Source organism: Chanodichthys erythropterus, chromosome 15 (assembly GCF_024489055.1).
Source record: "Chanodichthys erythropterus isolate Z2021 chromosome 15, ASM2448905v1, whole genome shotgun sequence".
NCBI classification, from domain to species: domain Eukaryota; kingdom Metazoa; phylum Chordata; class Actinopteri; order Cypriniformes; family Xenocyprididae; genus Chanodichthys; species Chanodichthys erythropterus.
In genome coordinates, this window is record NC_090235.1 from 10,538,312 (window position 1) to 10,610,400 (window position 72,089).

The following is a 72,089-nucleotide window of genomic DNA, read 5'->3' on the forward strand; positions in this document are numbered from 1 at the left end:
GAAACATCCCAAAGCAGGCCATCATTTTCTATGTTCCATGTACAATATGGTTGGAAAAAGAAGTTAATATGAATTTAAGTGATAGTTTGCAAAAACCACAGATAGTACCAAACTCTGTGATGTCAAAGGCAGCAGACCTCAAAAAATAATCTATTTCACACCTCCAAAAACAAATCTGATGACGAGACATACTATTGTTACATGTTCTGTTTTGGTTCTCTTTTCCCTGTTCTGGTTTGCCTGTGTTCACTAGTTAGTTTCCTTGGTTGTTCATTTTTTCTGCGCACCTCTCACCTTGATCACTCTCCCTTGTATTTAAGCCCTCGGTTTCCATTGTTTCATGGTCTGGTATTGTTTATGTTAAGCGTGGTTATTTCCTGCGCATTTTTCCTTTGAGTCTCCTACATGTTCCTAGTGGAATTTACTATTAAAGACTCCTTTTGAATATCTTTGTGCTTACTGCAGCTTACAGCGCCTGACAACTATACTATGATCATTTATATAATGACTGAAAAAAAAAGTGTTGGAATGCACGACTACCTCTGAATGGCAGTCAAATGAGTATTTTAGAAGGTGTCATGATCTGCAGCAGTATAATCTGAAAGCCAAAAATGTGAAATTTTATACTAAATATTAGGGCGAGTGAAGCAATAGACATTTTATGATGTTTCAAGACAGAGCCTGTACAGCAGTGTTAATGAAAACTATGATGAAAAATGTTCGTTGACGACCTTTTTTTCCATGACTAAGACGATAAGATGAGAGACGACACCAATGTCATTAAACGATAACTGTGACTAAATCAACACATGCAATATCATTGACGAAAAAAGACAAGACTGAAATGTGGCTAAAAGACTAAAAACTTTACCAAAATCATTCTTTTGAAATCACTTTTTGTTTTTGTCGAAGACGATGTAAGAAGATGTAGTAAGCCAAGCAGACCTAAAAAAGCAGCGTAATTTGAATAAACAAAACAAGAGTATAATCCACACTAGTAATCCAAAAATGAGAGAATAAATGTTATAGTGTACACAATACCCAAACACCACCAGACCATGAGTAAATATAACTGCAAGCAGCAAAATGGGGCCAAGCCCCAAAGAGACAGCAACAGCAGTGCAGAGCCAGAAGAACACAAAGAGAAGAAATAGAATGCACATGACGAACAGTTCAGGTACATGCTGTTGATAATCCCTACTTAATATTGTGCTGATATGTCGAATTGTTTAAATGTTCTTGCAATTTAATATCAAATTTCAAAATGGCAGACCGAAGGTTTGTCCAATATAGACACCGTGATCATGATTTTTTCCAAGATCAAGGTTATTCTATTCAAATCAACAAACAAGTTAGGTTAAAAGTAATCAAAAGAAGTCACATTATATTACCTTAAATGTATAATGTAATGGATTACATTGCTAATTTTTGTCATGTAATTTGGAATAACCAACTACAATTTATAAGTATATGAACTGTGATCTGTGGTGTGACTTTTTCAGTTATTCTAGAAATATTACATGTGGTTCTAGAAATATAAGGTCATATTAATTGGGAAACAACTGGGAAACAACCTAGAATATATATATTTTTTTTTTTTAATTCATTGATTGATCGATGCCTTGTAATCTAATCTTCCTGTTGTAGGTGTGTCAGTCTCTGTATCTCTTGTTTACTAAGCCGAATGTCCTTCCTCTAACCCTGTTGTCTTCTTCTAGCACTCTTCCTCTTCTTCACTTAATCTTCATCTGGCACACCCCCGCTTGAGGTTGCAGCATGCTCTCTTCACCCTCAAGTGCCTTCTTGTTAAGCTTTGTGGTTGGTTACAAACATCAAACTCAAAAACCTAACTTTCACAACTGTTGCTTAGTCATCTTATCTTATAACAAACAAAGGAAGTATTGCAGTTTCTTAATGTCATAATCATTCAAGCATTCAAGCATATATGGCCTTAACATAAAAGCAAGCAAATAACAACACTGAAACTTAGAATAGGTAAATAGACATGTCAATATCAATTTTTAAACAATATGTTTGGTCTTGGTGGAATAGATCTGCTACGCTCCTGCTGCTGCTGCTGCTGCAGAGCAAGTACAGGACTTACTACTGCCAATGAAATGTCGACCTAGGATGGGGTATAGGACTGTGAAGCTTTGGGTGAACCAATCCACTCCATCTATGTTTTGATAGTTGTTCTGAATCCCATCTGGTCATAGTCTTTTGACAAAAAAATCTCAGCTTTTTGGTCAAAATGTTGCTTTAAATAAAACTTACCAACATTCAAATGTTGAATAAAAAAAGAATGTATGAAACCTAAAAAAGAGAGAAATTGTTAAAGCAGAGGTTCTGTCTTTTGATATATTGCATGTTCAGATATTTATACAACAAAATATTCTGGAGACCATGAAAGTTTTGTGAAAATGATCAAAAAAGCTGGAGCTGGCTGACAACTTTAAAAAAAAAAAAAATGCTAGCAGGGAAAGAGATAAAGTATGGTTAAAGGTATTTCAAATATGAAAATATAATACCTAAATAAGAACATAGCAGTACACTTAGGCATGGTTTCACAGACAGGGCTTAGATTAAGCCAGGGTTAAGGCAGACAAAACAAACCTTGTCTGTGAAACTGGGGGTTAAATTTCAAAAATATTATATAAATAGTAAACCTAAGTATACTTAAAGAGAACTTACAAGTTTACATGCAGTATAAAACTACTAAACTAGTAGTTTACTGAGAGTATACTTCCAACTCAGAAATGTGCTACAAGTATTTAAATAGTAATATATAATATATAATAATATATATAATATAGTTTATCTATAAGTTCACTTGTAGTATAGTTGCAATACAAACAAAAAATGTATACATTTTTTTTTTACAATTGTAAACTAGTTGTGTACTCAGTGTTTACTACTGTTACACTTAATAGTATACTAGTGTACTTTTATACTCTAAATGTGGGCCGATTTACTCCCAAGTATTGTACATTGATATTAGTATACTTACTACAGAAAATAAACTTCAAATATACTTGAACTTTACTTGAGTATATTTAATAAAATGAACTTGAAGTATACTTATTTTTGTAAAGGAAACTCATTTTTGTCAAATTGGGTCAAATTTGTGGTGTTCTTTACAAGAGGACACTGTTGATAACAAATCAGAAGCTTGTTTTTGCATTTATGTCAAAGTCATTTACATCAAAAACCACACAGTATTGTTAAGTGCATGTAATGCATTTAATATATTATGACAGATGTCTGGCACACCAATAATACAGCACTGCCAAACTGCATCAATATGTTCATCTACTTTACATAAAAATACTAGGTTTATCCTACAATATATTTTTTTAAGATATGGCTTCAACATCAGTTAAACACTTTGGCAGTTTGTAGACTTTTAGCATTGTCATTTCCTACAGCATCATCAGTCAATAATAGCTTAAGTTGATGCCAGCTTCCTTCTTTGAGATTTTACACACACAGGGCTCAGAGTTTGCTGTCGGGTTAGTAAAATGGAAGAGATCTATTCTAATGTGGATCATTCGGATAATTCGAACCAAAAATGCTCTCATTGCAGGGGTAAGAATACATGTGTGATTTTCTGTAGGCCTACATCTGCTGTTCTTTTCATTCTTTTAATTAATTTATAATTAATTTATAATTAGAACAATATAGTTCATTGAATGCCGTTAAACATTGTAAAATAATGTGTAACTAAATGTATTGATAAACACTGAAAAAAACATTAATACATTTAATGACATAACATAACATAACAATAACAACACTTTCTGAGTTTGAGGATTTGTAACTTCTTGCATGTTTCAATTTACGGTTCTTACCACATACTGCTTTCTGATGCTCAGTATAAAGCGAGCCATCGCTCTCTTTATTTATGAATTTATAAAATAATCAACATTTGAATCATGCTGGAATTCAATCATCATATTTGATTTTTAATCACAGGTAATCAAGTTTCTTCCTCAAAGTGCACTAAAGTTCTTCTGACCGTTCTCAGTGTCTCTCTTGTTTTGGCTCTTGGAGGTCTCTGTGTTCTTGGGATCATGTGTGAGTAATTCATGCTATGTGTGCTGTGCTTTGATGGCAACAGTCTGATTTATTCAGCCCGGGCTCATTAGAAATCTACCTGTGTCAACATTTTTGCAAAAAGCAAAATACGTTGCGTCGTGCACGTTTCGTGACAGTTTCAAAGTGAAATGACAAGTGAGTGGCGCTAAAAGCACACAGTAAAATCCCCAGTGTTAAATTAACACCCAAAGTGTACATATGAGTCCATCTTACCTGGTGTTAAAAATTAACACTGAAGCAGTGTTAAAGTTAATGAGATAATTGATTGATGATTGAGTGATGATTGACAATTAGTGGAGACACCTGATGATAATAAGCAGAATCATTGAAGGAAAGAGAGAAAAAAGGTGTTAATTAATGTTTTATGAATGTTTCATTTCAAGTCACCATGAAAGAGGTCAGCGTTTGCTTTAGTTGGGCTCTTGACTCTTTACCTTTTGTTATTAATTGTTCTCTGGCTGCTCCAACTTTGTGTTTGTAAAGCACAATTGTTATGGTCAGAGAAAATATGATCTGGTCACAATATAATTTGATGATAATAAAATCATCATGTGATGGCCTGATGTTGTTTAGAGTCTAAATCTCTGACTGTGTGCTTGATGTGTAGCTTTAGTATTAATGATTGTAGTCCTGTGATTTTACAGCTTAAGATCCAACAATAGTATGACTTTTTTTTTTTTTTTTTTTTTAGGAAAATACATTATGCACTAAAGCCTCTGTTTTTAAACACACACAGACATCAAGAGTCAGCATATGATTCTCAAGAACGGTGACGATAAATAAATACAGAATACTGACAAACAGATCAACTCTGAACATCACAAAACAAGCTACTGTCACAACAAAACAACAGAAAAATAAAAGCAAACATGAACAATCTACGAAAATTACAGGACAAATCAGCTGCATAATTTATTCATGCAGCAATGCATGATGGGAGCCATGGATGAGTTTTGATTGGCTCCCATCATGCACTGCAACATGAAGCACTTTGTTTGATTGTCACCATTGTTGAGGGTCATATGCTGATTCTTGATGTCTGTGTGTGTTTCAAAAAACCCTTCAGATTATAAAAGCTCTGCTGGATCTCAAGCGGTAACATAGATTTACTATAAAGAAATAATATAACATCTATATCACCAGTTAATACTGGATGTCACCAATGAATCTGGCTATTTCACAATGAGAAAACACAACCATCATGACTGTGCTTCCCAAAGCACTGTAAACCTAAATTGATCAACTTTAGCTCACAGCACTTTTGGGAAACACAGCTCAGATCATAGTTTCTCTGGCCATAACAAATGTGCTTTACAAACACAAAGTTGGAGCAGCCAGAGATAAATTAATGTTAATAGAGTCAAGAGCCCAGCTAAAGGAAATGCTTTTCACCATCATGGTGACTTCAAACTAAACTTTCATTAAAACATTAACGTCTAAACATCTGTTAATTCTCAGTAAGAACTTTTGTTGATGTATGACAGAAATCAAATCAAACTGGTTAATAATAAGTGTAATAATGTTTAATGGCTGGAAGTCAGTTGTAGTTGTTGTGTCTCTCTCTTTTTCTCTTGTTGTTTCTTCAGTGATTCTGCTTATTATCATCAGGTGTCACCACTAATTGTCAATCATCAATCAATCGTCAATCAATTATCTCATTAACTTTAACACTGCTTCAGTGTTACTTTTTAACACCCGGCAAGATGGACTCATATGTACACTTTGGGTGTTAATTTAACACTGGGGATTTTACTGTGCATGTTACGTTTTTTCTGGAACAGGTGAATGTGAATATGGCAATGTTTTATTGGAGTTTGTACATATCACTGCAGTTTCTAACAGAAATAAACACTAGAGGCAGTAAAACAGCAAGCACTTTTAATCGTTTTCACACACAATTATGATTACAGGGCCAGTTTATGGATTAATAAAGACTTGGTTTTACGTGGCTCCTTGCACAATTATGTTATGACCTCAAAACACTTTTTACCATAGTGAAATAGTGAAACCATAGTGAACCCTTTTTTTGGCATTAAAAAACTGTCAGGATTTACCAAAGACATGCAGTGAAAAATTTGTGATAAAAACCCATGGACAGTTATTTTTGCGGCTGACCTTATTGCATATATTTGTAACAAGTGAAAACTGAAACATCTTTACTGAAAAACTCTTAATATAAGAATTATTTGTTACTTTTACTCTCCTGATGCAGACCCATACAAAGCATGCTGTGAACTGCAGATCCAATTATTCACGCAGTCCCAAAACAAAATGATTATGTTAACTTTGTTAATGTTAATTATGTGTATTAAGTGCATTGAACATAATTGGGACACAGTGTACAATAATTTGTTGATTTAGCTCATTTTAACAAAGTAAATTGAACAAGCAGCAAAAAAAAAAAAAAAAAACTTATGCTACTTATGCTTTGTCTTTAATCAGATGCCAGGCTTTCAGTGAAACTGTCTGCCCAGGAGACTAAGAGCACACGTGAGTAAAATAAATTTGATTCTTTAATGACTTCATAAGTGAATTTGTCAACTTGTTTCTGTACCAGTCACGGCAAGAGAATTTCAGGAACTTACTGTCACATGTGTCCTCTGTCTTGTGTGTTTTTGGTTCAGTCCTAGTGACCGTCTGTCGAATTAGCAATGTCATTCGCCTGTGCCCTGTTAATCACTAGGGGTGATCTAATGTCTAACGATCCGATGCATCGATGCAATGCGTAAAAAATCGATACCTGTGGGCTATTTATAGAGGCACCTTTGTTTTAACACTCTCCACATTTTCACACAATTTCAGTCTATGCATTATCGCCAACGCGTGCATTCTCGTTTAAACTAACTTTCAGAACTTGTGAAAGACACTCGGGACAGTAGATGGAACTGTCACTGGCCGATCGGGCCAGTGCTGAATCTTCACGAAAGTTGTTTTGTCCTACCTATAATATGTTGTTGCTTCATTAAAAACCTGCGCTATACATTTAAAAGAAATGTCTTTTAATTATGTGTGTGTGTGTGTGTGTGTGTGTGTGTGTGTGTGTGTGTGTGTGTGTGTGTGTGTGTGTGTGTATGTATTCCTTGTTTATCAGTATTTTGACATTACACATTTTAGCACAGAACTAAAATACTTTCTTGACTGTTGTCATGTCATAAGCTGTCATTAGATTACTGTGTGAATTTTTTATTTGTGGATGACCCAATCAGGGTTCAGGATGTGAAATTTTGAAATCAATGTTTGTTATATATTTTGGTTGCAGTTGTGAGTTAATAATAATTTAAAAATAGGCTCAAAATAAAATAGGTTGTGTAAAATAGGCTCAAAATATCGAAATATTAATCGAATCGTATCGTAATCGTATCGCAGAACTTTTTGAGGTATCGGAAAATATCGAATCGCTGGCTATGAGAATCGATATTGTATCGAATCGAATCGTGATGAACTGTCCGATTTACACCCCTATTAATCACTCCTTATTTGTTCTAGTATTCTCTCTGTGTCTTTCCATTCTTGGTCCAATCTCATTTTTGTATAATATTTATGTTTGTGTCTGGATTTGCCTTTCTCCTGTGGATTTATTAAACTTCTTCGGCCACAACAGAGTCAAATTAACAGCGCAAGTTCATTGTCATTTCTTCATTCAATGCGGAAGAAATCGATTACAACTTCAGCATCATCAGACCAAACCATCAAGAATTTCTCCAGAGACTGCATAGACATGCTCTTCAACAGCTAAGGCAATTGCAAGGATCGTACATTTGAACAGTAAACAGCGATTTAGTATTAAAGGTGCCCTAGAATTAAAAATTGAATTTATCTTGGCATAGTTACAGTTTTTTTCAGTTGCTAACATACTTTTGTCCAATCTGTAGTCACATTTTCAAAACTCTAAACACATTTAGCAGAACATCCGTCTGTTGTGGCCATACTATTAACACAATTCATGTCGTTTTCACACAAAATGCAGTCAATTAACACGTTTCTAAAATGCTTACATTTTCTTTTCATATAAGCATACCCCATACCAAAATCATGGATCTTTCTCATCTTATTTGCAAATGCTTAAACACAGCAAGTCAGAAATGAAGACCTAATGTTCCAATCATTAAATATAGGATAGAACCTATACTTCTGCAACAACAGCAGCTCAAAAGTATTGAAAATATACATATAACACATACTGAAACAATTGATAAGCATTTTTAATTAGCAGATCACTGAAATATTTGGCAGATTTCAGTCTCAGTAAAATAGGACTCTTTGAATCGGATTGTTCAGTGTGTATGAAGAGCAACACAGAGGAGCAGAGAGAAAATAATATCTGGGTGAGGGAGAGGAATTGATGAAGGAGGAGAGGAGAAGTTGGATCAGGACAAGTGAGAAGAAGAGGTAGAGGAGAGGAGGAAGAATGTGTGCTGGATTGTGCATCTCTATGGTTTTCCCCCTTACACATGATGAACCTATGAAAGCTTATTTCTGCCATAAATAGAAAATAAAAAAAAGGTAATTGTGACTTTTTATCTCACAATTCTAAGATTAATACAAGTCAGAATTGTGAGATATAAACTCACAATTGCAAAATAAAAAATATTTTTGATAAAAAGTCACAATTACCTTTTATGCTTTTTTATTCTGTGGTGGAAAAAAAGCTTCCATAATAACCAAAGACCATGTATGTTGGATTTGTTGTTGATCAATGGCAGCAATTTCATGTTTTCATTTCAGTAAAAGCTTTATACTACAATGATTCCACAACCATTGTTCCATATTTACAAAACATGTGGTCTGCACAGGGCACTAGCTACCAAGTGGACACCATCCCACCCTCATGAGTGCACCATCAACACCACACACCCACCTCCAGAAAGAGATTTCAACCAAGAGGGACACTATAGTTCTGCAATTCTGTTACTTTCTTCTTCTTCTCTTTTTCTACTGCACATTCTATAAAATAATGACTCACTTCTGTTGCCAAGAATGCACACATTCAACACTCAACCAAACATGTAGAATGGCTTACATGCATTATACTTTTACTGCAGTAAAAGGAAACTGAATTTTAAAAACGATGAATTTCATATTTTCTGCAGGTAGAACTGAAACATGACAAGCAATGCAGTTTTCATAATGCCATCAGCTGTTAGTATTTTGATAGTATTTTGTCATTGAACTTTGATTGACAATATGTTCATGTGGATAGAAAACTAGTGCTAGTGTTTGACAGAACGACTCGATTTTGAATCAGGTTTGCTGTGTTTTGATAGTGTTAGTATGTGTAGAAAAAGGTTTTTAGCATTTTGAAATGTAGAGTTTGTGTTTATATAACAAAATATGATTCTGAGCAGAAAATTAACTATTTGGCTAATTGTGTAATGTAGGTGCGTTGCTGTGTTAAGAGTTTAGAAAAAGTACTTTAAGTATTGGTAAACGCTTGTTAGCAATTGAAAAAAACTGTAAATAACAAGAGTTCAGTACATGGAAATGACATACAGTGAATTTCAAACTCCATTGTTTCCTCCTTCTTATATAAATCTCATTTGTTTAAAAGACCTCCGAAGAACAGGCGAATCTCAACATAACACCGACTGTTACGTAACAGTCGGGATCATTAATATGTACGCCCCCAATATTTGCTTATGCCAGCCCATGTTCCCAACATTATGAAAGGCATTAGACAAGGGCAGCCAGTATTAACGTCTGGATCTGTGCACAGCTGAATAAACAGACTAGGTAAGCAAGCAAGAACAATAGCAAAAAATGGCAGATGGAGCGATAATAACTGACATGATCCATGATATCATGATATTTTTAGTGATATTTGTAAATTGTCTTTCTAAATGTTTCGTTAGCATGTTGCTAATGTACTGTTAAATGTGGTTAAAGTTACCATCGTTTCTTACTGTATTCACGGAGACAAGAGCCGTCGCTATTTTCATTTTTAAACACTTGCAGTCTGTATAATTCATAAACACAACTTCATTCTTTATAAATCTCTCCAACAGTGTAGCATTAGCCGTTAGCCACGGAGCATGCCGCATGCATGACGAACACTTTGTAAAGATCCATTTGAGGGTTATATTAGCTGTGTAAACTTTGTTTATCCACTGTTTAAGGCAAGCACGAGCTCCGTAGGCGGAGAGCACAAGAATTAAAGGGGCCGTGCAGCATAAATCGGCTCATATTTAATGATGCCCCAAAATAGGCAGTTAAAAAAATTAATTAAAAAAAAAATCTATGGGGTATTTTGATCTGAAACTTCACAGACACATTCAGGGGACACCTTAGACTTAAATTACATCTTGTAAAAAAATGTTCGATGGCACCTTTAAGTTGTTAACCCCTTTGTTAAGAAAGGTGCTTTATAGTGAGAAACTGATGGTTCTTTCAGCGGTTAAATTACTTATCTCCATTCCTCTGTTATGTTATGTTTTCATTCACTTCCACTTTCTCATTTCCCATGTATGTGTTTGTATTTCCCTTATATGTATGATTTGTGTGTATGTGTTTGTTTAAATTAGTTGTGTGTTCATAATTAATGTAAATAAAACTCTTGCGAGTTGATCCTGGTCTGCTAATTTGTAGCTTTTTGTTGCTACATATGTTAGTTTCAGATTCATACATAGACCAAAAGGTGCTGTTTATAATTCAGAGCCCATTTTAATTAAATTGATTTTAATTTCATTTCAGTTTTGTTTGTTGAGGAAATACAAGTTAGTCTCAACAACTTGTTTTTTCCCCTTTCTTCACAGCTGCTTCTGTACCGGCCATGGAACGAGAGCTTAAGGAACTTATGTCTAACTACACCAGAGTTAGAGAACAACTGTCCTTTTATGAAAGTGAGCTGATTCTCTTTTAGATGGTTTAGGTGTTGTATCAAAATTTCTGCACAATGAAACAGTCTGAGACTAAAGGTTTCACCCAAAAAAAGGAAAATGATGTCATTAATTACCCTCATGTCATTCCAAACCCGTAAGACTTTCGTTCATCTTCAGAATGCAAATGAAGATCTTTTTGCTGAAATCGGAGAGATTTCTGTCCCTTCATAGACAGTTACACAACTACCACTTTGATGATTCAAAAAGTTCATAGTAAAACGATCCGTGTACCTTTAATAGTTTGTTTTCTCGTTTTTGTCTTCTAAATGGAAAAACTAAGAAAGCATTCATCACATATTCGACCGTCCTCATGAGAATAAATAAACAAATCTAGAGTCGTTTTTTATTTTTTTATTTTTGTTTTAATCACTCTTTGTTCTAATCCGCCAAATGGAAAAACGATAAATCCAAAATGGATAAACAGCTTGAATATTCAATGTCTACATGGGCGGGAATAAAACGCCCCTTTCCGCTGATTGGTCAACCAAAGATCAAGCCGCGCCATCAGTTCTTAGCTCCAGAACTCAGCTCCAGACAGAATAGTAACCTATCTAGTCTGAAACTTTTGTACGGATTATTTCAGAGTTTATTGCAACTAGATTTAATCTCGTTCTCATCAAACAGCCAGACTAATAAATGGCTCGACACAACCCTTGCCAGGGCAGAGCCTAGACAGAGCTTTCTTCTGTGTAGCGCACACAAATTCGCATGCCGTGAAATACTAATTTATCGTATTAAATAATAATTTACGTGGCATATGCTCTCACAACTACTCCTAGCCTATGTATTCAGCACACCGCTGTTTTATTTAGCTGACCAAATCTCTGCTGGAGCTGTGCGAGTCAGATGCACCTGTGGTTCATCTAATTATAGCCTTGCATGCAGCACATTCCAATGATGTCACATATAGGCTATAGGTCAATTTCATTGTTTCATTTCATTGTAAGTTTTATACACATTCACAGCTGGTCACGACTAAAGATGTTCCCATAGTGCTCAGCACAGCTTGAGTGTAGCCTTTGAAAGGGAACTGTTACAAAAGGTTTGGAACAACATGAGGGTGAGTAATTAATGACATAATTTTGCTTTTTGGGTGAACTAACCCTTTAACTTCAAAGAGAGTCATGATCTGAAGTATGGATCATTTCTATATGCTTTTTATTTCAGCATTCTCAACTCAGTCTTTGAACTGTGAAATGATCTTGACAGCTTGGGATGGAAAGTTGTACTACTTCAGCTCTTTTAAACTCGACTGGTCGAGCAGTCGTGCTTTCTGTGTTTCAAAAGGAGCTGATCTGGTGATCATAACCAGCCTATCAGAACAGGTAAGACTAAGAAATCTTGAAGTAACTGATGTTGGATGTGCGTCAAATCAAAGAACTGTATTTGAACCAAATAGACCTGTATAATATACAAAAATGTTTTTATTTTATTTTTTTTAAATTGCTTACACACTAAAAGTGGTAGAGGCCCACTCAGTGAAACCATTCACTCATGTACATAATCTTGAGACTAAGTCTGCAAAACTGCAAATTTAGAAATCACTGCCATTTAAATACCACAATCATTTCCCCTATTACCTACACCCAGTGATCATGTGACAGCACTTAAACATTATTCATTTCTGTTTAAAGTGAAAATATACCTAATTTGATATCGCTTAGAAATCAAAGCTCAATGTTTTGAGAAACTAATAAAATTTTCACCCCTGCATTTCAGTTTATTTTGTAAATATAAACTGAATATACAAATAAGTTGTCAGTTTTATTTCTAGCGTTTTATACAATACAGACAGTTTCAAAGCGGCTTCACAATAGTAAGCACATTCAAATTCTGCTGTAAAGCAGCTCTAACAAGCCAACAGTGTCATTATTCAGCTCAAATCAGATAGGTGTTGATTCAGATCGGTTCAATAACTGTAAAAATCATCAACTGTGCAACAATTGTGTATACATAGTGTATATACAGTGTATATTGTGCACATATGACAAACTCTTGTGCATGACACTGCACACTGAACAAGCAAAAGATAGTAGTGTTTTACATTTTCTTTACATCTGTGTAGTTTGATGTGTATATGGCAAATCATTTGATGGGTTATGTGTAGAGTTATTATACAAAAGCACAATTTTTAGAATAGTTAAAATAGTTTTAAGTATTTGCTTTTGCAAGAGATGTGTGACGTTTTGCATGTTGTGTGTGTGTTTTGTGGCTTTGTGTGTAGAGTTTAGAGAAAAGGATTACAAAATCACATCTCTCCACTGAATTTGTAGATTTATATAATTGTGAACTATGTGCCTTTTCTCAATTAGATGTTTCTGATCTCTAAAATGAAAGACTGGTATTGGATTGGTCTCAATGATCTGGACACTGAAGGACGCTGGGTTTGGGTGAATAGCCAAACTCTCACTGAAACTGGAGTACAGTAAGAATTCTGAATGCAATTGTTTTTTAATCAATGTAGCATACATATATATATATATATATATATATATCTATATATATATATATATGTGTGTGTGTGTGTGTGTGTGTGTGTGTGTGTGTGTGTGTGTGTGTGTGTGTGTGTGTGTGAAAATCACATTTATCATCATTATTGTTAAAGTACAGGAAGGAACATTAAAATCTTTGCAATAATGGCATATTTTACAACAGCAGTTCTCAAATTGGGGTCCATGACCAATAGCCAGGGGGATCCTTTAAATAATTTTCTAAACTGTATTTTCTGTATTTTATTTTATCATCTAAAACATGCTGTGACTTATATTCCAAAGTGAGTAGACACTTGAAGGTTTCTATAGATGCATTTCTCATGTCTGTGCTACAAGTATTTTTCTTTTTGTTTTGGTTCATTTTGTGAGGTGCTCCAGAAAGAAGTTCATGGACACTGAGATGGCAGAAAGTGCATCCTGTTTTATTTTTTTTATTTTTTTTTTTTTTTACGAAAGCAAACGTTTTGTTGTTATTTTGAATATACACAAAAATAGACCTTGATGCTCTTATCTGTATGACCATGATGGAGATGTTTCAGCTGCAAGTTTTTCCTACGCCCCATGATGTTTTACTTAAATTATGGGAGTAACTTTTGCTAAACTATCAGTGAAACAATCTGAAGGTTCGCTCTATAAATGCAATAATAAGCATTTTCAAAACTGGGTACAATGAGACAACATTTTTCTACTCACCATTCAACAAATCAAACATTAAAAGGAAATTTAAAAGTTTAAAAGCATTAACAAATTACCACAACAGACCATTTCCACAGCAATATTACGGACGTGTTAATCGCTGTAATATATGTAACATACATTGCCTTAAACAAAAATGTTTATAACTGGAACATTGAGTGATAATAAGTGACTGACTGACAATAATTTTTTGACTGACAATAAATATTGTATTTACACTGTTAATAGGGATTAGAAGTGAAAAGGGGAGACAATTACATTTTAAAGCATCCATGTATAAACAAACCTGGGATTTGGGGAGAAAAAATTCTTGTTATACCAGGTCACATTAAAATACCAAGCATTATGTTAATTTCCTGACGTCAGAAAATAGAACATGGAGGACATTTTTTACAGCTCATTCAGTCTGATGGATGAGGACTATTTGTATCGCAACCTTATGATTTGTTTCAGTCTTTTTGATTGGATTTTCCCCAAACGGGACGTGCCTCCCATAATCTAAAATACAGTAGGCTTGTTAGGAAAAAAAGTGGATAAGTAAAAAAAAAATCAAAGACACTTGATATTGGGATATTTTATGTGAATTTTGGGACACAAGTGAAGTACAAAGCCTTGTTTACATATTAAATAATAGTTTAACATTTGGATAAGAGAGGAGCCCAACGCCAGTTACAGTTTCGCTGTAAATAAATTAGTTTAGGCTGTAAAATAAATGGTTTGTAATGAATACCACTATTATTTACTTTATTGGCTGTTTATACTTTATTATTGTTTTGTTCTGAATGCCATTCAATTTACAGGATTTGTTGTTGAGTGAGGGGAAAAAATACACGTTTATAATATTTGTAAACCTTATGTTTTATTTAACAGTATTTTACTTTTTTTCCAGAAAATACTGTATTATTAAAAAGTGCATATTTACAGATGGGGAACATTTGCACCAACAAAACAAACATATTGTGTTCATTACTCCCACCCACATTAACTTTGGGTTTAATCACTGTTATAATTTTCTACCCTATAAAGGGTCACTGGCCCCAAAACAGTCTGAGAATCCCTGTTTTACAAAACCTACAGCTAGGTTTTATTCAAAATATTATTGAAAGGAAGAATATGGTTTTAACACTGACTGCCTGTTTCTGCTATTGAAGGTTTTGGTACAAGAGGAATACTCAGAAAAGTGAACCTGATGACTGGAGAGTAGAAGATCCCAATGGAGAGGACTGTGCTATTGTGAAAAATGATGTCAGCGATTTAAACAATTGGTTTGATGTTTCTTGCAATTACAAGCTGAAGTTCATCTGTGCAAAGAAACAGTGATATGTAATGAAAGAGGTCTATTTTGTACATGCACATGTAGGGAAAAGAAAAACAGCATGTCTTCTTCAGAGAAATGTATCCGATTGTGATTTGTCTGGCATTTTTAAAATAAGTATATACTTAAAATAAGTATTTTTAAATAAGACCCGTGTGCTATAGCTAAATGAATAATGTAAATGTAATGTAAACTACATCTATTTTTAGTCCCATGAAGCCATATTAGGTTTGTGTGAGAAACAATACAGAATTTAATCACTAATAATTTAGCATTTTTACAACATGCAGCTTTTGCCTGTCACTTCTCTTTTCTCCACAAGAGGTCAGTAATGCAGCTTCCTCTACAGCTTTATTGAAGAATCTAGTATGATCAATAATGCTTGTGAAGTTCATCATTTGTAATCGTAAGTTGTTTTAATGATAAAAGATTAAGTAAAAGAGTAAAGTTCAATAAATGGCTAAATGTAATATAAAAGTTATTTTGCTTTTTGGTTTGACGATGAAGGGATGAAAAAAGGGTAAAGACTTGTAGAAAAGAGCAAGGCTGCAGGAATATATCTGTCCGTAGTCTTTATACACCATTATGTTATGTTACAAAAAAATATATATATATACTTTGTTTTGTTTTCTTAAAAAGAAGCTGGATGTGTTTCATAAAAATCTGCTGAATTGTTTTAAATTATTTTAATCTTTTGACAGCCCTGTATTTTAAGTCATAAGGTTTAACAAAACAAAGTGAAATGAAATGTCGGAGCACTTCCCCTCAACCTTCTTAAGTACAATATGGCTGAAAATAAGAAGTCAATATGATATTTAAGTGATAGTTTGCAAAAACCAAAGATGGTACAAACTCTGTGATGTCAAAGGCAGCAGACCTTAAAAAATAATCCATTTCACACCTCCAAAAACAATTCTGATGATGAGACATACTATTGTAATGTTCTGTTTTGGTTCTGTTTTCCCTGTTCTGGTTTGCTTGTGTTCACTAGTTAGTTTCCTTGGTTGTTCATTTTTTCTGCGCACCTGTTTCTGTTCAGCTGATCACTCTCCCTTTTATTAAAGCCCTCAGTTTCTATTGTTTCATGGTGTGGTATTGTTTATGTTAAGCGTGGTTATTTCCTGAGCTTTTCCCCTGTGATTCTCCTAGTGGAATTTACTATTACAGACTCCTTTTGAATATCTTTGTGCTTACTGCAGCCTACAGCGCCTGACAACTATACTATGATCATTTACATAATGATTGAAAAAAAAAAGTGTCGGAATGCACAACTACCTCTGAATGAGTATTTTAGAAGGTGTCATGATCTGCTGCAGCAAAATCTAAATGCCAAAAATGTGAGATTTCATGCTTAATATTAGGGCGAGTGAAGCAATAGACATTTTATGCTGTTTTAAGACAGAGCCTGTACAGTATATCTCGATTGTGATGCTTCTGCCACCATCCTTCCTCTTGTAGAACTCAAATTCATATAATTATACCTTATTTGAGAGACTATATCTCATTATATTCAAACATGAATTATTAGTTGCTAGATCTGTTATTCATACTCATAACTTCTTAATTTCCTGTCTGTATTAAATGTGAACTACATTTTAAGTGACTTCCTTATTCTGAACAAACTCAAGCAGCACTCAAGTCTCAGCGGACACGTCTTCTGTCAGACTCATGAAATGGATTCAGTCTATGAAAATACTGATTTCATACTTTCTACAGTTGCTTCAGATGAAAACCGCTCTCAATTCAGAAGTAAAGGCCGGGATGATATCGGTATGCATTCATTTCTACTTTAACAATTTAGCACTGTATTAATGCTGTATAAGGTTTTAATTTTTAAACTCTTAATTCTAAATATTATTTATTGGCATTGATGGATGGATCCATTAATAACCTTTAACATTCATGAAATCATTCCATTCCACAAAAGGTTCTTTATATTGGAAAAATGTTCTTCACACTAAGAAAAAAAAGGGGTTATTTTAAGAACTGTTCACATAAAGGTTGTTTGGGGAACTTAAATTGGTTCTATGAAAACCACCTTTTGGAGCTTTCATTTTTAAGATTGCATGTTTATTCAACCATTACACATTTGGCAGACTCTTTTGTTCAAAGCGGCTTACATTGCATTCAATATTTTTTCCATTCATGTGTTCCCTGGGAATCAAATGCTCTCAACACTGTCATTTAAATAAAAAATAAAAAAGCTCTGTCTTCCCTGTAGCTCAGACATCAGATCATTATACTAACACCAAGGTCATTGATTCAGAAAAAAAGAAAGAGTTCACATGCAATGTTAAACGCAATATAAGCTGTTTTGGATAAAAGCTTCTGCCAAAAGCTTGAATTAATGTGGTTAGATATACTGCCTAAAGTAACAGTGATGTGAGAACTGGTGTGAACATGGGCGTAGGTTTGGTCTCAGCTTTGGTGGGGACTAAATTTAGGCGCACACACACACCACCCGCTCGCTGCTAGTGCAAGCACAAAAGTAGTCCCGGCCCGCGCGTGTAGCCTGTCAGATACCCCGCCGCCAAATTACGGCGTCGTCCTGGCCGTTAGAATCGATCCAAATAGCAGTTCAAAGGAGCTTGCTAAATATTGGTGGGGACAAATTTGTCATCTCAAAATACTGATAGGGACTAGTACCTAGCGTCCCCCCCTAAACCTACGCCCATGGGTGTGAAGTTTGACTTCCGGTGTATAGACTATAAGTGATGATGTTCTCAAGATGCTGTGAAGAACAGTAATATAATTTATCTCATCTATCATGAGGGGATAGTGGTCTCACCACTCAGGCGTAGTCTTAGCGTCACAAGATCTTTATCTCAGTTAAGGTTTAAACCAAATATCCACTCTTGTTTTCTCTAGCAGCGGTTTTGTATGTTTTATTTCAAACATCCAGTTTGAAACTCTTAAGATTTTAAGATGTGAATTCTATTCTTCAAACTAAACTTTCAGTACATTTATTTTATATATTGACAATGATCACAATTAAAATACACTGGCAAACATTAAGACAAGAGTCAACTGAAGGTATTTTAATTAAATGTAACTTCAAAACTGAGTTCTCAGGACAAGAACACAATTCACAAAATGTCTGGTTGGAGAAAGTTGTTGTCATGATCACCAGCTGGAGTGCCCGTGAAAGCCACCAGGGGGCACTCCAACAAGGACTTTCTCCATTTCCATAAAGACTTAATTTGCTATTATCCTTTGCCTGGACTCATCTTCCATTATTGTTTTCACCTGTGTCTCATTAGTGTCATTACCTCATCATATATAAAGCCTGGTTTATCATTCACTCTTTGCTAGATCTTGACAGAGATTAGAAATAACATCTCATCAAATTTCTGACCTCAGGTAACTCCAGCAAAGAGCAAGAAAGAGAGAGGGAAGTTCATCCTCCTAAGTGGACTAAAGTTCTTCTGATTTTTTTAGCCATCTGTCTTGTTTTTGCTCTTGGAGGTCTCTGTATTCTAGGGATACTGTGTGAGTATATATTGAGCTGTCAATCGATTCAAATAAAAATCAATGACACTTTTCTGTAATTAACTGTGATAAATCACACCTAACATTACAGTTTGTAATATATTTTAACTGTAATATTTTCACATTGAATCTCCAAAAATGCAGAAAAAAACAAAGGTATATTTTAAATGTTTAATGACAAAAATTGTTTCAATGGCTGCTTAACAGTGTGCCAGTACAGATTTTCTTTTTTGCGACTTATCGCACTTGAATGGTTTAACAGCACTTGAATCAATGATGGCGTAATCATATCCTGTAGTGCAGCCAAAGAATGACAGAAAAAAAAATTAAATTTTTTTTAAAAAAAAAATGAAACCTGACACTCAAACACCGGGACAACAATCCAAATCTGCAAAGCCATATGCTATTTCTCAATTCCTGGATTTGTGTGCAAAATTTTGAAAAAGAGGGCAAAGTTGTGTGTAAGCAGTTCTCAAAACCGTTAACTCAGTGATCTGAACACTTTGTAATTGTCCTAAACAGATTATACGTTTTTCACCAAAACATTAATAAATCTAAAAAACGATCATAGCCTTTATTATTATTGGCTGTATACAATTCACAAACATTTATGTACCATTTGTCCAAACACATAATACACACCACACAGGAAATTCAGTTTTTCTTTACACATTTATCACAATTGCATAATGTAACAGGGAAAGTATAGAGCAAGAATAGAATAAGAATATGTAAGAGATGCAGACAGTAACATACATTGGCCCAGATCCAGCCCACATTTAATAGATGTGGATTACACGCGGGCCAGATCTGGGCCAACGTTATATTGCTAGCAATAAAGCGGTGTAGGTGTAAAGATGGTGGTGTTGGTAGAAGAAGAGGTGTAATGAGAAGGAAAGGGAGAGTGGAATAGAGAGAGGGAGATCATATGAGGAGAGAGGAGGATGGAAGTAGGAGGAGAAGAGATGGATGGAGGACATTGGTGTAGTGGAAAGAGCAGGTTATGGCCAAAATTTTTTTATTTATAAGAATTTCAAAATAAAATACTTTGGCATAATGTTATGTTTGAATATACATATAAACAATTTTTTATAGATATCAGTAGTTTTACAGCAGTTGAGATAATTAAACTTTTGCACGGCAATTTGTATATTCTCAAACGTCAGGGTGGCACAACTGCCAACTGTTTTATATAAATTGACAAGGTAATAACCTTAAGCCTGATAATGCAACATCCAGAGGAAATCAATAGATCATTGTGGCAGAGTGAAAAGGTTTGTAAATCTCTCTCAAGTACTGATAAAAACCGCTAATTTCGTGTATAGGCTGGTTGGTACAATTTCCATGTCAGATGGTACAATGATATTATATTTACAAATATTTGGTTGTACCACCTAGTCAAAATGAATCTAAACACTTTGAAATGTTATGTAAAAACTGAAACTTGTTTAAACATTGTTCATGAGTTTTGAAAAGATAAAAATATATAAAAAAAAAAGATTTAAAAAAAACCTTTTGAAGCTTTATTTATTACCCATATAACAAAACTTGTTGGAAAAACATTACAAAAAAATGTAACTTTTCGTTAGTGTATTTGTACATCCACAGCCGCAAATGTTCTAAAATTAATAGAATATACACCTCTAGTTTTGATGTTAGTATTTACTTTTAATAAATGCATTACTAGAAAAAAAAAATGCAGTACTTTATTTTGCAGTAAAGATGAAATGTTTGGTTAAGGTAAAAGTATGTTTAGATCACTGTGTGTACATTACTTTGGAGAAATGTGTCAAATCGATTAAGAAAAACTGTAATAGTGAATGTCTTACCTAATCTATAGTGTTACCAAAGTTATATCAGTGCCACTGCTTATGTTTCACCTTTAATCAGATACCAGTGTTTCAGTGAAACTGTCTGCTCAGCAAACTAACGGCACAAGTGAGTAAAATGTTTCATGCAACCAGTACAGCAACATGCTTCATTAACTGTGCACAAAAACAAATAATTATGTGAGTGACTTTGTCTGTTTTCTTTTTTCCACCATTGTCTTCATGTTTCTGTACCAGTCATGGAAAGAGGGCTTGAGGTACTTAAAGCCAACTACACCAGTAAGTTATGATACGTTCAGATACCAAAAGGCTTGGACAAAGTGCATGCTGAACCAGTTTATGTTCAATGCATTTCATCAGTCTCTTTTGTTCAGTAAATACGAGTCAGTCCTTTTGAACACATTTTTTTTTTTTTCAACCATTTGTTTTCTCCCTTTTCATAACTGTTTCTGTACTAGTCATGGCTTACAGACAACTACACCAGACTGCATTTCTCTTTCACACCCATGACACAAGTTTAAACAATATTTCTGCACACTGAACCAAATTTTGATTAACTTCAAGAGTATCATGGTCTGAAGAATGGATCATTTTCATCCTGATTGTTTGTTTTTGACCTTGTCATGCAGATTACAAAGAACAGTTCGATGCGCTCCAAAACCAGCATGAGGAGACACTTAGAAAGCTGAACAGATTCAATCGTACGTCTTATGATTTGAGCCTTGTGCAAAGTTAAAAGACATTTAATGAGTCTGAAACAATTGAATAATTGAATTGTCACTACCTCTTTCTCAAAAGACAGCACAGGTTGTGCACTTTGTTCCATCCACTGGATTCATTTTGGGGGAAAGTGTTACTTCTTCTCCACAGTCAAGATGAACTGGACACAGAGTCGAGATCACTGTGTGACTCTAGGAGGACATCTAGTGATCATAGACAGCCAAGCAGAGCAGGTGTGTTCTGCAGTTCAACACTTCATATACAGGTGCTGGTCATATAATTAGAATATCATCAAAAAGTTAATTTATTTCACTAATTCCATTCAAAAAGTGAAACTTAAGTATATTATAAAATAAGTATATTATATTCATTCATTACACACAGACTGATATATTTCAAATGTTTATTTCTTTTAATTTTGATGATTATAACTAACAACTAAGGAAAATCCCAAATTCAGTATCTCAGAAAATTAGAATATTACTTAAGACCAATACAAAGAAAGGATTTTTAGAAATCTTGGCCAACTGAAAAGTATGAACATGTACAGCACTCAATACTTAGTTGGGGCTCCTTTTGCCTGAATTACTGCAGCAATGCGGCATGGCATGGAGTCGATCAGTCTGTGGCACTGCTCAGGTGTTATGAGAGCCCAGGTTGCTCTAATAGTGGCCTTCAGCTCTTCTGCATTATTGGGTCTGGCATATTGCATCTTCCTCTTCACAATACCCCATAGATTTTCTATGGGGTTAAGGTCAGGCGAGTTTGCTGGCCAATTAAGAACAGGGATACCATGGTCCTTAAACCAGGTACTGGTAGCTTTGGCACTGTGTACAGGTGCCAAATCCTGTTGGAAAATGAAATCTGCATCTCCATAAAGTTGGTCAGCAGCAGGAAGCATGAAGTGCTTTAAAACTTCCTGGTATACGGCTATGTTGACCTTGGACTTCAGAAAACACAGTGGACCAACACCAGCAGATGACATGGCACCCCAAACCATCACTGACTGTGGAAACTTTACACTGGACCTCGAGCAACATGGATTGTGTGCCTCTCCTCTCTTCCTCCAGACTCTGGGACCCTGATTTCCAAAGGAAATGCAAAATTTACTTTCATCAGAGAACATAACTTTGGACCACTCAGCAGCAGTCCAGTCCTTTTTGTCTTTAGCCCAGGCGGAGACGCTTCTGACGCTGTCTGTTGTTCAAGAGTGGCTTGACACAAGGAATGCGACAGCTGAAACCCATGTCTTGCATACGTCTGTGTGTAGTGGTTCTTGAAGCACTGACTCCAGCTGCAGTCCACTCTTTAAAGAGTTTTGTTTCACAATCCTCTCCAGGGTGCGGTTATCCCTATTGCTTGTACACTTTTTTTCTACCACATCTTTTCCTTCCCTTTGCCTCTCTATTAATGTGCTTGGACACAGAGCTCTGTGAACAGCCAGCCTCTTTTGCAATGACCTTTTGTATCTTGCCCTCCTTGTGCAAGGTGTCAATGGTCGTCTTTTGGACAACTGTCAAGTCAGCAGTCTTCCCCATGATTGTGTAGCCTACAGAACTAGACTGAGAGACCATTTAAAGGCCTTTGCAGGTGTTTTGAGTTAATTAGCTGATTAGAGTGTGGCACCAGGTGTCTTCAATATTGAACCTTTTCACAATATTCTAATTTTCTGAGATACTGAATTTGGGATTTTCCTTAGTTGTCAGTTATAATAATCAAAATTAAAAGAAATAAACATTTGAAATATATCAGTCTGTGTGTAATGAATGAATATAATATACAAGTTTCACTTTTTGAATGGAATTAGTGAAATAAATCAACTTTTTGATGATATTCTAATTACATGACCAGCACCTGTACTTCTGCATACCTCCTTTTACTTATGTAACATTATCTATTTTAGCTAAACATGAAGAAAAAAGTTATAGAAATTAGAAACATCGCAAACAATTTGTCATAAGTGACAATTTATGCAGTACACAATGCCAAGCTTTAAGAATAAACTAAAGCAGAAGTGAAACAGGAAAGATCTCTGATAGAAGTCTCTGATGGCCTCAAAAGATTGGGTGAAAGTTAATATCTTGTTCACCACAAAAGACTTTTGAAGAAACCAGGTGCGGCTCTTTCACTGACTGAAAATGGCATGGAGGGAAACAAACGTCAAATTTCAGCTTAAAAAACAAAGTAGTTTCAGCAGTGGAGCATCATGTTATTAGGCAGCATTCTAATGAAATTGTTGCTTGAAGATTACTAAAATAAACCATTATTTAGTTAGAATAACATGCCCCGATTAATCATTTTCAATAAATCCAATAGTCAATTTTGTTTTCTCAATGACTTTAAATATTAAGCTATTTATTTCTCTGCTCCAAACCTTATTGGTGTGGCGACTGGCCATCTGGAGCACCAAGAGTTTTCCTGGTGAGCCGCTGTACAATGTGGGCCGGCCCATTGCTGCAGGCAATGTATAAAGAATGAATTATAGTAAATTTACATAGCCTATCCTTCCAACAGCCCAGATGAATGTCCCGCGCGGCCCACTTGAGGCAAAAATTCTAGCATGCTCAGACTTTTAAAGGGGACCTATGATGCAAAATTCACTTTTGCATTGTGTTTGGCTATAATTGTGTGTTGGCAGTGTGTGTACAGAACCACCCTATAATGATAAAAATCCAACCATTCCTTTTTTTTTTTTTTTTATCCCCATAAATCATAAGCAGTGTCTCTGAACAAGCCGTTTCCAGATCCCTGGTAATGTGGCGTCACATTAGCCACAGGCCCCGCCCACGAATGTTGACAGACGCTGCCATTTTAACACTGAACCGCCCTGAGCGAGTTCACAGCGAGTTGTATACAGTCCGCCATTGCTGCATTGACAAGAATGTCTCCCATTCCTATAACATTTTAATTGTTCTGTAGCTGGATGGATTAATCCACATAGCTCTCTACATTTACTCCCTAAATCTGAGCTGCTGAAGACGAGGTGGATTCATTTTGTTTTCGAAAAAAATGCTCCCTCAACGCCACCGAAATTCAATTATGTCTGCACGAATCATTTCACACATTTCACAATCATTTGGCCATCATTCGAACGGGGTGCGGTACAACAGGCTTGTACTAATATAGTGGAAGAAGACAATAAGTTATAACCATAATTGAACTAAACTATACCTGTTCTATCTCCATGGTATGGAAGCCCGTTTCCGCCACATTTGAGTAAAAAATTTAATTCTGTAAGTCATAATAATGAGAAACTTTCTCATAATTCTGACTTAGCATCTCATTATATTGAGAAAGTTTCTCATAATAATGACTTAGTATGTCAGAATAATGAGAAAATTTCTCGTAATTATGACTTATTTTCTCGTAATAATGACTTAACATCTCATAATAATGAGAAACTTTCTCGTAATTATGACTTATTTTCTCGTAATAATGACTTAGTTTCTCATAATAATGAGAAACTTTCTCGTAGTAATGACTTATTTTCTCATAATAATGACTTAGTATGTCAGAATAATGAGAAACTTTCTCGTAATAATGACTTAGTATCTCATAATGACTTAGTATGTCAGAATAATGAGAAACTTTCTCGTAATAATGACTTAGTTTCTCATAATAATGAGAAACGTTCTCGTAATAATGAGAAACTTCTACACATGCGCATAGCAGTGGATCAGTGACACGCTAGCGACATCTGCTGGTCAAATGCGAGAACTCCGCAATCATGGCACGTTCTGCAAAAGTGTAATCTATTATATCATTAAATAAATAACATTATTGATAAATTATCAGTAGCCTGTATGAGACGGGATATAGTTGTTTATTCATTTGTAACATTCATTTGTATGTTTGTGTATGAACAAGCAGAAACACAGAGTAGTGATCCATGGATTTCAAACAGATAGAAGAGGAATGATAAGACAGCACACTACATATCCAACTCTGTTAAAGAACGCTTCACCTGGACAGCTGTCTTTTGCATACATTCTAATGAGTCATAAACATCTTAAAATGTGTTTTCTGTAGGAATATCGCTGGAATGAAGGTTTATGACTGGCCAAGTGCTTTAGGACCCGGTTTATATTAGAAAAGCTTTCCAGTGCCTATGTCTAGGCAAACCTGCACATCAAATAGCCTATAGACTCATCCGCGAAATACGTGTTAACGTTAACACATAAACCCACACATTTTATGAAGACGTTGCACTTGAACTAAACGAATAAATGTCATATTCCTTCATTAATCTGATAGTTTTGAAAGCCTTCGCGTTCATGCAGCAGTTTCCACCGTTACCACGGAAACCACTCTGCGTTCGTGCGCATGGAAAAGTATTTAAGATATACTGATAATTTATAACTGATGTTATTTAATGATACTATAGACTACACTTTGTATATTACACTGAATTTATCAAAAAAGAGGTGCACGAATGCAGAATGTGCCATGTTTGCTGTTCTCGCATTTACGAGCCTTTGACCAGCAGATGTCGCTAGCGTGCCACGCCCTTCTGCTCCGCTGCTCTGCGCATGCGTAGAAGTTTCTCATTATTATGAGAAAGTTTCTCGTTATTATGAGAAACTAAGTCATAATTACGAGAAAGTTTCTCATTATTATGAGATGTTAAGTCATTATTACGAGAAAGTTTCTCGTCATTATGAGATGTTAAGTCATTATTACGAGAAAGTTTCTCGTTATTATGAGAAACTAAGTCATAATTACGAGAAAGTTTCTCATTATTATGAGATGTTAAGTCATTATTACGAGAAAGTTTCTCGTTATTATGAGATGTTAAGTCATTATTACGAGAAAGTTTCTCATTATTATGAGAAACTAAGTCATTATTACGAGAAAGTTCCCTTTCGATACTTCACTCGTACTGCGTATGGGGAAAGGTCTCCTTTTTCCCCGTTACTGAAGCCTTTTTCAATAACGCAGTGTAACTGCATCGTCATTGGTTCACTCATAGACAAGTTGTTGAACCAATGACGGCGTGGCATAGCTGCGCGACCTATGGCGACAGAGCGCGCGAATATTCCCGCCGAAATGGGCGGGGCTTAGGGCTATATAAGCGGGCGTCTCGCCATAGGATTTCAGTTCTCTCTCCTTCAGTGACGACTTCACATCGCTCCTCGCTGATCTCCGGCTGAAGCCTTCGCCGCCTTGAAGAAGCTCGCCTGGAAAGAAGCTCTCGCCGCCGTCGAAGAGGCTCCCGCAGCGGACTGCTGAGCTCGCCGAGGAAGAAGCGCCGGCGCCCTCGTCGACTGCCGCCTCGAGCGCCGTCTCGAGCCGCCCGCCTCCCGCTTCCGCCCGCCTGCCAGCCCGTCTCCTGCCGCCATCCGGCGCGCCTAAAAGAGCGAATTTCCCGCGGTTTATTGCCGCTCTAAAAGAGCTTCCAACAGCGGTTTTCACCACTCTAGCGGCCCTCGCCGCTCTAAAAGAGCCCCTCAAACGCCGTTTTCACGGCGGCGGCGTTGTTACAAATGCCGCGCCACTCGTGTGGCACATGCAGAGCCCCTCTGCATGATGACGACGGACACGGTGAGTGTGTCGGCTGCCTGGGCAGACCCCATGCAGAGGCAGCGCTCACTGGGACCTCGTGTTCTCACTGTGAGAACATGAGTCTCGCCTCTCTGCGCTCGCGGATCGCCTTCTTCAGTGAAGGCGATCTCGCCGCTCGCGCCCTCCCGTCTTTTTCCTCCCGCGAGCCGGCTAGGAAGAGACAGCGGGGCAGAGCGGGGCTCACCCTCTCCCCCGAGAGAGCAGTCCCCCGTCCTGTTCTCCCGCCCTGAGCTGCGTCCCTCGGCAGATGCGAGCGACATCTCTTTTGGCGGTTCTGAGGACGAGCCGCTTGATGACTTCATGTCTCTCGCGGCCTCTGAAACCGAAGGTTGGGCTGGTGATTCTGACCCCGCCCGCCTTTCCTCGCTGGAGCCCATTGACTGCAAGCCGGGTATGGATGCCGAGCTCTTCCGCATCCTCTCGAAAGCTGTAGAGGTTTTGGACCTCGAATGGGCTCCACCAGAGGAGCCATCACGGAGCAGGCTCGATGAGTGGTTCCTGCCGGGTTCCCGCCAGGCCCCTCGTCAACGCGCTGCACCGTTTTTCCCAGAGGTTCACAACGAGCTGACGAAGTCGTGGCGCGCCCCGTATTCTGCCCGCCTATGTACTACACATTTATCAGCTCTCACCTCTGTGGATGGCTCTGAAGAGAAGGGTTACGAGCATCTACCGCCCCTGGACGAAGCAGTGGCGGCTCACCTCTGTCCCCCCACGGCTGTGGGTTGGAAAACTAAGAGGGCCCTTCCATCCAAGCCCTGCAGGACCACTTCTGCCCTGGCTGGCAGAGCATATACGTCCGCGGGCCAGGCTGCCTCAGCGCTGCACACCATGGCTATTCTCCAGGTGTTTCAAGCGAAGCTCCTCCGTTCTCTGGATGAGTCCGGCGTTGATGCACCTGCCTTCCGTGACCTCCGCAGCGCCACTGACTTAGCCCTGCGTGCCACAAAGGCCACAGCTCAGGCCATTGGACGATCCATGGCCAGCCTGGTCGTGCTTGAGCGCCATTTGTGGCTCAACCTGACCGAGATTAAGGAGATGGACAAGACGGCCTTTTTGGATGCCCCGGTCTCTCCTTCTGGTCTCTTCGGGCCAGCAGTAGAGGGCTTTACGGAGCGTTTTACTGCAGCACACAAGTTGTCTCAGGCTATGCGACACTTCCTGCCAAAACGCTCTAGCTGCACGCCTGCTTCCAGCCGCCCCAAGTCTGCGCCGGCTCAGCAGAACAAACCTGCCCCCTCTACCTCTCAGGCAGCACCATCCAAGGAACAGCGCCATCGTAAGCGCTCCTCCTTCCCGAGGCAACGTCAGGGACCCCGGCCTAAGATTACGCTGGACCCGACGCCTCCTAAGCCCTCCTGATGTTTCAGGAAGGAAGAGGATGGGGTAAAGTCTCGCCACGGCCGGACCACCCCAAAAGCTCTTTCGTTCCACCCCCCCTCCGCCTCGTTCAGCTCCGGGCGTGGGAGATATGTTCAGTGTTGTGCTAACTGGGCCCAGTGCTGCGTCCATGCAAAACGCCATTCTTATGGCGAACACTATGAATATTCTACCTTCTCTAAGAAAGAGCGAAGTTCCTCTTCCACTCTCTCCGGTGCTCGGGCCCCCGATTGGCGGCCCGTCACCCGATACCATTCAGCCCCTTGTCACGCGGGCCGAGGCCTGGCGGGCCATCCCTGGAGTGTCAAGCTGGGTTCTGGGAACCATAAGTCGAGGCTACTTGCTTCAGTTCGCCCGAAGGCCCCCGCGCTTCAGCGGGGTGCTTCAGACTTCAGTCAACACAGACGACGTTTATGTCCTCCGAGCCGAAGTCACGTCTCTTCTGAGGAAAGGAGCTATAGAAATAGTCTCCCCCTCAGAGAGCAATTCGGGGTTCTACAGCCGTTATTTCCTAGTTCCCAAAAAAGATGGCGGTCTCAGACCCATCTTAGATCTCAGGCTCTTGAACCTCTCCCTCATGAGACGGAAGTTCAAGATGCTAACGCTGAAGCAGATCCTCGCGCAGGTTTGCCCCGGGGACTGGTTCTGCTCGCTGGACCTGAAAGATGCATACTTTCACATCCAGATAGCCCCCCATCACAGGCGATTCTTGAGATTCGCGTTCGAGGGTGTGGCTTACCAATATACGGTCCTTCCATTCGGACTGTCCCTAGCTCCTCGCACTTTTACCAAGTGCATGAACGCGGCGCTTTCCCCACTGAGACAGATGGGAATCCGGGTTCTCAATTATCTCGACGACTGGCTCATCCTAGCCCAGTCACGAGCCGAGCTGGAGCATCACAGATCCGTGCTACTCAGCCACTTGGAGTGCCTGGGTCTCAGGGTCAACTTTGCCAAGAGCTCACTGCTCCCCAGCCAGTGTATAACGTTCCTGGGTGCGGTTTTCGACTCAGTCCGTATGACGGCTGTAGTCTCTCCAGAGCGCGCTCTGGCCATTCAGCAGCTCGCGGCATCGGTCAGGAACAGAGCCTATTTCCCTCTGAAGTTTTTCCAGAGGATGCTAGGGCTGATGGCTTCCGCCTCCCCGGTTCTGCAGCTCGGCCTTCTTCGGATGCGGCCTCTGCAGTACTGGTTGAAGTTCCGGGTCCCTCCTCACGCCTGGCGGCACGGCCGCCTGCGTCTCAGGGTCAATCAGGCCTGTTTGGCAGCTCTGAAACCCTGGATGAACCCTGTATGGTTCAACCAAGGGGTACCCCTACAGGCGGTGTCCAGAAGGACGGTGCTCTCAACGGATGCGTCCAACACAGGTTGGGGCGCTCTTTGCGAGGGCAGACCGGCCTTCGGCTCGTGGTCTCACGAGGAATGCCATCTGCACATCAACTGCCTCGAGATGTTGGCAGTGATTCGAGCCCTTCATGCGTTCCAGGCACACCTGACAGGGCGCCACGTCTTAGTCCAGTTGGACAGCATGTCAGTGGTGTCATACATAAATCACCAGGGCGGTCTTTCGTCCAGCCGCTTATGCGCTCTGGCGAAGCGTCTTCTGGAATGGGCATCACCGAGGTTTCAGTCGCTCAGGGCGACTCACATACCCGGGAGAACAAACTTGGGAGCAGACATGCTATCTCGGAGCAATGTCCCCTCAGACGAGTGGATGCCCCCCCCCCCAGACGGTTCTCATGATCTGGGAGTTCTTCGGAAAGGCAGAGGTAGACCTCTTCGCTTCAGAAGGCAACTCTCACTGCCCAATTTATTTCTCGAAGGAGGAAGATGCGCTGGCCCATGCCTGGCCCAGCACCCTCCTTTACGCTTTTCCCCCGATCGCTCTGATCCCACAGGTCATCAGACGAATCAGGGAAGACAAGCACAGAGTCCTCCTGGTGGCCCCGCTCTGGAGGAGCCAAGTTTGGTCCTCAGAGCTGTTCAAGCTTTCCACAAAAGCTCCGTGGCCGATCCCCCTGAGACGGGACCTCCTCTCTCAGGCGAACAGGACGATTTGGCATCCCCAGCCAGAACTCTGGGCTCTGCACCTCTGGTCCCTCGACGGGAGCCTGCTGACCTCCCCCGGGACGTGCTGAATACCATTTCTCAGGCGAGAGCTCCGTCCACGAGACGCCTCTACGCCCAGAAATGGTCGGTCTTTGTTGACTGGTGTTCTACACGCAACATAGACCCAGTGGAGTGTGACGTGTCTCCGATACTGTCTTTTCTCCAGGAGCGTTTGAATCTGGGTCGCACACCTTCAACGCTCAAAGTTTACGTAGCAGCCATTGCAGCGTTTCATGCTCCTATTGCTGGCCAGTCAGTGGGACGAAACAACCTCGTGGTGCGTTTCTTGAGAGGTTCTAGGCGATTAAATCCTCCTCGTCCTCTCACTGTTCCCACCTGGGACCTCTCTTTGGTCCTCAGAGCTCTTAAAGGGCCTCCCTTTGAGCCACTGCGTTCAGCTGACCTCAGGCCCCTGACGCTCAAAACCGCTCTGCTACTTGCACTAGCATCGGTTAAGCAAGTTGGTGACTTGCAGGCCCTCTCCGTGAGCCCTGCATGCCTTGAGTTCGGGCCCAACGACTCCAAAGTCGTTTTGAAACCTAGGCATGGCTACGTCCCTAAGGTGCTCTCGACTCCATTCAGAGCACAGGTTATTTCCCTCTCAGCGCTTCCTCCCTCGTCGGACGAGCGAGAGCTGGAACTACTCTGCCCTGTCAGGACATTAAGAACCTACGTTGATCGATCACAGCCTTTTCGGCAATCTGATCAGCTCTTTATCTGCTTTGGTGGCCGCACCAAGGGGTCTTCGGTCTCAAAGCAACGTCTTTCGCGTTGGATAGTTGATGCTATTGCTCTTTGTTACTCCTCTATGGGCCTCGACTGCCCCATAGGAGTTAGAGCTCACTCTACTAGAGGAATGGCTTCCTCTTGGGCCTGGTCTAGTGGAGTTTCGATTAAAGACATCTGTGAGGCGGCCGGCTGGTCCTCGCCATCCACTTTTGTCAGATTTTATCATTTGGACGTCCCGACCTTGCAAGCTCGGGTCCTCTCGGTATGATCCAGTGGCCTCTATCGAGCTCCGCTTCATGCCACTCTGGGAGTTAACTCCCTTTTTGTAGTGTAACGAAGGGTTCGACGGCTCCGGCCTTCTCACTTGTCCTCTGGTTCCCTCGCGGTGCCCAAGACAAGTCCAGTCGTTCCCTGCCGTGGCACGGCGCGGTTGAATTCATTCCCCATACGCAGTACGAGTGAAGTATCGAAAGGGAACGTACTCTGTTACTAACGTAACCTCGGTTCCCTGAGATACGGAACGAGTACTGCGTTACATGCCGTGCCACGAGGCTGCGGCTTCAGTGTCGTCGCTTCAGTCGAATGACCTGAAATCCTATGGCGAGACGCCCGCTTATATAGCCCTAAGCCCCGCCCATTTCGGCGGGAATATTCGCGCGCTCTGTCGCCATAGGTCGCGCAGCTATGCCGCGCCGTCATTGGTTCAACAACTTGTCTATGAGTGAACCAATGACGATGCAGTTACACTGCGTTATTGAAAAAGGCTTCAGTAACGGGGAAAAAGGAGACCTTTCCCCATACGCAGTACTCGTTCCGTATCTCAGGGAACCGAGGTTACGTTAGTAACCGAGTACGTTTCTCGTTATTATGAGATGTTAAGTCATTATTACGAGAAAGTTTCTCATTATTATGAGAAACTAAGTCATTATTACAAGAAAGTTTCTCGTTATTATGAGATGTTAAGTCATTATTACGAGAAAGTTTCTCGTTATTATGAGATGTTAAGTCATTATTACGAGAAAGTTTCTCATTATTATGAGATGTTAAGTCATTATTACGAGAAAGTTTCTCGTTATTATGAGAAACTAAGTCATTATTACGAGAAAGTTTCTCGTTATTATGAGATGTTAAGTCATTATTACGAGAAAGTTTCTCATTATTATGAGATGTTAAGTCATTATTACGAGAAAGTTTCTCATTATTATGAGAAACTAAGTCATTATTACAAGAAAGTTTCTCGTTATTATGAGATGTTAAGTCATTATTACGAGAAAGTTTCTCGTTATTATGAGATGTTAAGTCATTATTACGAGAAAGTTTCTCATTATTATGAGATGTTAAGTCATTATTACGAGAAAGTTTCTCGTTATTATGAGAAACTAAGTCATTATTACGAGAAAGTTTCTCGTTATTATGAGATGTTAAGTCATTATTACGAGAAAGTTTCTCATTATTATGAGATGTTAAGTCATTATTACGAGAAAGTTTCTCATTATTATGAGAAACTAAGTCATTATTACGAGAAAGTTTCTTGTTATTATGAGATGTTAAGTCATTATTACGAGAAAGTTTCTCATTATTATGAGATGTTAAGTCATTATTACGAGAAAGTTTCTCGTTATTATGAGAAACTAAGTCATTATTACGAGAAAATAAGTCATAATTACGAGAAATTTTCTCATTATTCTGACATACTAAGTCATTATTATGAGAAACTTTCTCAATATAATGAGATGCTAAGTCATAATTACGAGAAAGTTTCTCATTATTATGACTTACAGAATTATATTTTTTTACTCAACTGTGGCGGAAACGGGCTTCCATTCCATGCAGCATGTATTCGCAGTTTCTGACATTATAGTGCATCCTGACTGAATCCTGACACCGAGAATGAGCTCTTGAAGCTCCGCCCTCTTAGGCTGATCGCAGCAGCTCATTTGCATTTAAAGGGACCGCACTGAAATGGCGTTTTTGCTTACCCCCAAAAAGTGGCAATTTTAACATGCTATAAAAAATTATCTGTGGGGTATTTTGAGCTAAAACTTCACATACACACTCTGGGGACATCAGTGGCTTATTTTACATCTTGTAAAATGGGGCATAATAGGTCCCCTTTAAAAGTGCTCATCAATGTCAAAATGTTTGAGATGGCCAATCAAATGAGCCTAGGCTGAATAATTATAAGTGTCTTTATTGACACTTACCCCGGATTTTTGAATGGTAGTGTATCACGTTTTCCACAAAAAAGAAGCAGCACAAATTTTTTCAACATTGATAATAATCAGAAATGTTTCTTCAGCAGCTAATCTATTGTAGCGTATTGTGTTAGGCCTATATTTTTATGTGAGTAGTCAGCCCAGGCTCAGAAAAATGTACCTGTTGGAACATTTTTGCAAAACGGAAATACATCATGCCATGTACGTTTTGTGAAATGTCCACTGAGTGGCACTAAAACTTTCTTTTTTCGGAAACAGATGAATGTCAATATGGTATGTTTTTATTACTTTGGTTTTACACGTATCACGGTAGTTCTGATGTGAAATTTCCAGTGACTAGCGCTAAACTTAATGCTTCATTACATTTTAAAATAACGTACCACCAACACCTAAACCCACTTGATAGTGTTAATAAAAGCTAATGTGACATAAAAAGAATGTGTAATCTTTTTAGCCCCAGTTCACCCCCGGTGGTCTTAGACAATAACCTTGTTTTCTTCATCAGGATTTTCTTACCTCTAAAGTTAAAGTGACTCACTGGATTGGTCTGAATGATTTGGACACTGAGGGACACTGGTTTTGGGTGAACAACCAGCCACTTAATGATTCAGTAGAGTAAGAGCTTCTTTAATCTTGACAATACAACCTCTGCACAATACATGAAGGTAATAGCATGTTGCTACCAAACAGAAGCTTTTTGTTTTTTTGGTTCTTTAGATTCTGGATGAAACGAGAGAATGGAATCAGTGAGCCTGATAACTGGACAAAAGAAGATGAAGCCGGTGAAGACTGTGCAAGTCTGGGACATCCAGCAGGAGAGACAGATTTCTGGACTGATGCTTTCTGTTTTGAAAAGAAAAGATTTGTGTGTGAAGCTGCTGCAGCGGTTTAATTCACAACTCCTGAATAAACCTAAAAGTTAGCATTCTGTCATTTACTCAAACCGAAAGACATTTTGAAGAATGTACTTGCAGTGGTGCCCCTGCCCGTACGCAAAGTATGCACACTGCATATCACCAGCATTTCAATATGTATTCTGTAACTTCATTTCTAAATCATGTACGTCAGTAATAATTTATGCCAATTATAAACAATGCTGTCAGTCTAAGTCTGACTGTCCGTGATAGCTCTGCGCTGGATTTTGCATTTATAGGTCAACCGTTCAAATAAATGCAGTATTAAACTCAGTTCCTGGAGGACCACAGCCTTGCAGAGTTTAGTTCCAACCCTGCTCCAAAACGCGTATCTATGGTATGCAAATAAGCGTGATGGACTTAATTACACTCTAAAAAATGCTGGGTTAAAAACAACCCAAGTTGGGTTGAAAATGGACAAACCCAGCAATTGGGTTGTTTTAACCCAGCAGTTGGGTTAAACGTTTGCCCAACCTGCTGGGTTGTTTTATTTAAACCAACTATTGTTTAAAAATTGCTATATGGCTAGCTTAAAATTAACCCAAAATAGTTGGGAAATTAAAAACCAGATGCAATTAGAGGCAACAATAATAGACAAAAGGTGAATGTTTATTAATAAGCTTTAATATTTTATTAATATAAATTTAATAGTTTAATAGTTTATTAATATAAATTTATTAATAAGCAATTTAATAAATGTTTATTGTTTAATAATTATTCATTGAACATTAATAAATGTTCATTTCCAACATACTTTGGGTTAATTTTAATTAAGCAATACAGTAATTTTTAAACAATAGTTGGTTTAAATAAAACAACCCAGCAGGTTGGGCAAACATTTAACCCAACTGCTGGGTTAAAACAAACCAATTGCTGGGTTTGTCCATTTTCAACCCAACTTGGGTTGTTTTTAACCCAGCATTTTTTAGAGTGTACTGATAAATATGTTGAAAAAGCACAAACATTTAATGGACTGTACATACACTGTTGTACGTACAGTAAGACATTAGATAGACTGAGCTGATGTAACTCACTTTTTTTTTTTTTTTTAGATGCGAGTTTGAGGTTTTGTAACTTCCTCTACAGTATCTATTGTTATGAGCACAGATGCACACAGACACATTACAGCAGCATCACTATGTCTGCATATTATTTTGTGTGCAATTACTGACACATAGCCTTTGTTAAATGTTTGTTTAAATGTAAATTTAATGTCTATACTGCCAGTTTAAAATGTAATAAAAAGTTTAAGGTTATACTTTTATCTTGCTGGAATTCATGATATTTGATCTCTCACCGCTGATAATCAACTTTAACTTGATCTTTTTCCTCCATTTGCTTACTTCTCTTGTCCGTACAAATGCCATTGAATGGCAGTAGTAATATTTCTGTGGCTTCCTTGTTTCCATGCAGCAAGCATGATAGCCAAAACCTACACACCTTTAATCAGGTTAAAGAAATGGATTCAGTCTACGAAAATTTTGAATCCATGCCTTCAGCAACAGGTACAAGATAGGTAAGATATTATATTTTGCCAAGTTCTGTTTAAATGATATGAGATCACATAGATTTTTCACAGCAGAAAGACCAGTGTAAAATGCTTCATCTCATTACTATTTAGTCTCTTCATAGTCAGCATTCCAGTACAAGGACACTTGTTGCACTTTTATTATTGCCATTTTCCCCATTACATAAGCATTAATTTGAAAGCTTAAATACTCCAAATTAATGCTGCTAAAAGGTTTTTGCAAGTGGACATTGCTATACTTTACTAATACTAATAATACATAATTTTTGTGAAATCAACTTTGGAAATCAAATTTGGAACACAACTTGGCTGGACATATGGCTGGACATATGGAGTCCAAATGCTTTTGTAAAATATATATTTTGTATAAAATAATAATAAAAAAAAAAATGCTGAGTGTCTTTAAAAAGAGACAAACCTTAGGTTTGTATTCCAAAGCATTCAAGTTCAGATCTATGCTCAAAAAGAGATTAGTGGAAATTGCGGTCCTATTGGCAACAGACACATTAGAGCCCTTCCCTCCAGCTGAGATGAAGACGGCGTTTTACAGCCCTAACTTTATTGTACCAAAATAGGTGGTGTGTTGTGACCAATCCTAGATCTGCGAGTTTTGAACTGGGCCCTACACAGGCTACAATTCAAGATTTTGACACAGAAGCACATTCTAACATGCTTTCTCCAACAGGAGTGGTTTGTGGTGATAGACCTGAAGGACACATACTTTCATGTCTCGATCTTGACACAGACCATTTCTTCAGTTTGCCTTTGAAGGTCAGCATACCAGTACAATGTCCTCCCTTTCAGCAGTGGTTACACCACTCAGGTTGATGCATATTGGGTTCAGCACTGGCTTCAGACTCGAGTCACGAGATCGGCATGGCACCCTGGGACACATTGCGTGGCAATTACTCCGATCTGTCACCATTCGTTCAGGTTCCTCAGAGGCACCAGGAGGATGTCGTCTTACTGGGCCTACATGGAGCTACTTTTGAGACTCTGGAGTCAGTTAAGTGAGTTAAGGTTGAAAGGTCAGCTGTCCCCTTCCATTCTGAAAGTGTATGTAGCCGCCATAGTGGCACATCATGATGCAGTGAACGGTAAGTCACTGGGGAAGCACGACCTTATTATGAGGTTCCTCAGATGCCTTATTCCCTCATGAGACCTCTCTGTGTTCTTACTGGGCCTACAGAGAGCTCCTTTTGGAGTCAGCTGAGTTAAGCACCCTCTCTTTGAAGATGGCCCTCCTGAGCACACTCACTTCCAACAAGAGGGCACCTGCAGGCATTCTGTTAATTCTCTGTCAGGTGTCTTGAGTTTGTTCTGGCATACTCTCACATGATCCTGTGACTCCGACCAGGCTATGTGCCCAAAGTTCCCACTACCTCCTTTGTGAGTAACTTTATTCTTCCCATTTTCTTCAAGTTATGAGAGAAATGGAGGAACTTAACCAATTACACCAGAGTTAAAGAACCTTTTTGCTTTCCTTTTTGTTGGCGACATTTTTTTTAACATCGTTTTGTTGATTCAGCATCACATTTTGTCTAAACTTGTGTATGCATAAATAAGTTACATGCAGGGTTGCCAACTTTCACACATTTGGCATGAGACGTGCTTGTCTTAAGATAATCTTAAGAACACAAGTGTACTTAACTGTGCTATTTTGAGACACCATAAAATATGAACTAAAATTTGCTTTTAAAATGCCATCTCTGTATTTAAAAATGTATTTAGATACAACTTATAGTACATTTGAACCCATAAAGTGCTACAAGTGGTATTTAAATACATTTTTTAAATACAGAGATAGTATATTAAAAGCACATTTTAGTTCATATTTCATGGTATCTCAAAATAGCACAGTTAAGTACACATAGATTATCTTAAGAAGTACTAAAGAAGAATTTATTTAAATTAGTGCACAGGAATAGAGCACTTTAAGTACATTATAGAAGTGTACTTTTTTCACCAAGCTGAACACAACCATCCACTGTTTCCTGCACTGGTATTCAGTGTTACATTCAATTGTTAACCCAATTGAGGTGATATGTTCACTTTTTCTTAAAAGCATGAAACTTGGTACACTTGTACAGTTTGAGGCCCTGAGAGCATTTGGGTTGATTATGTTTCACGTTTTATCTCATTACATACTATTCAGATGTCAAAATCAAGCCAGAAACAATTCAAAAACTTGAATTGTTTCTGGCTTGATTTTGAACCAACCCAAATGCTCTCAGGGCCTCAAACTGTACAAGTGTACCAAGTTTCATGCTTTTAAGAAAAAGTGAACATATCACCTCAATTTTTGCACATATCACCTGGACTTAAAGGTGTTTAATACCTTGACCTATACCAAATAATTATTTGACACTACCTATGTATATTTTCTCCTTTAGGATTTTCTGTTCTCTAAAATTAAAGTGACGCACTGGGTGCATTGGTGTCAGTGATCTGGACACTGAGGGACACACTCAAAGAAATCTGCAAGTGTGACATCATCAAATGATAATCAATATAGTTTGAATTGACAAGTTGATAAACAAAAAAGCATAAAAACAATCATCCAAAAACTGAGGTAATAATTTTAGCTACAGTTAACTATACTGTTAAAGATGTGTCTATACACAGATTGTTTGTGTGTTAAAGGTTCTGGTTCAGCGCGGTGCCGGTTGTTCTAATCTAAATGTATGCGGGACAGAGGAACTGATGTTTTTCTTAAATCAAAATCAATCATATTGAGACTGATGATAATGAGTAATAGATCATGCCATACTGACTGTGAAGTGTACCTGTAATCCTATAAAACCTGTTGTATTCTTTGTTCGGAGAGAGATCCTCTGGAATTGATGAGAACTCTCCTGGTCATGATTAAGCTTTGAAGGACAAAAACTGGAGTCTCTGGTTATTGCTGCAGCAAGTCAGGTTAGGGAACAAGGTTTAAGGGGGTCTAGACGTTGACCCGAAATATTACTGAGTGTCAATTAGGAGACGCCCCAGGGAGGTAACTTAAGTCGGGTGCGTCTTGGAAAATCTACCACAAATGCTACAAGATCTGTGTTTTGTGTCTAAAATAGCAACGAATGACTATAAGACTTGTGTGCTATAGATAAATACTGTAAATGTAATGTGTGCTACTATTCCAAGTCTTTTAAGGCCATACTATATGTTTGTTTGAGAAACAGAATGGATTTAATCACTGATAATCTGATAATTTTGCATTTTATTTTGTATTTCTCTCTGTTCTTTTCTCAACAAGAGGTCAGTAATGCAGCAAAGTCTTATAGAAACATGAGTATAGAGCAAGGCTGCAGGAATATATCTGTTCGTATAGTCTTTATACACCATTATGTTATATTACAAATAATAGTTTATTTATTTTTTATTTTTTTTAAAGGCATCTGGATAGACAGTTAATTTAACACTGGGGATTTTGCTGTGGTATAGTTAAGTACTTTCACTTAAATGACAATTAATAGGTAATTTGCGTTGCCATTTAAGTGAAATTATTGAACTTAAATATACAAGCTTTATAAAAATTATCATTCTAGAAGAAAATTTCAGATGGCACTTAGAGGCTTTTGCATCTGAGCTCTTCATGTATTAATCATGTTGATAGGCCCTATAAAACAAATATTACATATTAATCATGTCAATTTCCTGCATCTGTTATTGACATCCAAATGACGTCCAAAAAAATGACCCCATTCAAAGGTCAAATGTTGAACGTCAAGATGATGTCCAAGTTGGGTCATGGTTGGACGTCCAAATAGTGGACCTAGTTTGGACGTCGAATAGATGTTCAGAAATGGTCATGGACCGACGGACCTAATGATCTGCACGTCTATCCGATGTCCAGTGTTTAGTGGGTAGATATGTGTGTGTGTGTGTGTGTGTGTGTAAAACCTACAGGTTTTCCCTTCTTACTGGCTAAATGTTTTGTGCCCAATATTTAATTGTTTTAAAATATATGAATACATTTTGTTTGGCAGCTGTAGTACTGCTGTTACCGATGGTGGATCGATTTGATCCATGATCGACCTCTAGGGCTGCTTAAGAAAAGCGTGCACGCGAAATTATCTTGACTAGGTGAACCTGGATCGAATTAGTGGGACTGCGTGACTACATTTAAGGTAATATAATCTGACTTCTTTTGATTACTTTTAACCTAACTTATTTGTTGATTTGAATAGAGTAACCTTGATCGTGGAAAAAATCATGATCTTGGTGTCTATATTGGACAAACCCTCAGTCTGGCATTTTGAAATTTTACATTAAATTGCAAGATCTTTTAAACAATTCAACATATCAGCACAATATTAGGGATCATCAACAGCATGTACGTGAACTGTTCGTCATGTACATTCTATTTCTTTCTTCTCTTTGTGCTCTTCTAGATCTGCACTGCTGTTGCTGTCTCTTTGGAGTTTGGCCCCATTTTGCTGCTTGCAGTTATATTTGCTCATGGTCTGGTGTTGTTTGGGTATTGTCACGATCACCATCAGTTCCTGTCAGCTCCCAGACTCCAATTCCCAGAATCCTCCCTGACAATCACCTGCACTCAATCACTCACACTCAGCTGTAGTTCATTATCTGGACTATTTAAGACTCATTCACACACCACTTCAGGGTGAGGTCTTGATTCACACAGTGTCAGTTCTGAGTGTTTGTATCCTGTCTGTTATTGATCCTGCCTGTTTCCGGTTTATGATACTCTGCCTTTGGACTGTTTATTGTTATCTGTAGTGATTGGCAAATGAAGCCTCACGAAGCACTGAAGCTTTGCAACCCATTGCTTTTCCCAAAGGTTCCTTACCCGAAGCTTCATTCAGCATTGCTCACTAGTGACACCTAGCTACTGTGCAAAGAAATAGCAGACAAATTTAATCCTGAGCCTATTACCGGAGGGCTGTTTCATAAAACAAGATTAGAAAACAAGCCAGGCTTATTTTACTTAGTCAGACTTTTTGTCAGCGAATTCTGTTTCATAAAACAAACTTAAATTAGTTCAAACTCAGTTACTCTGGCAACTTATGCTGGGAAACTAGCCTGGTCCGGAGCAGGCTAACTGTCAGGCTAAGCTGAGCTTCTCTAACACTGACCAATAGGAACGCAATGATATTACAGCTGACTCTCTGACATACAATTTTTTTACTTTATTAACACACACACACATTATATATATATATATATATATATATACACATACATACACATTTACTAAATAGTGCTAAATAAAAAACAAATATTGATCTAAGTAGCATTTTTTTTATTATTAAAGGTAAGTATGATGAACCAAAACATTTAAAAAGAAGTAATTTCTTAAAACTCTGAATCATTCTCAGACTTAATACTGACAACAATGGAAGCACTTGGGAGAGAACTGCCAGGAGACGTATTTCTTAGCACAAAAGAGTACAAGAGGATTACCAAATCATTGTTTTAAGTGTGAAAATATAGCAAAAGTAACACAGAAATTCAAAATCAATAGACCTGTGACAAGGCCCCTGAAACAATCACGCCTTCATTTGTAAGCTTTTATTAAGTGATGAGTGATTTTTTTGCTAGACAAAGAGCAGCAGAAATACTAAGTGAGTGTCTCAGAGCCAGCAAAAGCTATGAAAAGAGTGACCAAGTAAGATGCAGCCTGCAGAAGTGACATGCATGGTTCTTGTCCACACTGGAACAACCCACTGTAGTCAAAGCACAATAAAGTCAGCTAGCCTTTTCCAAGGCCCATATATAATCTATACTCTGGTCTCATATATATATATATATATATATATATATATATATATATATATATATATATATATATATATATATATATACAGAGTTGGGTAATCCAGGGTCCAAAGAGTAAAAGTCCTGCCATATTTTTATTCTACCCACTGAAGCATTAATGAGATAAATAAGTGATTAATTGAGTGATGATTGAGCATTATTGAAGACACCTGATGATAACAAGTAGAATCACCAAAGGAGAAAATCACAATTTTTAAGTTACCATCATCGAGGTCAGGGTTTGTTTTAGTTGAGCTCTTGATCCTTGACTTTTTAATATTAGATTTTATTTGGGCAATTTTAACTGCATTAAAAGTAACCAGACAAGTAAAGTTAAAAGATGATCAGGTGTTGGTTATGTTTTCATTTAATCATTATTAGATCTGAATCACTGACTGAACTCATTTAGAGCTCAATCTCTGAGTTAGATTTACATTATTGATTACAGCAGCACTGTGATTCTACAGCAGAAGATCAGCTTTATCAATATAATTTTTTTAGAGATCTGATTTAAAAGAAAAACACTCATTTAAACACACAGACATCAAGAATCATCCTGTGAATCTCAGCAGTGGTGGCCATCATAAAGCATGTTGTAGTGCATTCTGGGAGCCACCAATCAAAACTCACCCATGGCTCCCATCATGCATTGCTGCATGAATAAATTATGAGCTGAATTGTCTTAGTAATTTCCTTTATTCTCACTATTTTATTTTGTTCTGTTTTTATGTGACTTTTTAGTAGCTTGTTTTCTAATGTCCAGAGTTTATCAGTTTATTAGAATATGTTGCTTGTCACCGTTGTTGAGATTCACAGGCTGATTCTTGATGGCTGTGTGTGCAAATTTTTTTTTTTTTGTATGTGATAAGGACAACTTTAAAAAAAAAAAAAAATTCTGTATTGTATAAGCTAGAGGTGTGCGATACCGCTAGATTTGGTATCGATCCGATACCAAGTAAATACAGGGCCAGTATCGCCGATACCGATACCAATACCGATACTTTTTAATAATTAAGGTGGATGCATCTTCAACCTAAATCTAAATGAATTTTCATGACTTTTAATTTGTTTTTGTGATTTGCATTTTGGGTTATTAATCAGTACTACAAAAGCTTTTGTTCAGAAACAACTTTTGGTTACTTCTGTTTTATTTAAATAAACAAAGTTACAAAATGATTACTTCACAAATATAAAAAATGTAAAAACAAATTCTCTTTTCAAGTAGCATGTTAACAAAAAATGTTTCTCCTCTTTAGTGCACTTCTTTTCAGGATTTTTTTCTTAAATAAACAAAGTCAAAGTTTTACTTCACAATAAATATAAAAAATGTAAAACAAATTCTCCTTGTAATACGATATAATGAGAACAAAATAACGTTTCTCCTCTTTAGTGCACTTCTTTTCAGGATTTAAAAAAAAAATAAATAATCATAAATAAAAACCAATTACTGTAAATACAAAATATAAAATGTAAAAATTAAACAACACCCAAAGCCTTCAGTTCAAAGAAATACTCCCAGAATCCCCTGTGGTCCCTGTTCCCCTGTGCAGAAAAGAGGTTGTGGTTAGAGGTTTTTGTTCAGGAACAGAATCATGTTCACATTTTTTGCCTTTATTGCAGATCGCCTGTGACTAATTAACTGTCCTGCCTTTGAAAAAATCCTCTCAGCTGGCACTGATGTTGCAACCACTCCCAGGTTTTTCTTCGCAAGTTTGCTAAGAGAGGGGAATGTTTGTGCGTTGTTTTTCCAGCAAAGTAGTGTATCCTGATTACGAGGAATTGGCCTCTCTTCTGAGTACCTGCGCAGTTCAATTAGTGCATCTGTGCTAGTTGTCCGATGCCGCTGAGATGCAAGGACCTGAGAGTCAAAATTTTCCCATATCCCACCTTTTGCTGCAGGTGGGGATGCAGGAGCCCCTGCAGACAAGCTTGAACTAGTTGTAGGGGCTGAAGCAGAGCTGGTGGCAGAGCTGGTGGCAGAGCTGGTGGCAGAGCTTAATCCAGATGTTGAAGGTGCTGAGGTCTCACTCATTGACTGCATTTCTGTAATGAGTCGAGCTTTTACAGGCTCAACATTTGCAGAGTCACGGAATCCCAGGTTTTTAAATCGAATGTCCAGATAGGTGCTGACAGCAAGACCATAAAATGTCTCAATAGACCTGAAACGATGATGGCATTGTGCTGACAGCTCAGCAGCTAGCTTGCTACCTTGTCGCTCAGAAGCTAAAGCAGTTCTCAGGAGCACTGAAACCAGGGGAATCACCTTCGAAACTGAAACATGTTTTTCAGTAGATACCTCCCTGGTTGCTTCTTCAAATGGTCTCAGTGCGTCAATAGAGAGACTGATAACAGACCATTGCTCCTCATTCAAGCAAAGCGAGCTCTTGCCAAGTAGACAGAGAACTGTGGTAACTGCCTCTTTTTGCTCCAACAATCTCTCCCACATGTAGAAGACAGAGTTCCACCTTGTCTCAACTGCTTGAAGGAGTTTATGTTCAGGGAACTTCTGCTGCTTTTGGATTTCTTTTAGCTTGTCTGCAGCTCTAGTGCTGTGGTGAAAGAAAGTAACTATAGCACTACTTCTCTTCTGGAGTTCTAGTATGTCAGGGTGAGCCTTGAGAGAGTCTTTCACCACCAAATTTAAAGTGTGTGCGAAACATGGGTAGTGTGACCAACCAGCTTTACGCACAGCAGCAACCATGTTGGCGCCATTGTCTGTTACTACAGCCTGAATCTTTTCTGAAATGCTCCATTCTTCCGCAATTCTGGTTAACTGCGAACAAATATTGTCTGCAGTGTGTTGTCCAGAAACAGAGCACGTTTCAAGCACGTATGCCAGCATTTGCCAGTTTTCATCTATGATGTGGCATGAGACTGTTAAATATGCCTCTGTCGCTGTTGATGTCCACATGTCAGTTGTCAGCACAACATTGTCCACACTGCTTAATGCCTTTCTGACCTTAGAGGAGCACTCTTCATAAAGTGCAGGTAGTTTCCCCTCCATCAGAGTTTTCCTACTTGGAATTTTGTACCGTGGCTCAAGTGTCTTTACAAAATTCCTGAAGCCGACATCTTCCACTATGGAAAGAGGCTGCAGGTCCTTCACAATCATTTCTGATAGGCGCCTTGTAATATCCACTGCTCTTGGAGAATCAGCTATTGATAAAATAATAAATAATAAAAATAATTAAGTCTGGTGCACATCTACGTGTAGTTTAAATATAGAAACTAGTATCCCTTTCACAGCTAACACAAAAAGGGTAATTATATTCAAATATCAAATATGACCTACATTATATTCAGTATATTCGTTTCAGTTCCAGTAAATGTATTCATTTAAATAACACGCTTCAATGGAATTAATGTATTACTTCTAGGTCTTAGCATAATTCTTAAGTTGACTAAAGTAACAAATGACCAGTTATTAATTATTATTAACTAATGCTGAAGATGACTAAAATATGTCTTTCATCACTCTTATCTACCTGGATATTCTCTGCCAAACTGAAATGCCTCTGGCAGTGACTTCTGCCTCTGAGTCGCGGGTCTGTCGGGGCCAGGGGGTGGGGTAGGGGGATTTTTCTCCTCCTCTCTCCGTTTCTGCAGCTCTGCATTTTCTGGTCCGTGATTTTTCATATGTTTGTACAAATTAGTTGTATTGCCACTGTATTTTAAAGACTTTCTACAAATGGTACAAGTCGCTGTTGTCTCATTTTCGGCCTGAAAATACAGCCATACAACGCTCCTCTTTCTCTCTGCTGCCATTCTCCGCCTCTGACTGACTGCTGTTAGAAATGCGCGGCTGAGAGGCGCGCGCGCCTGCTGGTGGTAGCGCTAGTGGTGAGTCACGTGACGGTACAACACAGGAGAGGGGGAGGAGAGCAGTGTCGAGCACGAGCAGCACTCTTGAGAGCTTGCTCTGCTCTGTGACAGCAGCAGCATTTTGACAAACACGGCCAGGTCGCAAAACGAGAGAAACTGAAACTTAAGTATCGATATTTTCACGTTGGTATCGATCAATACCGATACCAACGTTGGTATCGATATTATCGATATTAGTATCGATCTGCCCACCTCTAGTATAAGCTGATCTTGTGCTGCAGAATCACAGTGCTGCTGTAATCAATAATGTAAATCTAACTCAGAGACTGGGCTCTAGATGAGTTCAGTGATTCAGATCAAACAATGATTATGTAAAAACATAACCAATATCACCTAATCATCTTTTCTCTTTGCGGTTGGTTTTAATGCAGTTGAAACTGTCCAAACAAAATCTAATATTAAAAAGGCAAGGGTCAAGAGCTCAACTAAAACAAACCCTGACCTCGATGATGGTAACTTAAAAATTGTGATTTTCTCCTCCAGTGATTCTGCTTGTTATCATCAGGTGTCTTCAATAATGCTCAATCATCACTCAATTAATCACTTAGGAAGTCACCAAAGGAAGTAGTCGCTTTTAGCAATTTGTTAGCAACCGCTGATTTGAAGACGCAGTAAAAGTTTAAAAAATCACAAGTGGGTTATAACTGGTGTGTTTTATGTCAGAGATCAAAACGTGAAAATATAGAGGCTTTGTTTACCACAGACCTTATTTCAGGCGATTTAGCAAAAACCCATTCAAAAAACCCCTAGGCTTTACGGCGTTGGAACCGGAAGCCCTAAAATGCTAAATCGCTTCCGGGTTTTGCCTACAAAAACGCGTCATCCCTGGGGCACTATATTGCGTTCCGTCTGTTTAACGTTCACCGTTAGTTTAGCCACAAAATGGAAATATTTGCATGACTTTCTAACATTTACAGATGGAGAATAAACTTGTGAAAAGTAAGTTATGCACTGAGGAAAACCCCATCTCTCAAACGCATAAAATAGCACAAAATGTATGCTGTTACCGATGGTGGATCGATTTGATCCATGATCGACATCTAGGGCTGCTTAAAAAAAGCGTTCACGTGAAATTATCTTGACTATGTGAACCTGGATCGAATCGTGAAGCGGGACTGCGTGAACTTCAATTACCTTTTATGAAACCGTTTTAGCCCAAACTCATTTGTTAGGTTAACTCAAGTCAGGTTTTGGAGTTTAATCCTCGCTTTTCTTAGCATCTTTTATGAAACAGCCCTCAGGACTCTTATAAAAAATGTAAAGTTTGGGACAGATCGGACATTGTATACCCGAGTTACAACAACTTCCTGTTTCATGGCAAAACATTGAAATTTGTCAGGCTGCCACAGACATGCCCGTAAGTGAAAACTCTAGATCTTCGCAATTTAATGTCGCAAAGGCCTTTAGATTAGGCTGACCAAATATGATGTTGATCTGATTTAAGCTCTAGGAGGAGTTTGTTAAAGTACAACATCTGGAAATGTAAAAATATCTCACTTCTTGTTGGGTTTTCAGATTTTTGCACCCAGTGACTTTTTTATAGATATTGGGCTGACGTGTGTCTACCGAATTTCATACTTGTCTGTGAAATGTAGCGCAAAGGGTGCTTAATTGAAATTTTGTGGGTGGCGCACTCGAGCCATTTTGCCACACCTAATTCTGAAACCCATATCACAAGTAAATTTTCACCACTTCTGACACTTGTGCAAAGTTTCATGAATTTTCAAGTATGTTTAGGTCCTCAAAAATGTGATTCATTTCGGAGAAGAAGATGAATTGGAGAGCAATTACAAAAGGGTCCTCGCACCATCGGTGCTCGGGCCGTAATAATTAGTATAGCTGCTGTTCATAGCATTTCAAGTAAAAGTCATCTACATTTGATCTGATAAAACTGGAGTATAAGGTTATGAGATGTATTATTTGAATGTTTGGCGAAAGACTGCATGTCTTTAATCTAGATTTAAAATGGGAGAGTGTCTGAGCCACGAACATTATCAGAAAGGCTTTTCAGGAGTTTAGGAGCCAAATGCAAACGCTCTCCCTCCTTTAGTGGACTTAGATATCCTAGGTACTACCAAAAGTCTAGAGTTTTGTGACCTTAAAGGGTTAATTCACCCAAAAATGAAAATTGTGTCATTAATTACTCACCCTCATGTCATTCCACACCCGTAAGACCTTCATTCATCTTCAGAACACAAATTAAGATATTTTTGATAAAATCTGATGGCTCAGTGAGGCCTGCATTGCCAGCAAGATCATTTCCTTTTTCAATGCCCAGAAAGGTACTAAAAACTAGAGATGCACAGATGTATCGGCCAACAATCGGTATCAGCCGATACCCATATCGCCCCTCGCAGGCTGTACTTATGTGGAAAGCATAGATCCATGAGAACTGGATGAGGCCGGTGGTGTGATTGATGATGAGCGCCACCTGCACACCTAACTGGTCTCGAGTTTCTCACGGAGGAGCTCCGGGAGCATAAAAGGAGGAGCGACAACCGTGAAGGACAAGTAAGGACCAGGCCTGGGTAGCGTTTCCCAAAAGCATCGTAAGCCTAAGTTGATCGTAGCTCCATTGGTTTCAATGGAGCTACGATCAACTTAAGCTTACGATGCTTTTGCGAAACGCAGCCCTGGACTATTTACATTTTGTTTATGTGCTTTTAATTTCGTTTTGTTGTTTATTTTACATTAAAGTGTTGAACGTGTTGCTGGTTTCTGACGTGGAAGAAGGCTGTTTTTGTAAAATATGAAATATGATTTTCAAAAGACAAGTTGCTGTCTAATACCCAGGTCTTTAACTGTAGAGGATGAAGTAACAGTAAATCCTTCTAGATGCAAGTTGTATTTTAATAGATTCTGTGTACAGGGTTTTGGTCCAACCTCAGTCTTATCTGAATTTAATAGAAGAAAATTACTGGTCATCCAATATTTTTTATGTTTAACACACTCTGTCAACTTAATTTAAATATTTCATCTGATTATGATTAAATATATAACTGAGCATCATCAGCATATCAGTGGAAACTAATCCCGTGTTTTCTAATAACATTACCAAGGTGCAATGTATATTGAAAATAGCTTAAAAGGATAGTTCACCCAAAAATGAAAATTTGTTTATCTGCTTACCCCCAGGGCATCCAAGATGTAGAGGACATTTTTTCTTCAGTCGAACGCAAATTATGATTTTTAACTGCAACCGCTGCCATCTGTCAGTCAAATAATAGCAGTGATTGGGAACTTGAACAATAAGAGTCGAAAAAACTTCCATAGACAAATCCAAATTAAACCCTGCGGCTCGTGACGACACATTAATGACACGAAATGATCGGTTTGTGCGAGAACCCGAACAGTATTTATATAATTTTTTACCTCTAATACACCACTATGTCCAGCTGCGTTCAGCTTCCGGTTAGTGAGGTCTGATCGCGCTCTGACAACGGAAGTGATGTCTCGCGCTCATTGAAGTATATGGGCGAGACATCACTTCCGTCTTCACAACGCGTTTTTTGACCTCACTAACAGGAAGCTGAACGAAGTTGGACATAGTGGTGTATTAGAAGTAAAAATTATATAAATACTGTTCGGTTTCTCACACAAACCGATCGTTTCGTGTCTTAGGACATTAATGTGTCGTCACGAGCCGCAGGGTTTAATTTGGATTTGTCTAAGCAAGGTTTATTCACTCTTATAGTTGAAGTTCCCATCTACTGCAATTATTTGACTGACATACGGCAGCGGTTGCAGTTAAAAATCATAATTTGCATTCGACTGAAGAAAAAATGTCACCTACATCTTGGATGCACTGGGGGTAAGCAGATAAACATCAAATTTTCATTTTTGAGTGAACTATCCCTTTAAAACAGACCCTTGCGGCACTCCATAATTTACTGATTTATTTAAATCTACAAACCCAACTGTACAAAGCTCACAATTTTAAGATAAAATCATAATGATAACCTCTTAACATTCAAATGGCTCACAAACCCATCAAACACACAGACATAATGAACACTGATAAACAGTTTGAATGCTTCAACATACTGTAAGTGCCACTGTACACAACATAAAGTATGCAGGTAGAAGGAACATTATTTTTTAAAAATGTATACTTTTTTAAGTGTAGTGTTTATTGTTTTGGGAAAATAGTAAAATGACAACACACTTATATCAATATTTAATGTGCATTTATTTACATATTTGTCAGGTTCTTATGTTACACACCATAATGTACAACAACATTTTCCCTTATTTATACATATGTATATCTACTGTATTTGCTTCTTTTTTTAGATGTTTGACTTGAATACATAATTATTAGAAACTTACCCTGACTTCTAATCACAGATCAAAAGACCCTCAAGAAAGAAGCTGCTCTACATAAATGGGCTAAAGTTCTTCTGATGGTTCTCAGTGTCGGTATCGTCTTTGCTCTCGGAGGTGTCTGTACACTGGCGGTGCTTCTAACATGCACGTAACTATTTTACTTCTAAACTCATCTTTCATGTCTAAATTTAAGCATGTGATATTCTGTTTATTTTTTTTGGCATCTGTTGCTTTTTTTAAATTCAGATTTCAATATGTCTGCGTCTGATCAGGACCACAATGCCGCAGGTGAAAAAGTGGGAAAAGTGTTACTTCTTCTCTACGGTCATGATGAACTGGACACAGAGTCGAGATCACTGTGTGACTCTAGGAGGACATCTAGTGATCATAGACAGCCAAGCAGAGCAGGTGTGTTCTGCAGTTCAACACTTTGTATACTCCTAAATAAATGTTCTTTATTGACATACATCAGTGAAGAACCTATAAAGGAGCTAGAATTCAGAAACCCTTGTTGTTAGCGATCCCTAGTGGTCATTAAGTGAACTGCAGCCAGCAACTTGTTGCTTGTGCTCGTGCTCACATTCCATACAGTGACAAGGGACAGTTTTCTTTAGATTTTCCTGGCAAAACCATCCCATGTCCTTCACATAAAAATCAGTCTACAGGCATTCATAGACAGCCTGGGAAGGGAAGGTCCCGTTGGTTCAAGTTTGATTAAGCTGTTCGTTAGCAGCAAAAAAGCGAATAATAGGCTAACATGAAAAATCTTACATAACATCCATGAAACCTTTCCGTTGCACAAAAGGTTATTTATAATGGAGATTATTAAAATGTTCTTCACACTAAGAAAAATTTGTATTTTCTTTATAGGCCTGAATTAAGATTTCTTTATATTCTATACAAAATATTAAGCTGGAGAAAAAAATTAAACACCACTGTAAATATTAGGTCAACATGAAACATTGAACCATTTTTACTTAAACTCTTCTGCATATGACGCTGCATATTTCTGAGTGAAACTGAATGAAAGGCAGGATTTTTTTCCATCTGTAACTGATTTATAAGCTAAAGCAGAAGTGAAAAGCAGAAAAGTAGAGGAGTATTGGAAATTAGGTTGTTTGGTTGTGGTTTAGTTTTCTGTGACTTCTGCTATTCCTTGAAAACTGCTTTTATGTTGACCCTAGATACAATTCTCTGCTCTGAACCTTATGTGTCTTACATCTGATCTCACTAGTAACTTTTTTCTCCATCAGGATTTTCTTACCTCTAAAGTTAAAGTAACTCACTGGATTGGTCTGAATGATTTGTACACTGAGGGACACTGGTTTTGGGAGTCAGAGAGCCTGACAACTGGACTAAAGGCCATCCGGCAGGTGAAAACTGTGCTAGTCTGGGACATCCAGCGGGAGAGACGGACTTCTGGACAGATGCTTTCTGTTTTCAAGTGAAAAGATTTGTGTGTGAAGCTGCTGCAGTGGTTTAATTCAATCAATTTTCATTACTTTGAATGGAAATAAATGCATAGAACCAGTTCATTTGTAATGCGATGATATATCAATAATACTGAAAACATATTTGTCGAGTTGTCAGACATGATTAACTATTGCTGTCCATTTAAAATGAAGAGACAATTGTACTTGTGCCCCTATTATGCTTTTTCAGACATTAATGCAGTGTGTATATAGCTGTGTGTGAATGTAAAAGGTCTGCAAAGTGCATGATAAGTAACGTTTTCTGCTCTACAAAAGGAAATTCTCGCTACAACAGCAACCTTTTGATGATTCTTCTCAAATCTCCATTAGGGTCTAAATGGGATGAGGTAACAACTGAAAGCCGAACTCAGAAATAATGTTTATCCACCAGGTAGGCATAGAAATAGTAAAGTAATAATACAAAGTAATAATAAATAAACAAATGAAAGTAATGGAACAATGGACAAATCTCCCGACTTGCTGACTCCTGAAGGTGTCCTGTGGTGCCAAAATGTTAGCAGCAGGTCTTTCACGTCCCATAGGCTTGGATTGAAATTGTTGGTCCAATCCCACAGCTGCTCAATTGAGATGTGGGGAATTTAGAGGCCACCTTGTACTCTTCATCATCCTCAAACCATTCCTGAACAATGTGTGCTGTGTGGCAGGGTGTGTTATCCTGTTGAAAGAGCCCACTTCCCCCAGGGAACACCATACCTGGTCTGCAACAATGTTTATGTAGGTGGCACAAGTCAAATTTACATCTGCATGAATGAGCAGACCGAGGGTTTATTAGTAGAACAGAGCTTCACACTCCCTCCACTGGCTTGTCGTCATCTCACATCCTTAAAACGGTGACGCGTACAGTGTCAGAGACATTTGCTAATAAATAGCGTCCACTACAGCAGACAAAAGTTTATGCTTGGGTCTCAGAATATCATTCATGTAATATTAGTAGCTGGATCTGTTGTTCAGACTCATAACTTCATTATTTCCTGTGTGTATTAAAGAGAATAACATTTAATGTGACTTCATTGTTCAACCAGCACTCAAGACGAAACACTTGCATCTTCTGTCAGGCTCATGAAATGGATACAGTCAATGACAATTCTGGTTTCATGCTTTTAACAGCTGCTTTAGATGAAGAATGCTCTCAGTACAAAGGTAAGGCTGGGGATATTATCAGTATATGCATTAGAATTTGTTTCTAAGATTTCGCAGCAGTAAATGTGTAAGGTTTTCTTATGTTCATTCGACAATTACACACTTGTCGGATGCTTTTGTCCAAAATGGCTTACATTTCAATCAAGGTATACATATTATCCATTAATGTCTACTTTTTTTATTGTTATTATTATTGTTTGGGTAACATTGATCACAATAAAACCACACTGGTAAACATTCAGATAAGAGTCTCCAGATGGTAAAGATTTTACCTCTAAGTGGAACGGAGTTCAATTACATGTACAATTAATACAATGTCAGGCTGGATCAATGTGTTGATTGACAATTGTCAAAATGTTTGAAAAAAAAATATATATATATATGTTAAAAAAATATATATATATGTTTTACAGAAATGAACCCAGTGTAAATTCAGGAAGTTCAAGACAGAAATGCTGCAAAGATTCAAGGGTTCAAAAATATTTTTTGTTTTCTCATCAAATTTCTGACCCCAGGTAACTCCATTGAAGAGCACAAGAGAGGGGTCATTTCTCCTAAGTGGACTAAAGTTCTTCTGGCTCTTCTGGGTTTCTCTCTTGTTTTTGCTTTTGGAGGTCTCTGCACTTTCTGGAGGCTTTGTGAGTAAAACTGCTTTGTTCAGAGTGCATTGACAGAGTTACTGTAAGTACTTCTATTTGATCTCAGTGTAGGACAGTAAAATCATTAGAACTCGCAATGCTTTTTTTTTTTCCTTTTTTTTTTTTTTGTAAAATCATACTTTTTCAGCAAGCTGTTTTATTAGGCAAGTATTATCAAACCTTCATATTGAAAATGTAAACTACCATCAACAAACTCCACTCGAACTTTGTTTTATAGATAATTTCAGTCTTAAGTGTGCATTTCCATACTTTCCTCATAAACATTTTTTTTCCACTGTTGCTTTTATCTTAAACAGATAATCATAAACTTGCTGATTTCGAATCACTGAATGAGCAGCACATCATGGTTTCAAAGCAGCTGGAAGCTCAAGAGATCAACAGCACAGGTGACAAAACTATATTTCATAAACGGCAGCACAGACATGTTTCATTAACAGTGTTGAGTGTTCATTGAACTGACCATGTGAGACATTTTATCTGTTTTTTTCCCATTTTCTTCAAGTTATGATAAGGGAACTAGAGGAACTTAAAACCAACTACACCAGAGTTAAAAAACAGCTTCTGCTTCACGTTGGTAAGTTGTCTTTTATTATTCAGTTTTCTAAATGGCTGCTTGTGTACTATTTAATTGTCTTTCCATCAGCTCTGAAGAAAGATTTTAATGATCGTACAGCCAGATACAACACACTCAGAGAATGGCTGTCTTTTTATGATGGTGTCAGTTTACAAGCTGAGTGTGACACAAAGTGTGAATATTTTTGTACATGGATCCTCTCATAGATGGCTGGAGAGTTCATCGTGGAAAGCTGTATTTTTTCAGCTCTGATAAACTGAACTGGTGGAGCAGTCGAGATGTCTGTGTTTCTAAAGGAGCCGATCTGGTCACCATAACCAGCAAATCAGAACAGGCAAGTCAGATCATTTTACTCAATTTACCTTTCAATTTACCTTCACATATACCAAAATCACTTATTTTACACTATCACTTATTTTCTCCATTAGGATTTCCTGGTCTCTAGAACTAGTGCGTCACACTGGCTTGGTCTTCATGATCTGGACACTGAAGGACACTGGGTTTGGGTGAACAACAAAACTCTCAATGAAACTGGAGTACAGTAAGAACTCTGCATCATATCTTGGAATGTTAATCAATGCATAGCCATAACCACCATAGACATTGAGGGGGACAAATAGCTCCCAATAATTAGAAATGTGTACTTAATAGTGTAGTTTATAATCAGAATATAGTCACTTACATAGTCAGGCATAGCATTAATGTAGTTATTCAAATGTATGACGACATAAAAGTAAATTAATAAATTTAAAAAGACGTAGCCTACCTCATTGTTCCTCCTCAGCTAAATTCAATTTGACCATCAGTTTAACACTTTCGTGTGGGAAAAAAGCATCAAAAATTAAATATTTATTGTGCACTTTGGTTAGATTCATTGAATAAAATGTGAGTTTTAACGTGTGCCAAAATCATTGATCTTGCGCTGCACTGACTGACAGCTGCTGTGGTTACAAAGGGAAAGCGCTGTACATTCAGTGGAATTCATTCACAAGAAAGGTACTTCATATTTCACATTGACAAAATTTATTTTTAAACCTAGTGATGTTATAATGTTTAAGATTTATTCAAAAGCGAAACCAGGTGAAAAACTATTACAGGAAATGGCTAATATATGTAAATAAATGCTACTCTGCCGCCACCTGCTGGTTGTAATGGTCTATAGCGTCTTTTTTATTTTTAAATAAGTGTCTTTTTTTTAATGTTGGATTTCCTACATTTTGAAACGTTTGGTTTTACAAATGGGGACAATCTCAGAAGGATTAACAAATAATGTTTGTGGTCATCACATTAAAGTTACATTGGAACATGCTGGGGAAAAAAAAAATGCTTGCTTGTGTTCAATTACAGACAGCATTTCTTAAATGGTCCCAATAGCTTCGCCTTTACTGCAATCAATAAAACTGGTTTATTGGCAAAGGTAAATGTGATAACTGCCTTACAATATGAATACAACATTAAAAAGTCAACCACTGATTGATTTTATGTCAATGTACGAGTACAGAATGATAAGCTAACAGTTCACCGGAAATGCCCAAGCTGGCTTAACGACAACCAGGAAGTAACCGTGCATCCAATGTGATGCTTACCTTTTAGCAGTGAAACTGAGTATGTGGCGAGTTGCTAAACATTCAATAATTTATGACTTTTATGAAATTTCGCCGTTTTGAAATGAAAACATTCTATTATTTTAAAGAGTCGATTTCTAAATTTCTCTTTTTCTGTTTTCTAAAAATATTATTGGAAATGAATTATTGCTTGTTTGTCTCTTAAAGGTTCTGGTTCAGCGGGGATCCAAAACAACCTAATAACCGGAGAACAGATGATCCATCTGGAGAGAATTGTGCTTATATGGCAAAAAGTGACGGCTCTTGGTATGATACTTCCTGTAAAACACAGTTATATTTTATCTGTGAAAAGGAATATTAATTTACCTAAATCAGTGGTACTGTATGTTATTAAAGAGCTATCATGTATAACATAAAGAAATATATATTGTCAGCAAATTTCAAACATTTCAGTGTGATTGCGGCAGATTTTTGTCCAAAAATATTGTTGATGAAACTGTGCTGAGGTCAGCAGGTGGCAATTTCGACTTTTTATCTCATTATTATGATTTTTAAAGTCATAATTTCGACTTTTAATTTTTTTATTATGTGGCGGAAATGGGCTTCCATAAGTTGCAAATTTACAAAGTTGATGAAACATGATAGGTACAGACAAAGACTATAGAATAACACAAGACGTGTCACTCGTATTGTTTTGAATGGGAGAAAGTGTAACGCGCAATATGGCGGAATAAGTCCCGCCTTCTAAATAGAGCCAATCGCCGACTGGTAAAGTCATCGCGTCACTTCAGCGGCCGTTAGAATCACCGGTTTCTATAGAAACAGTCAGACGCGCGCCTCCGAAGAGACGCGCATTTAGGTCTGCGCATGCGCATTAGCTTGATCCAGCCTGAACATTTTTTTTTTGTCATGATTCGAGCGTTTAGAAGCTAAATTTATGAGTCGGTTATTGTTAGATTTCATTGGTGATTTCAAATATCAAATTTAATCGTAAGGTTGACGAACAGTTTTGGAGAATCTGATGTTTCCCCATTCAAAGAGATAGGAGCTGCATGATGCCCAGGATGCCCGAGAGGCGTTTCAAAGATGGCCGCAGAGTGAAATGACTTGTCTTAAAGGGACTTTGGTATAGAGTGCCCCAGGGATGATGCGTTTTTGTAGGCCAACCCAGAAGTAAGCGGCGCACGGGTTCCCTCGGTTGAAAGCCTATGCATTTTTTCTCATAGACTTTTGGAAAATCGCAGAAAATCAGCTCTGTGTTTAATAAAGGGTTATGACACTTACACGTTTTGTCTATCAAGATAATATTTACAAGTTACACAACATTTATAGATTTTGAAGCCTAAATAAAGTGGTCAGATATAAAAGGCTAACAGTAGGCTATAAACGGACTACAGCACACCATGGTCGCGGATCAACGTCGTCACCTCCAAGTCTCCTCAAACTATATTTAGAAAACAACTTTATTTAAAAACATGCTCGCTGATTATGATCTGCGCTGTGTATGAATACTTATCCACTTTTTCATGAGAAATGCTGTCCAAGTGTCCCGTTTTTAATGATGACGTCTAAAGTCCCCGCCAAAAGAAATAGCCCCTTTTAGCAACCGCTGATTTTAAGACACAGTAAAAGTAAAAAAAAATCACAAGTGGGTTATAACTGGTGTGTTTTATGTCAGAGATCAAAACGTGAAAGCATTTAGAGGCTTTGTTAACCTCAGACCTTATTTCAGGCGATTTAGCAAAAACCATTCAAAAAACCCATAGACTTTACGGCGTTGGAACCGGAAGTCCTAAAATGCTAAATCGCTTCCGGGTTTTGCCTACAAAAATGCATCATCCCTGAGGCACTCTATTGGTGTTTTAGTATTAAGCCCACTAGATGGCAGTAAAAGCTGTTTTTTCCTTGAAACGCTGTACTCATATACAAGGTTACCATGGAAACATTCTATGCCTACTATGCATATTCCTGCATAATGCATATGTCCGGAGACTAATATTTATGTGTCTCCTCCAGTAAAATCAAAATTTCTTTATTGGTAAATCGGCGCTAAAAATAATCCTTTATGATGTCCTCCATTTTCTGTAGGCCTATAATAGGCTAATAACAAAGCAGCATCCTGATGGTCAGTCACAATGAAAGGAAATGCAAGCAAAGTAAGAACTGTGAGAAATAAAGTTTAATAAAATTGTGAGGAAAAAAAGTCAGAATTCTGAGATAAAAAGTCGCAATTACTCTTTTTATTTTTTTATACGGGCTTGTTTGTGTATGTATAAAAAAATAACTGCCAAAAAAAAAAAAAACACACAAACATTTTTGGTGAAGTTTAAAGGGTCAGTTCACCCCAAAATTAAATTCTGTCATCATTTACTCACCCTCATGTCTTTCCAAACCCATATGAATTTCATTAATATTTAGAACACAAATAAAGATATTTAAAAGAAATCTGAGAGCTTTCATCTGACAGCTACACAACTGACACTTTGATGCTTCAAAACGTTCATAAAGAGATCATAAAACTAATCTATATAAATAGTTCGGTTTAGTCCAAATTTTCTGTAAAGACACTTTATATGATGAAGATTTAATTCAGGCTTTTTGTGTTCCGGAGATGAATGAAGTCTTGTGGGTTTGGAACAACACAAGGGTCAGTAAATGACAGAATTTTCATTTTTGGGAAAAGAATCCCTTTAAGACTGCAACACTTGAACCAATGTGTAACATTCCCACAACACCTGATGCAATTACTTGCTATCATGTCGAGGAATTTATAAAAATAATTTAACGGCAGGTGGGATGCTGTCACAATCCCGGTTCTGTGTTTTGTAAGGACTTTTATGTTGAAATGTATTCAAAGTTTCCATTGTCTGTTTTTCCTTCCTGTGTTTGGTTTCTGTTTCTTTGATAACCTTGTTAGTTCCTTTGCTCACCATCGTCAGCCACACCTGTAGTTGCTCATCCTTGTGATTCAGCCATGTTTTGTTAGTCATTGTTTGCTTTCATGGTGTTTGATCGAAGGTGCCTGGGTGCCAGACTATTTGCCTGTTTTCCAGTCAGGATTATCTGTGTTTTTGTCTTTTGTTATTAAAGTTGCGCGAGCACTTGGATTCTCTCTCTGCCTCGTCCCTACACACAACAGCACTTATACACAAATAAATTAATCACTGATTAACATTCATTTGCTCTGATGCCTGAATTTGAAAAAATGCCATTTTACGGTTTCTTTTTATAAAAAAAAACAAAAACCAATGTTACAGGTGAAGTAGCAAAACTCCACATGATTTCACTTCTGATTTGTACAATGACAGAAATAAGTAATTGTCAATAACTTCCCTGACAGCAACATAGTGCGCCCCAGTCCATATCTGGTACATATGGATTACATGCGGACCAGATGTGGGCCAGATCAAAAATAAAAGTGAAAAGATTATATAATATACAAATGTCAAATGACATGAGAGAATTGTCAAACAATTCAAAAATCACATTTCTCAATGCAAGATTGCAAAGAATTTATGTCTTTCATGAGTTTCTTATTTGGTGAACAGGGCCACGTCATCAGGAAAATCAAGATCTGTCAGGTGATCTTGGTCCATCCAAGGGACGTACGCAGTTGAATTCTTCATGACAAAATCAAGGGCAACAATAAATAGGATCAGAAAAAGGATGCAGTCCTGGCGGAAGGAAAGTAGTGATCTCAAAAAAAGCTGTGTACCCTGTGTCGGTTCTTATGGAGAGGAGTTGAGATACAGGTTTTTAAAGATGGTGACGAAGGCTTCTGGGATGCCACTGAGCAAGAGGATCACCCACATTGAGTCTTGATGGATATCAAATGCCTTCTAAGCTGAAATTGTATGTTGGGTGTCTCGAAAATATTTCATCCACCTTTTATCCTGTTCAGTTGTGGTCAGTAGGAGCGTTCTGGAGTCTCTGTGGTCTGTCGGGTCAGTGTATAGTGTGTTTGCGAGGGCTCGTTCATCCCCAGTGTAAGCCTAATCCCTTCCCTGTTTTGCTCTTCGCCTTTCATCGATCAGTTGCCATGTCCTGATCCATCGTTCTTTACTCTTTCCCCGTCTGCGCCCAATCTTCTCATCTGCTCTGGATGATGGTCTTCATTACCTTCCAACTGTCTTTGATGTCTGCTGTATCAGTGAGGATCTTAAACTGATTTCGGAGGTCAAGTGCAAACCCTTAGGGTTAGCAGTATCTTGGACTTTAATCTTTTCAATGGCATACAGACTCTTGGCCACGACTTGACTTTGGCATTTCAGCTTGAGCTTGATATTTGTCCAGACTAGGTAATGATCAGAGCCAACGTCCGCCACCCTGTAGACGGAAAGATGTCATGTCATGTTAAAATGCTACAAGATCTGTGTTTTGTGTCTAAAAAACAGCAACAACTTAATAACTATAAGACTTGTGTGCTATAGCTAAATAAAAACTGTAAAATGTAATGTGCGCTATATGATAATCTGATAATTTAGCATTTTTACAACATGCAACTTTTGCCTGTTCTGTCACTTTTTATTTCTATCTGTTCTTTTCTCCATAATAAGTCACTAATGATTATTTGCGTTAATGATTAAAAAGTGTAATATAGCAAAATGTTGTTATTTTATTACTGCATTTAGTCTGATATTGGTTTGATTGGGTGAGACATCTGAAGGGATCAGAAAAAGCCTTGTAGAAACATATGAGTAAAGAGCAAGGCTGGATATATCTGTCCATAGTATGTTACAAATCACTATTTATTTTGTTTTCTTTTCTTAAAAGAAAAGAACTCGTCCATGTAATGGCAGTGAATAGCGACCAGCATCAAACTTAAAAAAAAAAATAAGATGCAAAAGTCTCACAGAACGATCCCATGCAATATGTGTCAGGAATGATCCATATGTGACATCCTCATCTTCTTATTCTTCTCTTTTGGAGAACACAAATATATAATTATACCTTATTTTTAGAGGCTATCGCATGTATGCCAAAATTGTTATTCAGGCTCATAACTTCATAACTTCCAGTCTGTATTAATATGGACAAAATTTTAAGTGACTTCCTTGTTCTGAACAAACTCAAGCAGCACTCGAGACTCAGCGGACACGTCTTCTGTCAGACTCCTGAAATGGATTCAGTCTATGCAAATTCTCACGTCAAATTTTCAACGGTTGAAAACCGCTCTCAGATTAAAGGTAAGGCCGGGATGTTTTCAGTATTCATTCATTTCTATTTTATAAGATTTAACACTGTAGAAATTATGTATAGGGAATATGATTTTCTTTAGTATGTTCATTCAACAATTGCACATTTGGCGGATGCTGTTGTCCAAAGCAACATCAAGGTGTACAGTTTATCTGTTTAAGCATTCCCTGGGAATCAAAAGCTCTCAACACTGTCATTTAAATAAAAAAGCTCCGTCTTCCCTGTAGCATGCTGGTCCAGGCTGGTTTGTGCTGGTTAGTCGAGTCACCTTTATATAACGCCTTTTACAATGCAGATTGTGTCAAAGCAGCTTTACAGTGATTACTGGTACATAATTGTGGCTACACAGCAGCTCTTAAAGAAAATAGTGTCAGCTTGACCACCTTAAATAAATTCAGTATTGATTCATTCCATTGTAAACATCAATAGTTATTAATTTAATTTATCTATATCAGCACTGGAGAAAACAGTGATGTCATCATCCAGCTCAGCTCTGTTCACATACAATGATGTCAATGCAGACAGATCAAAAACATTGTTGAATATCAAGTGTCCCCAACTGAGCAAGCCAAAGGTGACGGCGGCAAAGAACCCAAACTCCAACAAGTGACATCAGGTGACCAACAGGTGAAAAAATGGAGAAAAAAAAACCTTGGGAGAAACCAGGCTCAGTCAGGAGGCCAGTTCTCCTCTGGCCAACAGCGAACAGTGCGAGATTATGATTTAGGCAGCTTTATAGGTCATAAATCTGATTGGGATTGCAACAGTCAAAATATTTAATCCAGTTCCATCTAGTTGAAGATTGTGGTTAGTGCTGGTGAATTTGCTTATTCATGCTGTTCTCACGCAAAACGGTGGTGAAGCTGGTGAACCACCAGTATGATCTTGCAAAGTTTAGTGTGAGTAGGCCAGCTGTCTGTATGCAAGCAGTGTTTTGAGGACAAGCATTGTTTGTGTTTGCGTATTACTATGTTTAAACACACGGTTTGCAGTGGGAACATTTGAATTGTTTTAGTTATGATTACATTATTAAAGGTGCTAAAGAGGATGTTTTGTTTTATACATTTTTGCAATATTACTTGAAACTGTCTTTACTAACTGATAAAAGATTATTTATTAGGTGCACCGAAATGAATAATATTAACCATCTGTGCACGAGGTAGGGCCTTAAAAACATCATCCAATCGTTTACGCGATGATTGGCCCTCTGGCTTGTCAATCACTGCCATGACGTTCCCTGTGAGAGACGAGCGCGGCTGCGCACTCCAGTAACTTTCCACACTCCACAGGCGCTGCATGCAATGTTTTTTGTCAGGAGACAGGAGTAACAACTGCAGATTATGAGTTACCTGCGGTGAGTCCGACATAATGAATCCACTAACACGACACAGCGAATACCGGTGGTAAACACTCGTGTTCCAATACGAGTGTTTACGAGTTTTGGGAGGCGTTCCCATTTGAAATGAGCTGTGAAGGAGGGGGGCTGTTCTTACGCATGCGCTCATTTAAAAAACTCAGTAACAGTCTTTGGATTCTCAGTCGACGAAAAGATCCTCTTTAGCACGTTTAATCAATGTCACTGGTAAACCGGTACAAAATTTCAAAGCATCAAAGGAATTGTCTCCTGTTTAAAAGATCTGTACACAAATCAATTAAAAAGAGCTTGTGTACATTGCAAAACAAAAACATTTAGAGATATGAAAACCAAGAATGCCTTATAAAAGCAGTTTGTTCAATAATGGGTTACGAGAAGAACTTTTTCAATTAAATACATATTGATAATAAAAATGTTCAAAAATTTTCATACTCATTTGGGAAGTCACAATCCAGCTGTCAGTCACTGATTCCAAAAAGTGTACATAGTAAAAGGTGTCATTGCAGTCAGGAGCATGAAATAGTGTTGATAATAGAGATAGCATGCACTTTCAACAATTGCTGAAAGAGAATTAATTCATCCAAACTCAGTGACCAAGTGTTTGTAATATGTGTTATTGAGCTCTGGTTAGGCGGGGTCGGGGAGGAACTATGGGAATACTTAAGGGAGACAAGCACGGAAGAATTTGAGCGATGCACAGACACCGTGGTATACACGCCAAACAAATGCGGCACTGACGGAGGATAGGATCAGAAGCACCCCTGAGAATCCCAGTAACCAGATTGGGTAGAGTAAGAATGGGTTTTTATCAGTAAACAAGGTGAACTTATTCCCAATTCAATAATCCCAGAAGTTCTCTGTTACTGCCCACTTAAGGGCAAGGAACTCCAGCTTCATTGTACTGTAATTATCCATATTACGTTCCGATTCCCTTAGACCTCTACTAGCATAGGCCACCGGCCTCCGCTTACCTCCCACATCCTGGGAAAGCACTGCTCCGAGTCCGGTATGGCTGGCATCTATTTCAAGCAAGAAAGGCTTAGTGAACATCAGCATAAACTGCAACAGGCATATAAGTTGACACAGAAGCGGTTACAGAGTTTGGCGAAGCAGAGACAAAGACGACAAGGGGTTGTAAAAGATGCCAGTCTGAATCCGGGTGATCTAGTGTATCTACGAAATCGAAGAGTGAGGGGAAGAAATAAAATCCAGGACATCTGGGAGGATTTGCCGCACTGTGTGTTGGACAGATTGGACTCGGACAAGGCGGTCTATAAGATAGTTCCAGTGGATCAAGAATGTGCATCGTTTGGAGTTACGACGTTGTGTACCATTACAGAAGGACCCTGTGGAGTCAATTCAGCATCAAAGTACAGACTCAAGTTCAAGCAGAGCATCGTCTGGGTCTGAGGAAGATTGGGAGGAGCTCCGAGTGGTGGTACCAGTAAGCCTGTCTTCGGGGGTTGAAAGGGAAAGGAGTGCAGAAGAGGATTGTTCCAGGGAGGAGGATCAAGTAATAACCACTGGGACAGACTTTTCAGTTCGACGCTCGCAGAGGGCCACAGCGGGACAGCATAGGAATCCCTTTAGAGAGCCACGATCTGTGCAGGGTATGGAAGCTGCAGCAATCCCCCCAGAATTAAATGATGGGTTAAGGCCCCCTTCCAGAAAAGGGGAAATGGCAATGGTCTTAGAACAGTTGCTGCAGGTGATGAATGAATTAAAAAGAGTGATGAATGATGCTTAATTTAGTTTTTAGATTTGGGTAGCCCAGATAAATATAGGTGGTAGGTGGATGTGGTATTGAGCTCTGGTTAGGCGGGTCGGGGAGGAACTATGGGAATACTTAAGGGAGACAAGCACGGAAGAATTTGAGCGATGCACAGACACCGTGGTATACACGCCAAACAAATGCGGCACTGACGGAGGATGGGATCGGAAGCACCCCTGAGAATCCAGTAACCAGATTGGGAGTAAGAGTGGGTTTTTTTTTTTTTTTGTAACAGATTGCTTCGGTTTTTATTTAATTTGTCCCAGTTTGTTGATTTAATTTGGTCATATTTCTATATTTATTATGAATTGTTTTCTTTGTTTATTTGAAGTTTTGTAGGTTATTTTGTCTCTTTTGGTGTAATTAACTGTTTAAAAGGTTTTTAAAGAAAAGTAACCATTGTTAAATAAAATAAGTATTTATTAAGAAAGTGGAGTACCTGGTGGTGAGTGTAAACACCCACACAACCAATAGGTGAATATGCTGATGCTGTTTTGGAGTTGTTTAATCATCCTCTAGTGAAATATTGATTTTATTTGCAGCTGATTTCATCTAAGGCTGTGTGGCTGTAAGTCAGTTGAAGTTGTCATGTTTCTGCCCATCTCTTCCTTTTTCTGTTCTTGTTGTTCCTCTTATCTTCAGTGGTTGTGCTTGTTAACCGGAGTTAACCACTAATGCTCAATCATCACTTGATGTGTGTTAATCTACTTTATTTCACTAACTGCAACATCCAGTGTTTTTCTATCTATAAATGTGGACCATATGAAATCCGAGCAGTGTTTGTTTAACACTGAGGATTTTACTGTGTACCCGTAAAATGTATCCAGCAACATGCATGTTTCTTCATTAAATAACTTATTAAAATAAATTTGGAAAATTGTCTTGGTCTTCTTTCAACTATGAACACATATTAAGAAATGTGACCCAGCACTGCACACTGGGACCAGCTTGGGATGCTAGTGTGCTAGTGGACCAGTAGCTATGTTGTTTTGGGGTGCTGGTATGATCCCAGCAGGACCACAACAAAAATTATGTATATGTTACATAACATGTTTCTTAGTGTTTTCATAGTTAAATAAAGACCAAGACAATTATCCAATTAATAAAGAAAAACACATGTTGCAGGTTACGTTTACTGATACACAGCAAAATCACAGTAGCATTCCCAGCTCAACAGATGCAGTTTACTCTCAGGAACTGATGTTTATAAAGGGTTTTATTTCCAAAAACATTAGACATCTGCCTATAAATGTCCATAGCAAACCTTTAAACTAATTTAACATTTGGCTCAAGTTTAGTAATAAAGTCATCATGTGAAAGCCTTTCTCAAGTATTCCATGGCAACACCGCCCTCTATGGCTGGAGGTAAAGGTGTCGGCCCACTTCAGTGATTGGGAGATTTAAAGCGGAACTCAGTAAGATTTGTAAAGCTCCCCCTACAGGTTCCTTCAGTGAATCACACTGTCGTAAATACTCCAAGCGCAGTATTAACATACGCAAGAATAAACATGTATTTTGATATTTTGCCTAATGCCCGGTACACACTGTATGATTTTTGGCTGTCCAGGATGTAAGATGAGCATCGAGAAACAATGTGGTCAAACATTCCTGTGGTCGTGACTCCTGAGAGAGGTTCAAAGACTGCCACTGTCGGGATCTTTCAACCAAAGATAGCCTGCGATAATTTTCTGACAGTGTCAGAAATTTAGCATTATCATCTCACAGCTTGTTTGCTGCAATGACCTACGTTTACTGACTCGAAAATAAAAATGGAACGTGAAATGGTGTATTAATCAATGTGACCTGGGGCTTAAACTTAAAGATCCATTTACAAAATTGTCATGCCAAGTTCACCTCTTTTCTCTGGCCATGACTGTGTCCATATTTGCCTCTTTTGCTTCCTTTTTTTTCAGCACACATTTTATTGACCTTCAACAGTAATTAAACACACCTGATTCAGCTTATTAAATCCTGCAGGCTTATTTGAAAACTATCCCCTGTTTCACAGACAAGGTTTAAGCCTAGACTGAAATGCGTGTTTGAGCTGTTTTAGCTTTTTCTAAGGCATGTTTATAAAAGCTTCTTAAATATCCAAATTGAACTAAGGCCTAACCCTGGCTTAATCTAAGCCCTGTTTGTGAAACCAGGCCTATGTGTGTTGAAGCCAGGCTGGAACTAAACTCAGCAGGACTGCAGCCCTAGTTTTGCACCCCTGGCCTAAAGTAACCGTGATGTGTGAAGTGGTGTGGTGTACCATTCGACTTCTAGTGAGCAGACTAAAGTCACCTAATTTCTCAGAGAGTCAGTAAACAGTTTGTTCAAAGATTCAGTCTCTCTAAACCACTTCTTTCCACGAGCAAACTGTGTTCTGATTGGTCAAGTGGCCCAGTCTGTTTTGATTGGTTGACCACTTACAGGATGTGTTAGAAACCAAATGCTCATTACCATTTTTAAATTTGCAGTGATGCAAACAGTAAGAATGCTCTCTGTTTTTCTGTGTCATCCTTTTGAAGTGGATTTGCAATGCAGAAAACAGCGTCTTCTCAACATGTCAACAACACCAACCAAACTCAGCCCTCAGTTACAACTACAGTGTTTGAGGGACAAAGTAGACGATGTTCACCGGTAGCCAATGAAGACCATAGATTGGCGTTATGTTACGTAGTTACATTCATATGTAACAGGAAGTGAGAATGGAATTGCTGAGTACTCATTTCCACAGTTCAGAATCAATTCATTCTTTAGGAGACAGTAACTTTATTTTGTTGTGCACTTTGATCTTTAAAACTTTGCAGACACTTTACATTCACAAATATGCACTGCATTAAAAGTAATATTCACAAAACTTTAAGTTATTAAAATGCTGTGAAGCCTTTTAAGCATCAGTGATTTTTTCCTCATGTGTCATGATATAAAGCTGTCACACAATCCTGTTTGTCACACAAAACCTTTTTTGAGTCAGATATACAATTGCAGATATCCACATTTTCTCTTACATTTTCTCATATTCTTTGAGTAATAATAATCACAATAATCACACTGGCGAACATTCAGACGAGTCAACTATGATGAGAAGAGATTTTAACTGAAACTTTAAACTCTTCTCAGGAGTCATCTGTAATTTCAGGAATAGCTCCAGACAGCAGTGCTGGACTGATTCAAGGGTTCAGAAATAAATATAAAACATTTTCTCTTATTTCTTTATCTCTTTAAATTTCTGACCCCAGGTAACTCCACTGAAGAGCAAGAGAGAGAAGTCACTCCTCCTAAGTGGACTAAAGTTCTTCTGGCTCTTCTGGGTTTCTCTCTGGTTCTTGCTCTCGGAGGTCTCTGCACTCTCTGCAGGCTTTGTGAGTAAAACTGATAATAGATTTGGATCTGTTCAGAGTGCATTGAGTTACTGTTAGTACTTCTACTTGACCTCAGTGTAGGACAGTAGAATCATTAGAACTCACAATGCAATTTTTATTCGTAAAATCATACTTTTCAGCAAGATGTTTCATTAGACCTTCATATTGAAGATGTAAACTGCCATTAACAAACTCCACTCAAACTTTGTTTTGTAGATCATTTCAGACACTTTCCTCAAAAACATATTTTCAACTGTTGCTTTTGTCTTTATCAGATAATCATAAACTGGCAGCTCAAGAGATCAACAGCACAGGTGAGAAAACTATATTTCATAAACGGCAGCACAGACATGTTTCATTAACAGTTTTGAGTGTTCATTGAACTGACCATGTAAGACATTTTATCTGCTTGATTTTGATCTGCTTCCCATTTTCTTCAAGTTATGATAAGGGAACTAATGGAACTTGAAGCTAACTACACCAGAGTTAGAGAACTGGCTTTTATTTATTTGACATTTTCCATATTTTTTTTGAGCATTTAAAAATGCCACATTCTTTTGTTCTGACTTCAATTTTCTAAATGGCTGCTTGTTTCTCCATTACTATTTAATTTTCTTTCCATCAGCCCTGAAGAAAGAGTTTAATGATCTTACAGCCAGATACAACACACTCAGAGAATGGCTGTCCTTTAATGATGGTGAGTGTCAGTTAAGCTTATTCTGACACAAAGTGTGAATATGTTTGATGGATCCAGTTTGATGAAGTTTATGATCTAAATAATGGAAGGTTTAATCACACTTTATTCATCACTCACAGCTCAGTCTTGTAATCTCTCTGTGGATGGCTGGATAGCTTGTCGTGGAAAGCTGTATTTTTCAGGCTCTAATAAACTGAACTGGTCGATCAGTCGAGATGTCTGTGTTTCTAAAGGAGCCGATCTGGTCACCATAACAAGCCAATCAGAACAGGCAAGTCAGATCAGTTAGAAATGAATAAGTTTTAATCACACAGATAAAACTAAAAGTTTTTTAAAAGGTTTCTATTTACCTTTTAATTTACCTTCACTTATACCAAAATCAATTATTTTACACTATCACTTATGTACATTTTCTCCATTAGGATTTTCTGGTCTCTAAATTTAATGTGTCGCACTGGATTGGTCTCAATGATCTGGACACTGAAGGACACTGGGTTTGGGTGAATGGCCAAACTCTCAAAGACACTGGAGTACAGTAAGAACTCTGCATCATATCTAGTAATGTTAATCAATGTACTAATATTACAGCTGTTTTCTAAAAATATTATTGCAAATGCATTATTGCTTGATTGTTAAAGGTTCTGGTTCACCGGGGATCCAAAACAACCTAATAACAACAGAAATAAAGATCTATCTGGAGAGAATTGCGCTTATCTGGGAAAAATCAACGGCTCTTGGTATGATACTTCTTGTAATACACAGAAAACATTTATCTGTGAAAAGGAATATTAATTTACCTCCATCAGTGGTACTGTATGTTATTAAAGAGGTCTATCATGTATATTATGCACATAAAAAATATATTGTCAGCAAATTTCAGACATTTCAGTGTGATTGTGGCAGATTTTTGTCCAAAAATATTGTTGCTAAAACTGTGCTGTGGTCAGCAGGGGGCAGCCTTGCAGTTCTGCTTAAAGTTTTTCTTGAAATAACCAAGTGCTATCTAGAAGTAGTCCAAAAATAAGAATATATGGACAAGATCTGGTTTGTGTTTGTATCTAAAATAACTGCAAAAAAAAAAAAAGGGTTTAAAGGGTTAGTTCACCCCAAAAATAAATTCTGTCATCATTTACTCACCCTCATGTCGTTCCAAACCCGAATGAATTTCACTTAGCTTCAAAACACAAATAAAGACATTTAAAAGAAATCCAAGAGCTTTCATCTGACAGCTACACAACTAACACTTTGATGCTTCAAAACGTTCATAAAGAGATCATAAAACTAATCCACTAATCCAGTCGATCGGTTTAGTCCAAATTTTCTGTAAAGACACTTTATATGATAAAGATTTAATTTAGGCATTTTGTGTTCCGGAGATGAATGAAGTCTTGTGGGTTTGGAACAACACGAGGGTCAGTAAATGACAGAATTCTCATTTTTGGGAAAACAATCCCTTTAAGACTGCAACGCTTGAACCAATGTGTAACATTCCCACAACAGCTGATGTAATTACTTGCTATCATGTCGAGGAATTTATAAAAATAATTTAACGGCAGGTGGGATGTTGTCACAATCCCGGTTCTGTGTTTTGTAAGGACTTTTATGTTGAAATGTATTAGAAGTTTCCATTGTCTGTTTTTCCTTCCTGTGTTTGGTTTCTGTTTCTTTGATAACCTTGTTAGTTCCTTTGCTCACCATCGTCAGCCACACCTGTAGTTACTCATCCTTGTGATTCAGCCATGTTTTGTTAGTCATTGTTTGCTTTCATGGTGTTTGATCGAAGGTGCCTGGATGTCCTTTTTTTCTCATTTGTGTTCATGTGGACTATTTGCCTGTTTTCCAGTCAGGATTATCTTTGTTTTTGTCTTTTGTTATTAAAGTTGTGTGATCACTTGGATTCTCTCTCTGCCTCGTCACTACGCACCCATTACAGACAAACATTTAAATATCTTATCTGTATCCACACTGATACTTTAACTCAACAGCACTTATGAAAAAAATAAATACAAATATAGCTGCAAGCAGCAATTACGGGGCCAAGCACAAAAACGGCACAAGAAGCCAGCCAACATGGCTGGGAGCATCAGACCAACAGCAGCAGTGAGCAATTAGAAAAAAAAAGTTATTAGCATTTTTGTCAATTTTGTTATAACTTTTGACCACAAGGTGGCGCTGGTCCGAAACTTCTCAGGCTCTTTCAGGGCATTGTCCTGATGACCAATACCAAATTTATGAATTCTGGTCAAACCTATCAGAAGTTATAAGCAAAAATAGCCATTTTTCATATCTCCACTCCAGTAGGTGGCGCTGTGCTGAAACATTGTATTATGCCTCAGGTCATGCCTGTGATTACACGTACCAAGTTTGGTCTGAATATGTCAAAGCATTGTAGAGATACAGCTTCAAGAGCCATTTTTGCATCATAACTCAAATTGTTTGCTCTGGTATACGAAAACGGTTTGACTTATCGACTTGAAATCCATAACTTTTTGTCAGCATGGTCTGAAGATGATACGGTTCAATTTTGGTGAAAATCGGAGCAACGGTCAAGGAGGAGTTCGAAAAAGTAGGTTTTTAAAGAAAAACAATACAGCGGACAGGAAGTTCAGCCAACTATGGCAAATTTGATATCTATGTTCTCAGCATGACCCAAGGAATCTACTATTAGCATTTTTGTAAATTTTGTTATAACTTTTGACCACAAGGTGGCGCTGGTTCGAAACTTCTCAGGCTCCTTCAGGACATTGTGCTGATGACCCATACCAAGTTTTGTAAAGATACGCCAATGCGTTCGTAAAATACAGCATTTTAGCAAAAAATTCAAAATGGCCGACAGCCAAAATGCCTGATATGGGAAAATTAGGTATCATTCGACTCGACATGATGCCCCGAATCCAACGAGTCCAAATTTGTGATTTTTGGACAAACCCATCAGAAGTTATAAGCAAAAATATACATTTTTCATATCTCCGCACCACTAGGTGGCACTGCGCCGAAACACTGCATGTTGCCTCAAGTCATGCTTGTGATGACATGTACCAAGTTTGGTCTGAATACGATAAAGCGTTGCGGAGATACAGCCTTTTGTCTATTTTCGCAAGCACTACGTAAAATTCGTTTGCGTGTTTTTCGAAAACGGTTTGAGGAATCAACTTGAATTCCATAACTTTTTGTCGGCATGGTCTGAAGATGATCTGGTTCTATTTTTGTGAAAATCGGAGTAATGGCCTAGGAGGAGTTCGAAAAAGTATGTTTTTCAGAAAATTCAAAATGGCGGAAAATGACGTCATAGGGTGCATTCGATTTGTCTTGACCCAAGGAATCAGAGGAAAAAATAACTTGTTTCTAGTCCTTACGGTTCAAAAGTTATTAACATAAACATAAGTACAACTTTGGACAGCTGGTGGCGCTAGAGGGATTGAGTTAGAGACTCCAAATTTGCTGTGGACAAAGGTCAGACTGTCCTCTAACTGTGTGCCAAATTTCACAACTTTCCCGCAAGCGGTTCTATGGGCTGCCATAGACTTCAAGAGCGGAAGAAGAAGAAGAAACGGAAGAATAATAATAAAAAGAACGCCAACAATAACAATAGGTGTCTCCACACCTTCAGTGCTTGGCCCCTAAAAAACACAATGCTACAGGTGAAGTATCAAAACCCCAAATAATTTCACTTCTGATTTGTGCAATGACAGAAATAAGTAATTGTCAATAACTTCCCTGACAGCAACATAGTGTGCCCCAGATCTGGTCCATATCTGGTACATATGGATTACATGCGGACCAGTTGTGGGCCGGATCTGGGCCGACACTATGTTGTTATAACATGGCTCCTGTCTTTTACATTGGGTAAACAAGTGGTTTGACAGTGTCACGGACAAATAGGGCTTGAAACATTTCACCTCTTCGTACAAAGCTTCAGGACAGTCTTCAGAACGTTTGCAAAGGCACGGCTCTGTTCCAAAACATACTGAGCTGACTCACTGTCTCCTCCCTTCTAAGGCAGCATCCTAATTGTCATGGAAGCTCAGCGACTCATTTTGGAAGGCTTTCATGGGACACTTGACTTCATTATCATGTTGTTAAACCAACGAGTAATATTAGCATAAAAATACACAGTCACAGCAAAACGTCTTAGTCAACAGCACTTTAGATGGACTATTCAAAATGTAAGAAAATGTTTAACTTCTCTTACAAAAAAAGTTTATTCAAGTGTGCTATTAGTATATTTAAACTAAAAAAATTTAAGTATATTTTCAATCTACTTTTACTTCTAATATACTTAAATTTACACTTAAGCATACTTGACAGAAAAGTCTAATTGTACTCAATCTTTTGAT

General features: G+C 38.1%; 4 protein-coding genes and 1 pseudogene across 4 annotated transcripts; 4 read left to right on the top strand and 1 right to left on the bottom strand.

The window, feature by feature from the left end:
- The first annotated feature begins 3,497 nt into the window (after positions 1-3,497).
- LOC137037132 (macrophage mannose receptor 1-like) lies at positions 3,498-34,782 on the top strand. Its single transcript, XM_067410955.1, has 15 exons — positions 3,498-3,585; positions 3,973-4,074; positions 6,538-6,585; positions 10,845-10,931; positions 12,138-12,295; positions 13,283-13,395; positions 15,310-15,474; positions 17,038-17,243; positions 18,834-18,962; positions 20,853-20,900; positions 21,029-21,070; positions 21,421-21,492; positions 21,590-21,744; positions 34,010-34,119; positions 34,222-34,782. Exons 1-15 carry the CDS (start codon positions 3,519-3,521, stop codon positions 34,394-34,396), a joined length of 1,677 nt encoding a protein of 558 aa, XP_067267056.1. The 5' UTR covers positions 3,498-3,518; the 3' UTR covers positions 34,397-34,782.
- Positions 34,783-43,288: 8,506 nt separating this feature from the next.
- Positions 43,289-45,360, bottom strand: LOC137037133 (zinc finger BED domain-containing protein 4-like). Its single transcript, XM_067410956.1, has 2 exons — positions 45,210-45,360; positions 43,289-44,880 (listed from the first exon to the last, which is right to left on the bottom strand). The coding sequence occupies exons 1-2, from the start codon at positions 45,358-45,360 to the stop codon at positions 43,289-43,291; spliced, it is 1,743 nt and encodes a 580-aa protein (XP_067267057.1).
- A 1,163-nt stretch (positions 45,361-46,523) lies between these two features.
- LOC137037134 (C-type lectin domain family 4 member E-like) lies at positions 46,524-51,415 on the top strand (annotated as a pseudogene).
- A 906-nt stretch (positions 51,416-52,321) lies between these two features.
- LOC137037523 (CD209 antigen-like protein E) lies at positions 52,322-58,130 on the top strand. Its single transcript, XM_067411567.1, has 7 exons — positions 52,322-52,565; positions 53,081-53,203; positions 53,521-53,610; positions 53,727-53,798; positions 54,005-54,132; positions 54,227-54,339; positions 55,571-58,130. The coding sequence occupies exons 1-7, from the start codon at positions 52,490-52,492 to the stop codon at positions 55,722-55,724; spliced, it is 756 nt and encodes a 251-aa protein (XP_067267668.1). The 5' UTR covers positions 52,322-52,489; the 3' UTR covers positions 55,725-58,130.
- Positions 58,131-65,042: 6,912 nt separating this feature from the next.
- Positions 65,043-68,544, top strand: LOC137037135 (lectin BRA-3-like). Its single transcript, XM_067410957.1, has 7 exons — positions 65,043-65,070; positions 66,933-67,055; positions 67,331-67,369; positions 67,681-67,752; positions 67,872-68,023; positions 68,175-68,287; positions 68,391-68,544. Exons 1-7 carry the CDS (start codon positions 65,043-65,045, stop codon positions 68,542-68,544), a joined length of 681 nt encoding a protein of 226 aa, XP_067267058.1.
- The last annotated feature ends 3,545 nt before the right edge of the window (positions 68,545-72,089 follow it).

What these genes read in the sequence shown, in the direction of transcription:
- LOC137037132 (XM_067410955.1), top strand. Translation starts at nt 3,519, where the DNA reads ATGGAAGAGATCTATTCTAATGTGGATCATTCGGATAATTCGAACCAA. An exon ending in ACAACTGTCCTTTTATGAAA is followed by an intron (nt 10,932 to 12,137) that starts GTGAGCTGATTC and finishes TTTTTATTTCAG; the next exon opens with CATTCTCAACTCAGTCTTTG. An exon ending in CTGTATTCTAGGGATACTGT is followed by an intron (nt 18,963 to 20,852) that starts GTGAGTATATAT and finishes ACCTTTAATCAG; the next exon opens with ATACCAGTGTTTCAGTGAAA.
- LOC137037133 (XM_067410956.1), bottom strand. Translation starts at nt 45,360, where the DNA reads ATGAAAAATCACGGACCAGAAAATGCAGAGCTGCAGAAACGGAGAGAG. An exon ending in GTTTGGCAGAGAATATCCAG is followed by an intron (nt 44,881 to 45,209) that starts GTAGATAAGAGT and finishes TTTTATCAATAG; the next exon opens with CTGATTCTCCAAGAGCAGTG.
- LOC137037523 (XM_067411567.1), top strand. Translation starts at nt 52,490, where the DNA reads ATGGATACAGTCAATGACAATTCTGGTTTCATGCTTTTAACAGCTGCT. An exon ending in TCAAGAGATCAACAGCACAG is followed by an intron (nt 53,611 to 53,726) that starts GTGACAAAACTA and finishes ATTTTCTTCAAG; the next exon opens with TTATGATAAGGGAACTAGAG. An exon ending in TAACCAGCAAATCAGAACAG is followed by an intron (nt 54,133 to 54,226) that starts GCAAGTCAGATC and finishes TTTCTCCATTAG; the next exon opens with GATTTCCTGGTCTCTAGAAC.
- LOC137037135 (XM_067410957.1), top strand. Translation starts at nt 65,043, where the DNA reads ATGGCAACACCGCCCTCTATGGCTGGAG. An exon ending in TCAAGAGATCAACAGCACAG is followed by an intron (nt 67,370 to 67,680) that starts GTGAGAAAACTA and finishes TCTTTCCATCAG; the next exon opens with CCCTGAAGAAAGAGTTTAAT. An exon ending in CTCAAAGACACTGGAGTACA is followed by an intron (nt 68,288 to 68,390) that starts GTAAGAACTCTG and finishes TGATTGTTAAAG; the next exon opens with GTTCTGGTTCACCGGGGATC.